This window comes from Danio aesculapii, chromosome 15 (genome assembly GCF_903798145.1).
Source record: "Danio aesculapii chromosome 15, fDanAes4.1, whole genome shotgun sequence".
Lineage (NCBI taxonomy): Eukaryota > Metazoa > Chordata > Actinopteri > Cypriniformes > Danionidae > Danio > Danio aesculapii.
The window spans coordinates 10,631,537-10,692,484 of NC_079449.1; the positions used below are offsets into that span (position 1 = coordinate 10,631,537).

General features: G+C 33.9%; 2 protein-coding genes across 2 annotated transcripts; one reads left to right on the top strand and one right to left on the bottom strand.

Moving 5' to 3' along the window:
* The first annotated feature begins 6,097 nt into the window (after positions 1-6,097).
* Positions 6,098-25,757, top strand: trpc2a (transient receptor potential cation channel subfamily C member 2a). The gene is made up of 13 exons (XM_056474178.1): positions 6,098-6,112; positions 7,305-7,997; positions 10,217-10,420; positions 12,690-12,854; positions 16,647-16,821; positions 16,925-17,125; positions 18,462-18,624; positions 18,731-18,823; positions 21,024-21,216; positions 22,995-23,122; positions 23,203-23,272; positions 23,363-23,495; positions 25,369-25,757. Exons 1-13 carry the CDS (start codon positions 6,098-6,100, stop codon positions 25,707-25,709), a joined length of 2,574 nt encoding a protein of 857 aa, XP_056330153.1. The 3' UTR covers positions 25,710-25,757.
* Positions 25,758-33,727: 7,970 nt separating this feature from the next.
* On the bottom strand, positions 33,728-60,277 carry LOC130241689 (protein sel-1 homolog 3). The gene is made up of 23 exons (XM_056473599.1): positions 60,059-60,277; positions 59,490-59,982; positions 57,000-57,126; positions 56,770-56,891; positions 56,573-56,688; positions 56,067-56,128; positions 55,849-55,981; positions 54,500-54,620; positions 54,265-54,408; positions 52,881-53,080; positions 52,253-52,432; positions 50,164-50,283; positions 49,428-49,568; positions 49,187-49,249; positions 47,155-47,328; positions 41,403-41,530; positions 38,764-38,847; positions 37,397-37,487; positions 37,224-37,308; positions 35,713-35,807; positions 35,331-35,458; positions 35,134-35,236; positions 33,728-34,373 (listed from the first exon to the last, which is right to left on the bottom strand). The coding sequence occupies exons 1-23, from the start codon at positions 60,104-60,106 to the stop codon at positions 34,242-34,244; spliced, it is 3,090 nt and encodes a 1,029-aa protein (XP_056329574.1). The 5' UTR covers positions 60,107-60,277; the 3' UTR covers positions 33,728-34,241.
* Positions 60,278-60,948: the final 671 nt, after the last annotated feature.

The window sequence follows — 60,948 nt, forward strand, 5'->3', positions numbered from 1 at the left end:
TTGGTACTATAAGGTACTTTAAGGAATACACATATTTAAAATGTGAGAATTTTAAACACACAGTATGTAAGGCAAGGCAAGTTTATTTATATAGCACATTTCATACACAGTGGCAATTCAAAGTGCTTTACATAAACAGGAATAAAACAAACAAGTATAAGAGAAATAAAAACAAATAATAAAAATGGTAAAAAAATAAATAAATAAATAATAATAATAAAAATTTTAAACAGATAAAATGTGTTATAAAAGAATGAAAAAGAAGAGAAAAACATAATGGTGCGATCTATTTAATTCAAGGCACTATTCACATTTTACAACATTAAGCTACACATTCATTCATTCATTTTCTTTTCAGCTTAGTCCATTTATTAATCAGGTGTCACCACAGCAGAATGAGCCGCCAACTTATCCAGCATGTTTTTATGCAGCGGATGCCCTTCCAGCGGCAACCAATCACTGGGGAACACCCATCCACACTCATACACTACGGACAATTTAGCCTGCCCAATTCACCTGTACCGCATGTCTGGACTGTGGGGGAAACCGGAGCACCCGGACGAAACCCATGCGAACGCGGGGAGAACATGCAAACCCCACACAGAAACGCCGACTGACCCAGCTGAGTCTCAAACTAGCGACCCTTCTTGCTGTGAGGCGACAGCACTACCTACTGCACCACCGCGTCGCCCTCTTCAAAAGTGTTCCATTACTGTTAAATACTATTTAACTATTAATAATGGCTTTGGTTCTTTTTTCTGCAAAAGCATTTTATTAAAATGTGAATCTTTTGTAGAATTTTTTAATGTCTTTATTGTCATTTTAAATCATTTTAACTATCTTTTTGTGGAATAAATGTAATCATACATTCAAGTACTGAATTCAACCTTTTTCTTAATAAATATATCTTACTGACTCTAAACATTCAATTGGTACCATAAGGTACCTCAAGGAATACATATGGTATAAAATGTGAAAATATTAACTGCACAGTATAGCATTTCTGGCATTATTCAGAATTAATATAGGCATATTTTGATGATACTGTGACGCTAAAGAACTCAATACTTATTATCTTGGTAATATGAAGCATAGTAAGATGATAAGAGAAAGGTGCACAGCAACATAAAAGCAGCTGAGCTTTTATTATGCAGCAGTCCACTGCTTCCGGTTCTTCAGCTCATGATCACATAAAAAACCTGGGTGTTATTGTGGATAGTGACTTCAAACTGGATAAACAGATTAATTTGGTATATTAAAGCTAGCTTTTTCCAGTTGAGGCAGTTATCCAAATTAAAGGCTAGATTATTGTAATGCCCTCTATGTGGGTATTAGCCATACCTCCATTACTCGTCAGCAGAGGGTGCAAAATGCTGCTGCACGTTTGCTGACAGGGACACGCAAACGGGACCACATTACACCCATATTGGCTTCTCTTCATTGGCTTCCTGTACAGTTTAGGATGCATTTTAAGATTTTAGTTTTGCTGTTTAAATGCCCAAATGGACTAGCACCAAGATACTTGTCCTCATTAATCCAATTGTACACTCCATCAAGGGCACTTAGATGTACTGATCAGCTACTTTTGGCTGTTCCACGCGCACGGTTAAAAACCAGGGGGGACCGTGCCTTTGCAGTGGTGGCCCCCAAACTTTGTAATAATTTGCCTCCCCACGTTAGGCAGGCCGCAACCCTTTCTGTTTTTAAATCAAGTCTTAAAACCCATTTTTACTCTTTGGCTTTTAATACCATATGAGAGTCATGTGTCTGTTGAATTTGTCCTTTGTTTTAAATGGTGTATGTGTGTACAGCACTTTGGCAAGCACTTGGTGTTTTTAAAAAGCGCTTTATGAATAAACTATGACTTGACTTGAAGCAAAGCTGTTTTATCATAACAAATACATTATTAGATTATATAATGAAGCTGTTCTAAGCAGTCTAATAAAACACAACAAATGAATATGTCTTTAGTGTTTTATTGTTTTATAAATGAAAAATTAGGTGTGATCTCATTAGCATGGCAACACAGGACACGGGTTAATTAACAGTTTCCGAATTTTGTGTTTTCCATTTAGTTACGGTAGTGAATTGCATTATGGGACCTTGATCTTTGGTCTGTTGACTTTTGATGTTAAAAATTCAAATCTACAGTTTAATGAAGTATCTTTTACTGACATTGTAGTAGTTTGAAATAAAATAATGTGGAAGAATTAATATTCCCTGTATTTTGAAGTACCAACAATATCATAAACATGCATGTTCATTTTCACAATATATTGCATTACAGAATATATCACCATATATTTATTCATTCTTTTTCCTTCGGCTTAGTCTCTTTATTAATCAGGGGTTGCCACAGCAGAATGAACACAAACTTATTCAGCATATGTTTTACACAACGGATGCCCTTCCAGCGGCAAACGAGTACTGGTAAACACCTATACACTCTCACATTCACACACATACACTACGGCTAATTTAGTTTATTCAATTCACATATCGAGCATGAGTTTGGACTGTGGGGGAAACCGGAGCATCCAGAGGAAGCCCATGCCAACACAGGTAGAACATGTAAACTGAAATGCCAGCTGGCCCAGCCGGGACTTGAACGAGTGTCCTTCTTGCTGTGATGCGACAGTAACCACTGAGCCACTACGTCACCTCTACTACAATGTATAGTTCTAACTAAAAATCACATTTAATATTCTATTAAGGAATAAAAGCCACTATATCATGGAGTAAAACCACAGCAAATGTACATTTCGTGTGAACTATCCTAACATAACTCAATTCCCTGCAGAATTTGTATATATAAATGCATAAAACTGTCCTATAAATCTTGTTTACTCCTAACTCTCAAGCTAATATGATCGACAGTTAAGTAATAATTTGCGGATTACGGCAAGTGCATGTTTTTGATATTATCAGCAGATTTAAACATCAAGTGGATTGTCCAGCCTTCAGAGGCTGATGAATGAGCACTCATTAGAATTGCAAAGGCAGAGTGGAGCGTGATTCCAGACGGGCTTTGACAGGGCCACCAGATTCCATCGGGGTAATTAATTTGCCACATTCAAAAGGACGGAGGGTGTACTTCTCGAAATTAGGCCGGTAAAAGAAGTGGCAAAGGGTCATGATCAATTGATTATCACGGCGACTGAGATGGAGGCGACACGGCTGTTTAATGATTAATGCTTTTGTTTGCGTGCGTTCAGAGAAACCCTTCCCATGCTAATCAAGTTCAGATAAGTTTCAGCTTTAACAGAGTTTGACAAGGAAAGCAATAACGACACATGTATTGTGGTAGGAGAGACTCTAATTTGTGGTCTTGTATTATATACACTGGCAGTGAAATGTCTATCTGCTGAACTTGTTCGATAAAATGTGCTAACAGTAATTTTGAGATATATTATAGTCAATTAAAAGAACTGTTTAATATGGTAAAATATTTCAAATTACAATTTATTCCTGTGATGACAAAGCAGAATTTTCAGCATTATTGCTTGCTTATTGTCACATAATTCATCACGTCGTAAAATTCTCAATAACTTCATTATTGCTGGTGCTCACTTAAATGGTTACAACGGTTTAATAATTTTGAGGGTACATGTGATAATTGTTGGTCTTTTGCAGGATTCTGTCACATGCACGTTTAATATTAAAGCGGCACAATGGCTTAGTAGTTAGCACTGTTGCTTCACAGCAAAAAGGTCGCTGGTTTCAGTCCTGGCTGGACCAGTTGCCATTTCTGTGTGGAGTTTGCATGTTCTCCCTGTGTTTGTGTGGGTTTCCTCCAGGTGCTCCAGTTTCCCCCACAGTCCAAAGACATGCACTAGAGGTGAATTGAATGAACTAAATTGGCCATAGTGTATGAGTCCGTGTGTGTGTGTGTGTGAGTGAGTGAGTGAGTGAGTGTATGGATGGATGTACTGGGTTGTGGCTTGAAGGCCATCCACGGTGTAAAACATATGGTGAAATAGTTGGCAGTTCATTCCGCTGTGGCGACCCATGATAAATAAGGGACTAAGCCGAAAAAAATGAATGAATGAATATAAATTCATATATAATACATGACTATATTTTTGACAATACAATATTTTTAGGGATTGTAAAGATTTTTTGTAAAGCCTCTAATGATTACCAAGACTACATTTTATTGATCAAAATAGATTTATGACAATACAACCAAAACATAACTGTGCTACATTACAACAAAAAAAGCTTTTTAAGCTTTTCTATTTTAATACATTTATTAAAATATAATCTATTCTAATAATGGCAGTGCTGAATTATTATTATCAGTTATCCAGTCTTCAGTGTCAGATGGTCCTTTTAAAAATTTAATATGTTGATTTAGTGTTCAATTACTTTTGATGAGCAATTATTAATTTATTCATTCATTCATTTTCGGCTTTGTTCCTTTATTAATCTGGAGTCGCCACAGAGCAATGAACCGCCAACTCATCCAAATCAATTTATCCAACTTGTTTTTAATGCAGCGGATGCCCTTCCAGCTGCAAGCAATTATTAATATTATATTTATTTTGTTTCAGTTTTTGCAAAATACTTTGATAAATAGAAAGTTCAAAACTGCATCTTATTAAAATATGAATCTTTTGAAGCATATTTAATGTCATTTATGTATTTAACTAAGTATTTTTGTGGATTAAATCTAATAATTTATTTAAAAATCAAACAAAAAAAACTGTTTTGAATGGTAGTTAATATTAAGACCAATTTCAAGACAAATGTTTTTTGGAAGAATCAGCATAATATGGGCGTCATAGTGGGTAACACAATCACCTCACAGCCAGAAGGTTGCTGGTTCGAGCCTCAGCTGGGTCAGTTGGCATTTCTGTGTGGAGTTTGCATGGGTTTTCTCCAGGTGCTCCAAATTCCCCCACAGTCCAAAGACATGAAGTACAGTTGAATTGAATAAGCTAAATTGGCCGTAGTGTATGTGTGTGAATGCAAGATTGTACTACATCCACTGTGCTGGATAAGTTGGCCGTTCATTCTGCTCTAGTGACCCCTGATTAATAAAAGGACTAAGCAGATAAGAAAATCAATGAATCAGCAGCATAATGACTTTATGGAATCAATTGACACTAAAAAGTAGAAATTTTTAATTTGACATACAAGCATAAATTACATTTAAAATATATTAAAATATTTTTTATTATTTGCAACATTTTTGTTGCTTTTAATTCATAATTTATTTTATTGTCTTGATGAGCACAGGAGAAGCTTCCAAAAACATTTAAAAACCTTATAGTAATTATTCCTGAATTTTGCGGCACGTTGACTCAGTGGTTAGCACTGTCAACTCACAGCAAGAAGGTTGCTGATTCAAGTCCCTGCTGAACTTTCGGTTGGCATTTGTGTGTGAAGTTTGCATGTTTGTGTGGATTTCCTGTGGGTGGTCCGGTTTCCCCCACAATCTAAAGACATGCACTATAGCCAAATTGGATGAACTAATCTTGACCCAAGTGTACGAGTGCGTGTGAGAATGCGAGTATGGATGTTTCCCAGTACTGGGTTGCAGCTGGAAGGGCATCCGCAGAGTAAAACGTATGACGAAATAGTTGGCGGTTCATTCCACTGTGGCGACTCCTGATAAATAAGGGACCAAGCCGAAGGAAAATGTATTAATGAATTCCAAAATTTTAAATGTCTGTGTAGAGTATATTGGCACTAAACAGAAAATTTGTGATACAAACAGTCTTTTTAATCGTGCCAAGATTCATCAGTTCAACATGTACCAAGCCACAATAGTGGTATTGTAGAAGCCAAACTTAAAGTGTAATTATCTAAATGAAATGCACCAGTACCGTGTGCTAATGAGTGCCCTTCCTCAGGGAGCAGCTCTGTTATTGGTGCTGAGTGGGTGGTACAGGCTAATTCCCAGAACAAGATGATACATCAGGAGGCAAAAACAAGCCTGGTGCAGAGGCACAAAATCACTAAAAGGGTCTAGGAGGTGACAACCACATTGTGCCTTTCTGGATTCATCACCAGTGCTGATATGAAAGAGCTGCTCACTGATTTAGTCTGAGATCTTCATCAAGTGAAGTTCTGAGGAGATCAACTAAAGAAAATGGAAAACCTTACGGTGAGTCAGAGAATTGTAGATTTTAAATGTGATCACTTTTTTGTTTGCTTTAAAACAAAACAAAGGCCAACTTTTAGACAAAGTAAATCAGAGAGCATAAAAGACCTGTACCTGTACTAAAACAATCATAAATCAATGAAACTGAGTAAGTTATTGCTGGGTGTATATGGTAAAATTTAGAAATAATGTGGTAAGTTTATTATAATTTTAGCCAAGTACACTATACAGTATAAATCGAAATTATTATTTCAGCTGCAAAGCAACATCGCAACCTGACATTTTAATCAATATGCATAATGTTTGGTTTTTGTTTTTTTTATAAAAGCGGTAACATCTTTATTGTTCAACTATGGAATATAGTTCATAAATAACATAATAGTGTGCATCAAAGTCAAAGATGAGATGTTTGGTTTAAAGTGTTAGGATTAAATTAAATTTACTAAAGTAATTTGGTAAATGTAGAAAGCATGTTACTGTAAATGCAGGTGAAGTGTTTAATTCAATGTTTCAAAATATGGGCAAAATATTTTACTGTCATTCAGACTAATGTGGATCATTTATTTATATATTTATACTAACATTTTTTCTGATCTGTACTTCTAAAATTATACATCTTATACATTTTTGAAATTATTAAATACTAGTTGTTGTTAATAGATGAAATCAAGAGGCTTAAAAGCCATTAAATGGTTCTTATTCTAAACATGCCTGGAAAAATACTAATTTAAATATTTTCAAGATTTATTTTATGCTCACCAAGACAACATTTCTTTTCTTCTACTTCTTATTTTCAAACAATAAAGTAAGAATTTTAATATAAATATTAAAATAATAATAATAATAATTATTATTATTTTTATTATTATTATTATTATTATTACCACCACGACTGAAAACAGTTTTCTGATTTAATACATTTCAAAATTTCAGTAACAAATCCAAATAATATGCTAAATTGGTGCTCAAGAATAATTTTGCAGTGTGCATATAGACATAGTCACATTATTAATGAAGTTTAAATAAATGCATGACTTTTTTTGCCTTTACTGTCAATTTTGAACTATGTATTTTTGTAAAGTATTAAAGCAAAACAAATAAATAAATAAAATAATAAAAAATGTCTCATTTAACCGTCCAAGTATGATTTGGTGTGTGTTTTTACAATCTCCTGTCTCCTCACCTTCATGAGCAGTCAGACAACTGGCGGGAGATCGTGAACAAAAAGCTCCACTTTCCACCAGAGCTGATCCTTGCCATCCAAGAGGGCAACATGGCCTGGGTGGACAGCCTGCTCTCCCTGGGTGACGGGATCATCCGTCAACTGGACGAGTCTGAGGACCGGCTCTGGAGAGAAGCCTTGAACCTCTCCATCCGTCTGGGCAGCGAGGACATCATGACTTCCCTTCTCCTGGGCGTCAAGTTTGACTTTCGGCAGATTCACGAAGCTCTATTAGTGGCAGTCGACACCAACCAGCCAAGGTTTGTCAAACACCTCCTGGATCGGCTGGATCTGGAGAAAGGCAACAAGATGGACGTTCGCTCCTTCAGCATGGCAATCTTCGACCACTCCATTGATGATTCCCAGTTTGCTCCTGGAGTGACGCCACTGACTTTGGCCTGCCAGAAGGACTTGTATGAGATCGTGATGATGTTGACGCAGAGAGGCCATGACATTCCTTTGCCACATGCGATTTCTTGCACATGCTTGGAGTGCAATAATGGACGTCAATACGACTTGCTCAAGTTCTCCCTGTCCCGTATAAATACATACAGAGGAATTGCCAGCCGTGCGTATTTGTCGATCACGTCTGAAGATGCCATGCTCAGCGCTTTCCACCTCAGCAAAGAGCTGCGCAAACTGTCGAAGAAAGAACCAGAGTTCAAGGTGAGCTCGGACAAATGTGCATTCATTTACTGAAAGCATTACAAACAATAAAAATTATTCATTGTTATTACTTGTATTTCTTTTTCTATTTTTAGTAAATGAAAACTAAAACAATCGTCAAAAACCATTTTTGTTAACTGAAATAAAATTAGAAAGTTCACAATAAATGAAAAACTAAAACTAACTGAAACTAGCATAAGTCATGTGACTTATTGAATATAAAAAGATTCTGTTATGTAACTGGAATAAAAATAGTAAGCAAATATAAGCAATTTTCATTATATATTGATTATTTTCATAATTTTCACAATAATCATAGTAAGCTCTCATACGGCGGTTTAGTGAAGTACCTGAAGATGGCACTTTTCTAGACAAAAGTTTTTCTTTATTTCTTTAAATGTATACATGATTTTTAATATAAAGTAGTTTGTTTGAATTCTTCATAATTTTTACTTTTATTAATTTAAGCTGATTTGTGTGGTTTTGGCTCCTGTCGGTTCAAACTATTATTTCACTTTCATTACTAAAAGGTTTGAACAAGAGTTCAGGTAAGCTGTGCAAACACTAAACTTTGTTCTGCAATGGACTGGTCCTGTTAACACTTTTAAACTAGAATTACTAAAACTAAATAGAAATGTGTTCTTAAATAAAAAATAAAAAATGTACTAAATTAATACAACTATGAATCAAACATACTAAAACTAAAACTTACAGCTAATTTAAAAATAGTACTGAAACCAAAGGCAATTTGAACATGCAAAACTATAAAAACCTTAAAAATGAGTATGTTTTGAGTGACTCGTGTTGAAATCTATAGATTAGTATATTAACATACAGTAAACTAGCATATAAAATCATCTTATTTTAAGTACAAACTGTTACAAGGATTTTCAGAAAATTGTGAAAAATCTATTGAATTCTAGATACCACTCTGCATTAATTAACTGATTTGAAAAAGCAATTCGTATTGTATAGTAGTTATTAGCCATATATCATATCAACAGATTTTTAAAAAAAAAAGTCGTGACAATCATTCTCAGTTTATGCATGAAATCCTATAAGGAGACTTCTAACAAATTTCCCACCGCTAAATTACAGATATATTGAATGTTACTGTACTGCTAACCTGGAGCAACAAAACAGCGAACAAATCTTTGGCCACAAATAAGCTATTGTGTGCTAGTGATGTTTAAATATCTAATGTTCTATTCTCATCACGACAGACAAATCAAATAAAGCACAAAGACAAACATACTCACTCAATTTCCACTACTGATTGGATAGTTTTCGTAGTAAAACCTTATAATTTCAAGTGATTATATTTTTACAAATAGAAGTTCCCATAACCGGAAGTCCAACCCCTATTTTGAAATACAGTAGACGCGTGTGGAAAAAGATAAAAGATGAATAAGAAATACAAATACAATACCTGAAACATAAAATTTTTAAATAATAGTCGTTTTGCACTTCAGAAAATGGCTGGCTTACACACAGACTTGCAAACATCAATGTTTACAGCACAAAAACTCGTAACGAGGTGAAGGGCGTGGCCAAAAAAGGCGCAGCTTCAATTAAAGCACTGTATCGCCAGCAGGGGTCACTAATGTACTTAAGTACATTAATGACAGTTCTTTGTTTTGATGGAATATATAATAGATGGAGGAAATGCAGCAAAACACACAGCAAGACAATTTCAGTGTAATGAGCTCACTGATGTCTCTTTATAGAGTAATTAACAATGCCTTTAAACAAGTGTCAACCAATCAGAATCAAGGAAAAGAACTATCCATTTATAGTATTAATTAAACTTTAATAAATAATAAAAGCTGATTTTTTTTTTTTTGTAGAATTTTTTTTTAATCAAGCATTTGGTTTTACATCCTAACTATAAATAATAAAATTATTTGTAATGCTTTTAATGGTTATAATAAAAATTCAATATTTATGGTCGTGTACATGGGTCTCTACTATAGAGTGTAAGGTCTCTACTAATAATTTTATTGGTAACACGTTAAAGCCAAAAACATATTAATAAAATATGTCCCAAATGCACATTAGAAATTATTACAGGTTTTGGTGGTTTACGGTTGATGGTTTTAATGGTATTTGTAATGGAAACTATTAGAATTTGTGATGGTTTCTATTGTTTGTATTTTTTTTTTGTAAGCACAAATGTACACTAAATGATAGAGTTTTAACCGTTGGTCACTGGTGTTCAGCCTCAGTATCTGGCTCTAGAGGAGCTGTGTCAGGAGTTTGCGGTGGAGCTTCTGGGAATGTGCCGGAATCAGAGTGAAGTTTCCACCATCCTCAACAGTGCTGAAGGGGACAGTGAGGATGAGGAGCTGGACGAACAGACCTTTGAGGAAGGCATTCCCAACCTTGCTCGCCTGCGTCTGGCCGTCAACTACAATCAGAAACAGGTACTGGTTACAGCATCAGCAACACCGAAAAATATATATATATTTACAGCTGAAGTCAGAATTATTAGCCCCCGTTTATTATTTTTCCCCCAATTTCTGTTTAACGGACAAAAAGATTTTCTCAACAGATTTCTAAACATAGTTTTAATAACTCATTTCTAATAACTGATTTATTTTATCTTTGCCATGATGACAGCAAATAATATTTTACTAGATATTTTTCAAGACACTTCTATACAGCTTAAAGTGACATTTAAAGGCTTAACTAGGTTAATTAAGTTAACTAGGCAGGATAGGGTAATTGACAATTTATTGTATAATGATGGTTTGTTCTGTAGACTATTTAAAAAGAAATAGCTTAAAGAGGCTAGTAATTGACCTTAAAATGTTTGTTTTTTTTTATGTTAAACTGCTTTTATTCTAGCCGAAATAAAACAAGACTTTCTCCAGACGAAAAAACATTCAGACATACTGTGAAAATTCTTACACTGTTAAAAATAATATTAATTTAAAAAAAATTCTAAATTAAAAAAAGGGGGGGGCTAATAATTCTGACTTCAACTGTATATATTAATAGGATTTACTAAATTGTTTTAAAAGGCAAGTTGTTGCAAACAAATTTATATAAGCTGAATTTAAACAAACAAATTAAGTTGAACATTACTTCATTTAATTTGTTTGTTTAAATTCAGCCCATATAAATTGTTCACAACACTTACCTAAAGATTTAGTAAATTCAGAGAATCTTTTTTTTTTTTTCAGTGAACCCAATGTGATCATACCACTATATCTGTACCAGGTCTTTTCCTTAAAAAAAATTAACTGCATAGCTGAATCTGAAACTAGTCTAGATCCGTATTAATTTTAGTATAATTTAGAAACTTTTTATGACCACATTGGCCCTCTTTTAAAGGGGCCTCTATTGGCTGCCCGTCCAATTCTGAATTTATTTTAAAAAGTGCTTTTACTGGTATATAAATCCCTTTATAATCTAGCCCCAATCTATCTCTTAGAGCTGTTGCAGTTTTACACTCCCGTGAGATCTCCTAGATCAAGTGATCAAAATCTTTTTTAGTTCCTCAGTCCAGACTGAAATGTAGAGGGGACAGAGCTTTCTCTTGGCGGGTCCTCGGTTATGGAACACCTTGCCACTTGAGATTAGAATGGCTCCATCACTATTTTTAAACCACTCCTTAAAACGTACCTTTTTAGCTTGGCTTATTTTAATAGTCCTTTCTTACTGCTACATTTTTTTCAGTCATTTCTCGTCTTATTTGTGTGTTTTTATCTTCTGTCTTTTTTTACTTTACTTTGTCTAATGTACAGCACTTTGGTCAGTCTTGTGACTCTTTTTAAATGTGCTTTATAAATGAACTAGAAAGTTTTTATTAATATATTTTGCAGCTACTTGCTTATGTGAACATACAGCATATTAGGGCAATTTAATTTAAAATTAAGTTTAATTTTAAAAAGTTATAGTTGGTGCTATTTTAAAATTTTATTTGAGTTTGATTTTAAATTTCATTTTAATTTTATGGTTTCAGTAATTATTTATTAAACAGATTATTTTGCTTGTTAAAATTATTAATTTTGTGTTTGGCAATTTGGGTCAATAATCAATTTTATAAGTTTCAGTTTTAGCTAGTGTTATTTAATATTTGCTTGAAATTTAACTACTCTTATTATTGTAACTTTTTTATATTTAAATAAAGATGTCTCCTCACCTTCATGAGCAAATATATATTTATATTTATTATATTATTTGTAAAAATCCTTCATTTTAGTTTCATATTGTTATAATAAATTAAATTGTAAAATAAATTGTAATGGTTAAATATTAGAAATAACCATATTTTATATTTAGTTTAGTTGGTTAAATGAAAATGAGTAATATTGTCTTGGCAACAATAAAAAAAGAAAGTTTAGATTTATTTAAACTACAATAACCCTGGTTCATGCAAACATCTTTCAAAACTGCACAGAAATGACTAATCATTTTCGGATGGTTGCCAAGGCATCATCATCACATAGATTTTTCCTTTCTTTTAATATTTACTATAGTGAAAACATAACTGCAGTTTCAGTTAACTATAAAAACCAAGGTTCAGACCTCCACTGCCCACGCAGACTGATGGATTTGAGAAGAAACGCAGGGCATGTGAGCACCATCTTTCAAAAACAGTGGTTTGACCCCTGCGTTGTGCCGTATGGGAAGCCTGATTGATTGACAGTTGGCTGGGAGGCCTGACTGTTTGTTTTCATCTTCTAGTTTGTGACTCATCCCATCTGCCAGCAAGTGCTCTCCTCCATTTGGTGCGGGAGTCTGTCCGGCTGGAGAGGGAGTCGAACCACTTGGAAACTGCTGGTGTCTTTGGGGATTTTTCTGACCATGCCAATCCTGTGCCTCATTTACTGGATCGCCCCAAAGTCTAAGGTACACTACTGGTGGCTATCAGGGTTAAGATAGTGTAAACATGACTCAAAAGTGATTTTTAGGAAGTTATCGGCTAATTTAGATTATCATTTTGTTTACAAATGGGTAAAACTGATTATTCAATAATTGTATTTAAGTTTATAGTTTGCGTACATGTAAAAGATTGTTTCATTAAGCTGATTGACAATGGTTTCAGCATTTTTTTTTACATTACCATACTGGTAAAATAGCCGATCTAATGAAGTGTTTTCTGGTGGCTATGAGCATATTTAATTTATCAGTTTGCTTCTAAACTGGTAAAATGGGTCATTTCATCAATGGTTATCAAACAATTCAAGTTACCAGATTTCCCTGATACATTATTTCATCAAGCTATTTTATTGGTGATTATTATCTTCATATTTAGGTTATTGGTGTTCATGTACACTGGTAAAAGTACACTGGTGTTTTTCCAAGGTGATTTCTAGAATTTATCAGCATATTTAGGTTATTGGTTTGTCTAAACTTGTAACTTGTATAGGTTATAGGTAGAATCGGAATCTGTGCGCACAGAATTCTGCAGATTTTCACAGATTTTTAGCCCATCATTAATTCTGTTTATTTACTTGAGTAAATGTGTGTAAATCTATATTTATTCAGTTTTTTAATTAATTATCATAATATTATTGACCAATATGAAAGTGTTCAACTGATTTATGTACAATACAGTTTGTACAGTAATATTTTCTGTCTTTTAGTAGATATATTATATGAGAGACTTGCTTTGTTTACCAAATAAAGTGAATCTAACTGGATTTGCACTTTAAACATTAAATAAAAGTTAAAAAGATAATATTTTTTATTTCACATATTAAGGTTTTAGTTATGATACTCCCAAAATAATTCCTCAGATTTTCACCTAATTCTCCGCAGAAATAGCAAAAAAACGTCCACGGATTTCCTCTGGCCCTAGTTATAGGTTTGTTTGCCTGTTGATATAATTGCCCATTTTTCCAAGTTGTTTTTTACTATTATCAGTGTAAATATCATCAGGTTTGCATGTAAACTTATGTCAAGGTGATTTGAGTTTCTGCGGGTTTCACCAAGTTAAATTGAAGACTTTAACACCATTATGACTGAAATTTTAGACTTGTATATGGCTAAATGCTATGGATTTTATTCTAATATCCCAGTTCGAAAAGATTTTCACTAGCCATAAAAATGATTGCAATCCAATACAATAATAATAATAATTTGGTTTTAATATTTTATTAAAATTTCAAATATATCCATTCACAAACCCTATAACCCTTATCAAGAATAGAACAAAACATAGCCGTCAATTAAATGTAGACTTAAGACCTACAACACAACATTTCAGTAGATTTAAGACATTTTAAGGCCTAAAATTTAGCTTTTGATTTTTAAGACTTTAAGACGCCGCGGATACCCTGTAAAGTTAGTTATCTGTAAAACAGGTTAATTGCCACTAGTTATCAGGGTATGTTGGTTATTAGAGCCAGATAACATAATGAACAAGAATTAACTGCCAAGTCTAACCAGCCTAAACACACAACCACAAACAAGATAATCAACCAAAGTGCATTACCAAAGTGACGGTTTCGATTAGGATTGGCGCGAAAACGTGATGAAAGCCTAAATCGCCTCCATCGTGAAATTTACCATTAAAAAAAAAAGCATGCGTTTCATTCACGGACTCGTCTCAAAGCTTGTCCTCATACAACACAGCCGTCTTGTTATTGACCATTAAATTAACGTTGACAAGCAATGTGCTAAAAACAGACTGTACCGTAACTCATATAAAACGAGCAAAAACTACATAACACTGTAAACCGACTGCTGACGAAGCCCGTTGGTAGCTATTAGCTTTATCCAGCAGTATTTTAACCTATCCATGTAGTATTTACTAGTGTGACACAAGGGCTTTGTTGTCAAATAGTAACATTACCTGAAAATATATCTCAGTAGTAGGAATTCCAAATTGTGATAACGTACCTGAATGTAGGAAGGCGATGAAATGGCGGGCTTTTCCGTTTGAAAAAATTAATCGTCACTCCCTCGAGGCTCTTCGCCAATTCACCAATAGGATGAATTAACCCAAGTAGTACACCAGGGGGGATTTTTGTGATTGAAATGATTGATTAAACCTCTAACAGTTTCAGGCTGTAGACTTGTGCATGCTATGGGAAGGGAAGGTCTGGAGCACCATCAAACAAGGTGTGTGGACAAAATGCAAATATAGTAAAAAAAATAAGAAGGAACTCCAGCAACACTTTTAATAAAAGGAGAGAAGACAATTTAATGAAATAAAACAAATACCAATGCGTTTCAGCTTAAAAGCCTTTCTCAGGGCACAACAACACATATCATAGACAACCATTTCCAGTGGCTTTAAATACACATCTCCCATTAGAACAGATTAGAAACAGCTGATGAACCAGACTCCGGTCCTCGACCCAATGAAGGTGCGGTCACACTTGACTTTTCTTCCCATAGACTTTCATTTATACGCACGCGAATGCGTCAGACCGGAAACGCGGGGTCATGCGTTAAGTTTCGCAGGTTGCTGTGGTGCAAAGTTCAAGCTTGGTGAACTCTAACCTGCTAAATCGCATCCCTTGACTGCATGAGACCAGTCGAGGATCAAAACAGCACCTCTCTGGGCAAAAATGTAAAACATGGAGCAATGGCTTGCTTTTTTAAATGTCTAATAAGCTTGTTTAATCCCGCCCCTTTTCGCAGCGCCGTACGACAGAATTTCGCACACACAAAGCCCGGTGTGACCGTAGCTTTAATCAGCAGGAACTAACTACACAAGTTGTAATCAATCAACTGACATGAATTCATCAAACACTTTCAGAAATAAAGGTGCAAAATCTGTTACTGAGATGGTACCTTTTCAAAAGATACTTTTTTTTGTTCCTAACAGGTCCCTAAAGGTAAATATTATATCTAAAAAGTACAGATGTGTTCCTCACAGTACTTAAAAATACAAAAGTGAATGTTAAAAGTACAAAAGTATACCCTAAAGTTACTAATGCCCACCTGTATAAAAAAAATAAAAATAAAAAACATTCTTAATCTTTAATTAGATGTTCTAAGATGGAGATGTATATTTCAAGTGTTTGGAAATGTTTGTATGTGATGAGGTATTGTGCCCTGAAAGACATTTGAGACAAAAAATATTGGCATTTGTTTTATTTAGTTAAATTGTCTCCTTTTATTACAAGTGTTGCTAGAGTTCTCTATTTTTTACTTTATTTGCAGACTTGCACATGTAGTCTCCGACCCAATACACTCAATAGAGCTAGTGAGTTAGGAGTATGCATTAAAAGCATTGCACGGTCTCAGCTTGCATGTTACTGATCAGTCTAAAAAAGTTAGTTTATTTAATTCACAAAATGGTTTGTCATAAAAGTAAAATATGTGTTAGGAAATGTAAGTTTCATGTTGTTAATGTACAAACTATGTTAATGTTTTGGCCAAATAGTCCTCTCACAGTGTTGTGTATGCTTATAATTACCGTGTAATCTTTACGCTAAAGTCATAAATCAAAATTATAGAAACATTTTAATCAAAAGATTCTTTGCTCTCCATGGGTTTTAAATTGAACCATTTTTTGGTTAAAGTTATTGGCCAAACAGGCATTCTCCATTTTTAGTGTAAGTAAATAGACTTATTATATAAATGTAATAAAAACAAATTAAAGTAAAATGTAATGTGCATTTATATAGCGCATTAATTGTGTAAACATAATATGTATAGTATTATAGTATATTTTTTTCCTGGCAGCTGGGTAAACTGCTAAAGGTTCCTGTGATCAAGTTCCTGTTGCACTCGGCATCATACATGTGGTTCCTCATCGCGCTCTTGACAGAGTCCATCTTAATGGAGATCTACCGAACTGATTTTGCCTCCCGAAATCAGAACATTCTTCATAACTCTCTCCATATGGTGTGGGTCGCAGGTAAGTTGTGCTGCCAAATAAAAACATCAAATCACTTCAAATCTGTAAACAATAATACATGATTAATAAGTAAGATGTCTGTTTTCTTTTTGCGCATTGGTAGGTTTCTTCTGGTTTGAGTGTAAAGAGGTCTGGATTGAGGGATTAAAGAGTTATTTTCTGGATTTATGGAATATTCTGGATATGATGGTGCTGAGTATGTATCTGGCTTCATTCACACTTCGCGTCCTCATCATGCTGAAGGGATATTTCTATTGTCTGGACTCCAGCACACAAGAGCTCTGTCACTACTTCACCAACACAGGTCTCGCATCAGGTTTTATTTAACCAACATGTCTATTTACTAGTCATAAGTCACTACATATATTATCTTTTCACATAATTAAGTTAATAATACTAATACTAATAATAATAATAATTATTATTATTATTATTATTATTATGGCCGACGCAGTGGCGCAGTAGGTAGTGAGCAAAAGGTCAATGGTTCGAGCCTCGGCTGGGTCAGTTGGCGTTTCTGTGTGGAGTTTGCATGTTCTCCCCGTGTTCGTGTGGGTTTGCTCTGGGTGCTCTGGTTTCCCCCACAGGTCCAAAGACGTGTGGTACAGGTGAATTGGGTATGCTAAAATTGACCGTAGTGTACATGTGTGTATGAATGTTTCCCAGTGATGGGTTGCGGCTGGAGGGGCATGCGCTGCGTAAAACATATGCTGGATAAGTTGGTGGTCCATTCCGCTATGGCGACCCCAGATTAAAAAAGGGACTAAGCTGAAAAATAAAATGAATGAATGAATTATGGGGCGACGCAGTGGCGCAGTAGGTAGTGCTGTTATCTCACAGCAAGAAGGTCGCTGGTTCGAGCCTTGGCTGGGTCAGTTGGCATTTCTGTGTGGAGTTTGCATGTTCTCCCTGCGTTTGCGTAGGTTTCCTCCAGGTGCTTCGGTTTCCCCCACAGTCCAAAGACATGCAGTACAGGTGCATTGGGAAGGCTCAATTGTCCGTAGTGCATGAGTGTGAATGAGTGTGTATGGATGTTTACCAGAGATGGGTTGCAGCTGGAAGGGCATCCCCTGCGTAAAACTTGCTGGATAAGTTGGCGGTTCATTCTGCTGTGGCGACCCCGGATTAATAAAGGGACTAAGCTGAAAAGAAAACGACAAACGAATGAATTATTATTATTATTAGATTGTATTTTCAATTAAAAAATGATTGTTGTTGTGTGGAATTATTATTAATATCATCATCATCAATAATAATAATAATAATAATAATAATAATAATAATAATAATAATAATAATAATAATACCACACAACAACAATAATATTTTTTTATAATAATAATAATTATTATTATTATTATTATTATTATTATTAACAATAATATTTAGATTTTAAATTGCTGATTAAATAGGCAATATTTTTCCATTTATGATAAAATGTTTATTATTATTAATAACAGCAATAATTATATTTAATTATACTAATATTATTCTATTTTAAGTAAATAATATCATTAATAATAGCAATGCATTTTATTGCCATAATTACAAACTAAATATTATCATTTTCATTTACCAATAATTATAACAACATTAAAAATATAATTCTAGTAGATTTATAACCATATGTTTCTGCCCAGTGCGAGAGGACTGGAGGCAGGAGGATCCTCAGCTGATTGCAGAGACTCTGTTTGCCGTGACCAGCATGTTGAGCTTCACTCGTCTTGCCTACATTCTGCCGGCCCACGAATCTCTGGGAACCCTGCAGATCTCCATGGGCAGGATGATCGATGACATGATGAGGTCAGATCGCAGGGTTTCATCTTTACGATCCCTTGTCCAATATGCCTATACAAGCAGACCACGAGGGGAAAAATGGCTCTCATCAAATGTTTTTCTTGCTCCACAGGTTCATGTTCATCCTCATGATTATTGGAACAGCATTTCTGTGTGGAATAAACAACATATACGTCCCATATGTTATATCTCCACATCTTGGCAGGTGATTAATGATTTGTTTACATAGAAATTCACCCAGATGATCAATCTTTTAGGCAAGACACAGCAAATTATCTAACAGTTATTACCATTATTCCTCAGTTAATTGATTACATAAAAAAAAAATTATAATTACACGTTTTCTAAAATCTTAAAGAGGACCTATTATGTAAAAATCAACAAACACAGTTGTGTGGCAGCAGGGTGAATATAGCCCGCCTCTAACAGTATAATTATTAATTCTATTTTTATTAAATCACACTTGATAAAAACAGCCTGCAGAAACACTTTAATTGACAATTTCTTTGTACGTGTCACCAGGGGAGGAAAAGTCCCGTCCATTTGTCTCTTCCTCATTAGTATTAGTGATGGATTATTTTACTTACTCGGAACTTTTTGCCAAAATATAAATAAAATGTTACGAGTTATCCTCCATAAACAGCTACCTTATTGTGGTAGAGGGGTATGAGTGCCTGAGTGATCCTAAGAGCTATGTTGTCAGGGGCTAATGCCCCTGGTAGGGTCTCCCAAGGCAAAAAGGTCTTAGGTGACAGGTCAAAGTAAACACGGTTCAAAAACCCTTTATGAGCATAATAACATCGAGGACCATGACACCGCCCGGTATGGTGCAGCCAGGGCCCCACCCAAAAGCCAGGCCTGGGGTTAGGGCTCGTGTGAGAGCGCCTGGTCGCCAGGTTTTTTCACACAGAACTTGGTCGGGCTTAGCCTGAAGGAGCGATGTGGGATCATCCTCCTGCAGGTCCATCACCTGCAAGGGGAGGAGTAAGGGGCTGGTGCATTGTGGTCCGAACAGTCAACCACCCGTTCCACAACAACTCGATCGTCGGGCACAGAAACTGGCTCTTGGGACATGGAATGTCACCTTACTGGGAGGGAAGGAACCTGTACTTGTGGGGAAGGGGGAATGGTACCAACTAGAGATAGTTGGGCTCACCTCCATGCACAGCTGAGGATCTGGAACTCAACTTTGTGAGAAGGGCTGGACTTTCTTCTACTTTGGAGTTGCCCACAGTGAGAGGCGGTGGGCTGGTGTGGGCTTGCTTATAGCTCCACCATGTGTTGGAGTTTTCCCCAGTGAACGAGAGGGTCGCCTCCCTGCGCCTTCGGGTCAGGGATAGGTCTCACTGTCTCTCACTCTCACTTTGAGTGATTTGTTTACGTCGCACAGACATTCCCATACCCTTAACCAACGCATACAGTTTCAGCCGTAATCTTCTACTCCACCTGCACAAATGTGCGCATGGATGCACAAATTACCAAATCACTCCCTAGGAGGACTCATCGTTCTCGAGTCAAACAAAAGAATAATTCAAAATGAACAAATTATTCAAGAATGACCCATCATTAATTAGTATAAACAGCCCTGAGTGAGAAGCAGCCATCCGCCATTTGAGTTTTCAACTGCTGAAGATAATGTCAGTGATTATAAATGTGGACATTACAAATAAAAACTAGTCTCTATGGACTGCCTTTTTCTGATACACTTCTTTAGACATTTTCAGTTTTTCACACAGATAACATGAGTCCTGTTTTGAATCTCTCACTATGCTGACAAATAGGCGTTTGTAGCTCCACCCTCTTTTGAAAAAGAGCACAATCTCATTTGAATTTAAAGTGATTCATTAAAGCCTAAAAAGGGGCAGTTCAAGGAGTTATAAAACATTATTTGTGTGTTATTTTGGGGTGAAACTTCACATACAGACTTTAGCGACCTCAGACTTATTTTACATTTCATAAAAAAATAACATAAGTACCCTTTAAGTACTTAAGTTCTCTTTAAATATGCAAATCATGCGCCATTTATTTAAATATGTGATTATTTGCATACATTTCTAGATATTAAAATTTTAACTTTTTGACAATGATTTTAAGAAAAATTATTTTGGGTGCCTCCTTTATGTCCATAATTTTCAAAATACTATAAACATCTAGACAAAAAAAAATCTTCAGTATATAGATGTGTACAAAACCAAAGTTCTGTGAAAATGCAGGAGAAAAAAATTAAAATTAGGTTATAAGTAGACGCAAATTGATAAAGTCCAGCAAAAGAAACGTATTTTGGTTTTCTTATTTCATTTTTAAAGTCTTAAACATTCTAGTCAAAAAAAAAAAAAAAAAAAAAAAAAGTGTTATTTCCTGTAATCTCTCATCTTTAATGTACATGTCATTTGTTATTATTTTAGACTGAATGAGACGTTTAACTTCCTCTTCTGGACCATGTTCGGGATGGCGAACCAGGGATATGTGGACATGCCTGATTATGCTCTGGCGGAGTTTGTGGGACGGATCTTCTATGGGATTTTCACACTGCTCATCGTCATAGTGCTGCTGAACATGCTTATTGCCATGATCTCCAATTCATTTCAGAGGATCGAGGTGAGCGCCTATAATAAGAATACAGCTTATAATAGATTCGGGGTCCGGTTTACTAACAGCTTACACCAAAATTTATTGGAGGAGAGTTTAAATGAGTAATGCAACCATGCAGCGTATTGTTCCCAAAAAAGGGTCTTAATCCATTTAGCTCCTATGTTGTTTAAATTACTTGCACAATATTGTCATTGGCTTTGCTTGATTGTGGTCAAATTTGCACAGGTTTCTGCACTGCTTTTGATATTACAAAATCTGCTGTGTGGGGGGGGGGGGGGGGGGGGGGGGGGGGGGGGGGGGGGGGGGGGGGGGGGGGGGGGGGGGGGGGGGGGGGTTGGGGGGGATGGGAGGCGCTCATTTTCAGTAGATCACTTTTAAATCTTTTCACTCCCATCAGTATTCTGGCACCTGAAGTTTATGTTTATGTTCAGTTTATGACTTTTATTACAGTGTTGTTAGTTTTAGTATTATTAAAATTGAAACTTGAGAATACAAATAAGTCTTTAATTTAAAAAAAAAATTAATTAAATTAATATTTGTTTAAATAAGAATTTATTTTGAAAATGATCTTTCAGCGGATTTACAATTATAGCCAACCATAAGCAGCTTCCGTTCAAAAGTCCGGGATCTGCCTTTTTGTTTATGGCTCGTTTCCACTGACTGGTACGGTAAGGTTCGGTTTGGTACAGGCCACCTTTATGCTGTTTAGGCTGTTCATCCAGACGACGACAAAGTTTGTTTGAGTCCAGATCGACCATGGCTCGTTATTATATGCATTTATAATTCCGCTGTAATCTCTCAGCTGTGTGTGTATTTCAAACATGGCGGGGTTTTTGTTTTCATTCTGGCTTGTTGCGTAAGCGAATGACGTACCTCTGTAAACCAATAGCGTTCAGCTGCACGTGTGGCTCCGCCTTTTGGTACCCTTTCTTGTGTTTGGTACCCTTTCGAAAGGGTGCCGAAAAAGTGGTACGGTTCGGTTCGCTTTTGACAGTGGAAACGGCCATAAAAGCGTACCAAACCGAACCGTACCACTCAGTGGAAACGGGTCACTTTAAAGGCAATGGAAAGAACTTATTCGTCACTATAAAAGTGAAAGCCTACACACACACAAGAGTCTGAGAAAATTGCTAATTTTAGAAGAAAATATCAAGTGGCATTTAGAGGTTTTTGCATCTAATCTCTTCAAATATATATTTTAAAGGACACCTATTATGCCCCTAGAGTGTGTCTGAGAAGTTTCAGCTCAAAATACCATACAAATAATAATTTTAACTCTTTGAAGCTGCCCCTTTTAGGCTTTAATCCTAATTGTTCCGTTTCAGTGACTTGCTTTAAATTCGAATGAGATTGTGCTTCCAGCCTTCTTTCCCCAAAAAGGGGTGGAGCTATAAACACCTGTGTGTCAGCATAGCGGCAGATTCAAAACTCTTATGCTGGACGGCTGCTTCTCGCTCAGGGCTGTCTATGCTAATGAGGGAAGGATCGCCACTAATGGGTGGAGCTTTCCCCCCTTTGAAGACACCGACAAAGGGAGAAAGCAAAGTTTTTCTGCGGACTGTTTGTATGAAATGTGATTGTAAAAAAAAAATTAATAAATAAAAAAAAAAAAATTTAATATTTTTAAGCTGGTTATATTCATATATTCATAACTTTTGCCACACAACTAGGTTTAAACATCTTATAAAAATTATGTTTGCATAATAGATAAATGAATACAATTTGTTTGAACTTTCTACAAATCAGATATGTCCTGTATGCCCAATAATGTCTGTTTCTGGCAGGATGATGCAGATGTCGAGTGGAAGTTTGCTCGATCTAAACTTTACCTCAGCTACTTCAGAGAGGGTCTCACAATGCCTGTTCCCTTTAATATCATCCCCTCTCCAAAGGCTTTCTTTTACATCTTGAGGTAAGACAAAACCTCATAAGCAACAACTATCAAACCCTGTAGTGAAATTTTATGACCTTCTCATCCACATGTTTGTGTAGAGGCATCTTCCAAAAGATCTGCTGTTGCTGCCAGAAGAAAGCTCCAGAATATCCTCCCATCACATCAGTGGTGAGCATCTGATGGGGCTTCTGTCTGGAAATGCACCATCACTCTTGCTTCATTTTAGCTGATGAGGCATTTTCTTTTTTTCTTTTTTAGTCTAGTAACGCCCTGAATAGTGGTGGAGGTCAAGGTGAGGGCAGAGTGCCATACCGCCTGCAGGTCACCAAAGCTCTAGTGCACCGCTACATCGAAGCCGCACGCAGAGAGTTTGAGGAGAGCACACGGAAAGGTAGGTCATTTTCTCTGCTTCTCTGGGTAACGATCCAAAAAAAAAAAAACATGCAGTGATTAAAAAAACTGCCATAGTCAATGGGATCAAATTTATGGCAAAAGTATTGTGCTCCTGAACAGAAAAATAATAAGCGTAAATCCAAAAATTGAAAACGTGCGCACACAAAAAAGAAAACTAAATGCAAAATAAGGAACAACAAGCTCAAAATAATGTTGAAAATTAGCATCTTGTTTTCTTTTTACATTTTCCTCGCTGTCTTTAGTACTCCAATATCAACACTTTGGTCAACTTCTGTTGTTTTTAAATGTGCTTTAGAAATGAATATTGAATTGAATTGATAATGAGCTGAATAAAAAATGAAAACGTGTAAAATGACATTACACAACTGAAATCTGAATTACGTTTTCACTGGATGTTTATCTTTTTGTGTGCTTGTGGTCTTTTTCCCTATGCATTCGTTTCCACTGTCTGCATTTGTATTTTCAAAAGATGCTATTTAAGTTTTATTAAATTCACAGCTGACCTCAGCATTATCATTGGTTTATTAGTTTCTTCTTTAGCCAATCAGCTGAAGGGTGAGCTGATGTCAAATTTGATACCATAAAGTTTGACAAATACTGCATTATATGGAAGCCTGTTTTTATAAAAGAAAAGAAATTTTGACTTAGGTAAAAAATGTACACAGCAGCCTCTGGTGGATTTACGAGAAACTGTAATTGTTATTATTATTATTATTATTATTATTATTATTATCATTATTATTATAAAACGTGTCCCGGTATTGGATACTGTAAAAAATGCAGGGTACCACACAATTCGTTCATGTTGTCCCAATACAAATTGATCAAGTTAACTTAAAAAATTTAAGTGGATTGAAAATAAAACAATTAAGTTGCCCCGCAAAATTGACAATTTTGTCGTTTTAGTTTATTTTAAATCATTAGTTTGGACAAGCGGCTAAATAAATTCATTTGAGTGTATTTGAGATTGTCAAAAAGTTACACAGCGCATTCTGCAAGAAGACGTAGCCCCCAGGACATATTTCTCGGTTCTCAAAAATGTAGCCCTGGGCACATAATTCCATTGAGCCTGGGTTAGACAGGACAGTGCACTGCATTTTACTAAATAAAAAAAAAGTGAACAAAATCCAGCGAACCTCACATTTTTAAAACAGAAAAACATGCTCTGTGCAATCAAACCTACTGTTCTATGTCCTACTGTTTTATCAGTACGACTATTATGTAAGTAATAACTGATGAAAGCCATTGCCATAGAATTTTAATACTTTTTAAAATTTTAATACTTCATTGTATCACCACTAGTTGTGTATTCTTTTTATATTCTTCTTGTTGTCTTGCTCTTGTTTTTATTGTACGGGGTCCTTGCCAGAAAGGTGCCTTTAAATAAAATGTATTATTATTATTATTATTGTTGTTGTTGTTGTTGTTGTTGTTGTTGTTGTTGTTGTTGTTGTTGTTGTTGTTGTTATTATTATTATTATTATTATTAAACGGATCAGAGTTATTTTGCTTATAGTGTACTATGATTGCCACACATTTGTCAGGTTTTTGTTATCAGACAGCTCATGTGTGTTTCCTACACAGCTCATCCAAAGCCTTCTGATCTGTTTGAATAGATGTTTGACAAATTAGATTTAACAGTTATTTTTACATTCATATCATGCTGAACGATTTATGTACTGATGAATGTTATGAACTTTAACTTGGCCAAGACGTTTATCTGAAAATAACTGCATACCTAAGAATCTTTACCAGCCAATCAGAATGAAGTTTTCAGCAGCCCTGTACACTGTTCTCCTAAACACTTCTGTTGTTTCTGCACTAACTGCTATTACTGATGTGCCGCTCAGATGTCGGGAACAGAATCACCGAGCTGAATAAAGTTGTCGGCCGACTGCACACCGAGATGAAGGACTTCCAGCAGAAGCTGAAGTGGCAGAACAAAGGTGAACCAGACCAGGCCAACATCCTGGGCAAATACATCATGGGGGCAAAGAACAATTTCCGGGACTTTGACAAGAATGATGCTATGGGGTGTGAAAACCGTGGTCTGCACTTCCACACTCACCTCAAAGAAGAGAAGAGTAAGGCAGATGAGGACGTCCAGGAAGAGGAGGAGCCAGAGAGCCCTGTGGAGATCCACCCTGGAGAAAAGAGCACTTTGGAGACTGCTCAAACTGCTGATGAGTGAGGAACAAACACTGCACAGCCATTCCTGAAAAACAAGCTATTCACAATATATTAGATCTATTCGGGTTTTCAACCAGGTATAATTTTAAGATGTCATGTTTTAGAACAGATAACCAACCGTGTTCCTGGAGATCTACCTTCATGCAGAATTCAGACCAAACACACCTGTCTGTAATTATCAAGTCCTAGGTCTTCAGGTCCTAGTTAATGGGCTCTATGCACAGCTAGTGTTTTTCAGCCAATGATAAACTTCCGGTGAAAGCTTAATGTGACCATTTTAAATTTCATATGGTTCCTTTTACAGCATCGATGTTGTAACGTAATTACAATACATTCAGTTAAATAAACTTAAGCATTCATTTAGTTGTTCATGAGTAAACCAAGAGGTCACACTTTATTGTGATGGTCAGTTTGTTGAATTTAAGTTACATTGCATCTACATGCCAACTAATTTTCAGGTTAGGGTTAGTGCAAGTTGACATGTACTTGCAAAGTTTCTTATAGTCTGTTTAGCAGCAGTATCAACAGATATTAGGCAGAAAGTACTCAATACTCAAATGGACCATCAAAATAAAGTATTACCAAATGAGATAAAAGACGTATAACAACAAGCGCTGTCAGAATCAGCAGCAAGCGCAGAAACTCTATTGAAAATACTGGGGTAAAATAAATTGTAATATTATAAAAGACATGGTGGGGAACTGCTGCTTGTCCAATCGGAGACACACTTCATATTGTATATCTATCAGGCAGTGAAGATCGATGATTTTTAAAAAAAACAGACCTTAATCGTGGCACTTTTTTAAAAAATGGAAAGACAGTTCACCGGAAGCGATGAGGCTGGTTGGCTGAAAAGTCTGTGCATATACCCCATTAGTTCAGGTGTGTTTGATCAGGGTTGGAGCTGAGCAATTCAAGCAGTATGGATGTGACATTTGCAGTAAAAACTCAAAACATAAATACACAGAGAAAATATACAGTTGTCAACATTTGAAGTGGATCATCACCTTTCAAAGTTTCAAACATATTGATCATCCATTCTTGTCCTAGGACAATTTTGAATAACATTTTTAATTCACTTTAAATGTTGACTACACTATATTGAAGTATCTGGTCATATTTTCCAAAACAACTATCTACAGCTGACGTCAGAATTATTAGTCCCACCTTTGAATTTTTTTTTTTCTTTTTCAAATATTTCCCAAAATGATATTTAACAGAGCAAGGAAATATTGACAGTATGTCTGATAATAATTTTTCTTCTGGAGAAGGTTATATTTTGGCTAGAATAAAAGCGGTTTTTAATATTTAAAAAAAACATTAATAAATATTATAATTTTTAATTAATATTATATTATAATTAATATTTAATTAATATTATAATTTTAAAATTATAAGCCCCTTTAAGCTAATAATTCTGACATGTATATTTAGAGATGTGAACTACTGTTTAAAGGTTTTAGGGCCATATAAAACATGTTGTGTTGAAACTTTTTCAATAGAAAATTATCACATGACGTACTTGGAGCGTGTGGTTTTTGTGCAATAAAATTCTACAATGAACTAAAATCTCACTTTGTTAAGCTATTTTAGTCATTTGTATTTGAGGCTTTTTTACACTGAACACGCTGTACATAGTTTGACAGTGTACCTCAGAACAGCTAACAACGTTAAAATGTTCAAATTAAATTGTATAAAATGTCAGTAATAAACAAATCGAGTTTCTTTCCTTTTACATTTAAAATATTTTGTCCCAATACCATTCATTCATTTTCCTTCAGCTTAGTTTCTGTTTCAGAGGTTGCCACAGTGGAATGAACCACCAACTATTCCAGCATATGTTTTATGCAGCGGATGCCCTTTCAGCCACATTTCAGTATTGCGAAACACATCATACTCATTCACTACATGCAATTTTAGTTTATTCAATTCACCTATAGCGCATGTCTTTGGACTGTGGGGGACAGAAATGCCAACTGGCCCAGCCGGGACAAGAACCAGCGACCTTCTTGCTGTGAGGTAACCACTGAGCCACCATGCCACCTATCCCAATACCATTTTAACATTTATAATTCAGAAAAATACAGCAATAACTCCAGCAAAGCAACATTTAATGAAGCCAAAATAATAAAGCTAATTTTTTTATTCAATCCTAGAATGAAAAGCATTTTTGAAAGGCTCTTTTAACTTACTTGACTTGCATTTAAAAGCTGCCAGCTCTGTTTTTTCACCTAATTTGTGAAAAGTGCCAAATATCCCAGTCCTCCGATGCCTTTTAAAAAGTCACGAACATCATAATCTGAAGTTCAGTAATTATATATACAAGGCAGTCAATTTTTCAGTGGTTGAGGGCTTTAAAACTTCTTTCTTTTGCTATGACTTTGATTGAATCGTGCACTGAGCCCAACTTATTCCCTGAACAATTTCTAGAAGTATATTTTATAAAATGTCTGTGCCTGGAGTAAATTACAAAACACATGACGCAAATGCATGCAATGCATAAATTATGGACAACAACTTACATTGGACAACAATATTCGGATGTTCAAGGGATAGTTCACACAAAAACGAATATCCCGTCATCATTTACTCGCTCTCAACTGGTTTGAAACCAGTAGACATTGACTTTTCTATTATGGATGTCAATGGCTGCAGGTTTCAAGTATTCTGCAAAATATCTGCTTTTGTGTTCAACAGTAAAAAGAAACTCTTAAGTATTTGGAACCGGTGAGTAAATGATGAGAATTTTCAATCCCTTTAGATGTGTTGTTTTAAATGAGCTAAATCAACAATTCTTGAGGGTTTTTTGTCTTAATGGTTTTATGTTCAATCTAGTGTCTCAATACTGAAATTCAGTACGGAAATAAAAAAAGTAAATTTCCTGCTAACATTCGAGCATGTTCTTAAACGGTGCTCATTTGCAATTCTCTTCACGACTCAACAGAAATGACTGTGATTGGCTGTGAAGGTCATGTGATGGCGCCTCTCATTTGGAGAATAAAATCACATGCATTGCTCAGATTATTTGTTTTCAAAAAATCTTGATGGTTCTGTGGGTCTCGTCTATCAAATCTTTAATTTGCATTTTCTATTGGATTCAAGTCAGGTGATTGGCTGGGCCATTCTACAGCTTGATTTTATTTCTCTGAAAGCATTTGAGATTTCCTTGGCTGTGTTTTGGATCATTGTCTTGCTAAAATGTCCACCCTGATTTCATCTTTATCATCCTGATCATGTAGATGTTGGACTGAAGAAGCTAATATTCATTTACAGTGAGGATGGGTAGAGGGCTGCTGAAGAACTACTGAATTTTCAGCTGCTATCTGGCCTTTCACTGTCTTTTTACAACTCTTTTCTTCATGTGCTCAATACTTTTTCCCTGCGTCATTTCATAACACAATATTTGTTTTGATTTCATATCTGGATTTCTTTGGTTGTTACCAACATCTGGTGAAAGTTTCAAGTCAACAGCACCCTTAGAAATATGTTTTCTGAGAAAGATAATGACGTGTTGAATACTTATTTCCGCCAGTTTGTACTGTTCTAAAATACGCGTAACGTAAACATGAATAAAAATTTCTATAGGAAAAAAACTAAAATCACATTACTGACATCCTCAGTGAACTCAAACTCTGAAATTACTACAAAACATGTAATCCGATATTTTTCATTACCTTAATCCAGCTAAGCTCATACTCCAAGTAAGCAAGTCAAATTAAGGGCAGAGTTCACCCCAAAATAAACTTCCCCACAATTTACTCACAATAAAGTTGATCCAAAACTTATGAAGTTCTTTCCTCTGTTGGACACAAAAGAAGATATTTTGAAGAATGTTGGACGCATTTAGCAGCCACTGAAATCAGTTTAGAAGGAACAAAAATACTAACTAAATAGCCGCTTCTAACATTCTTGAAAATCTCTTCAAATTGTGTTTAAAAAACAACAACAACAAAAAAAAAGGGTTCAGAAAACATGGTGGGAGAATACAGTAAATTATGAATATTCTCATTTTTGCATTAACTGTTTTTTAAAGTTTTTCTATTTAAGTAGCATTATCAAAGTGTAGTACAGACATGTAATGCAACCTTAATCACATGATTACCCTCAATTTTATGACAGACACCAAAAAAGTTAATTAGATTGCTGGTGTCCCTAAGAACCCATTATTCCGGTATTAAACAAAACGTGGAATCAGATATTTTTATTACATTAATTCAGCTAGTTATACTCAAAAGTAAACCAAAAAAAAAAAAGTTACACTCTAAGAAAGGCTGTTTGAGTTACTTGCATCCAAATTTGGTAAAATATGGACTAACTCAAACAATGGGTTAAATTTGGTCCTATTGGGTTGGCTGTAGATGCTAACATTTCAGTAATGGTCAGAAAGGCTTTAGCTTTTACTACTTTAATAGAGAGACGTCTCATACTTTTAAAGTAGAAACATGTCTCTCCTCCCTCTTGCATGGATAAAATAAGTGTTTACTTGAATTAAATTGGAAAATATTAGACTATCACTTACTGGTTCTTTAAAGGCCTTTGACAAGCGGTGCCCCTTTTTAGATTATCTGCTGGCAAACTCTCTTGATTCTTAAGCTGAGCAATAATATAGGAATAATACATATTTATTATTCATTTTTTATTTATTTACTTTTTTATTATTATTTATTTATTTATTTATTTATTTTTCTCAATGGGAAGTTCGAGGCTTTTGAGGGAGAGAAGTGTTTATTTAGGGTAGTGTTAACATCAACATGGAAGGACAATTATAAAATGAATGTTGTGGTTAATATTCCATGTAAAATCCTAATAAAAAAAAATAATAATAATATTAATAATAATAAATTTGGCCCTATTAATTTAATTTTAAAAAATTAACCCAGTGATTGGATTAGTCTGCATTACACGAAGGCATCCCCCCCCCCACCCCAAAAAATGACCATGCTCAGAATCAAGTGGATCTAAACTTTTCTGACTTTCTTCTGTTGGACACAAAAGCAAATGTTTTGAAGAATTCAGCAGCTATTGACATCCATAAAGTAGCAACAAAATTATTAAAAACATTCTTTAAAATATCTTCCATTGTGCTCAACAAAAGAAAGAAACGAGGTTTAAAAAAAAAGTGGATTGAGAATAAATGACAGAATATTCATGTCTGCGTGAACCATCCCTTATTTTACTTGCAACATCGAAAATATAGACATATACACAAACTTACTGACATGATTACCCTCAGTTTAGTGACAGATACAGAAAAGGTAAATACTTGGATAAGTGATGTCCATGTAAACATACCCTACCCGCTGTGCTGCAGTGGCTCCATCAGGGGATTACTCATCTTTTTGGTGTTGTTTTAATTAAGGTTGCGCTGCAGTGTGTGGCACATCACAGCTTGCTGAACACCTGCTGTTCGCATCAGTCAGAGAGCGGGCCCCACCGGGACCCCCAAACCTCCAGGAGAGCGAAAAACGAGCTTGCCTTGAGACACTAAAGTGCTACATCCACAACTCTCTGAGGAAGTCAGGTGTCAGAAACAAGCCAACAAGTTTAATGGGAATTTAACTTAGTTAATAGATTTCTTTTGTAAATGCTGATTATTTAAATGATGTGGAGGCCTTTTAAAGGGGAATTTAAAAGTTGAAGAAAAGTAGATGTTCAAGACTGATTATATTTTTGCCAACACATATTTAAACAATAGTTTTAATAACTCATTTCTAATAACTAATTTCTTTTGTCTTTGCCTTGAAGATAGTACATAATCTTTTACTGGATATTTAAAGATGAAGACAAAATTGTGAGCTTTGGGATTTTTTTTTTTTTGAAATATTGAGGTGCTGTTTAACACAGATAATATTTTTTCAACATTTTTAAATGAGTTTTAAAAAAACTATTTCTTAATTACCAATTTATTTTGTCTTTACATAACTAGAAAAATATGATATTGTCATTGTGTTAAAGTTGAAAATGAGATTATTAGCTTTTGGATTTTTTATTTTTATTTTACAAATATTCCCGAAGCGCTTTTCAACACTGATTATATTTTTGGCAACACATATTTAAACAATAGTTTTAATAACTCATTTCTAATAACTAATTTCTCTTGTCTTTGCCTTGAAAACAGTACATAATATTTTATATTTAAAGATGAAGACAAAATTGTTAGCTTTGGGATTATTATTTTTTTTTTTAGAAATATCGAGGTGCTGTTTAACACAGATAATATTTTTTCAACATTTTTAAATGAGTTTAAAAAAAACAATTTCTAATTACTAATTTATTTTGTCTTTACATAACTAGAAAAAATATGATATTGTCATTGTGTTAAAGTTGAAAATGAGATTATTAGCGTTTGGATTGTTTTTTTTTTTTACAAATGTTCCCGAAGCGCTGTTCAACACTGTGTATATTAAGCGCTGTTCAACACTGAACACATATTTAAACAATAGTTTTAATAACTCATTTCTAATTACTCATTTCTCTTGTCTTTGCCTTGAAGACAGTACATAATATTTTACATTTAAAGATGAAGACAAAATTGTGAGCTTTGGGATTCATTCTTTTTTTTAATATTGAAGTGCTGTTTAACAAATCATTTTTTTAAAACTAGTATTTAAAAATGTTGAAAAAAATATTATCTAAATCACTCATTTATTTTGTCTATGCATAACTAGAAAAATATGATACTGTCATTGTGTTGAAGTTGAAAATGAGATTATTAGCTTTATTAGCATTACCATTATTAGGATTTGTTTTTTTAATAAATATATTCCAAAGTGCTGTGTTTAACACAGATAATATTTTTTCCCAACATGTATTTTTAAACAATAGTTTTAATAACTAATTTCTAATAACCAATTTCTTTTTTCTTTGCCATGAAGACAGTACATAATATTTTACTGGATATTTAAAGATGAAGACAAAATTATTAGCTTTGGGATTTTTTCTTTCTTTTAACAATTATTTCCGAAGTGCTGTGTTTTTGTTTTATAATAATTTTTTGAAGTTTTCACCTTTAAATGGACAGGACAGGACAGGACAGGACAGGAGTATTGACAGGAAAGCATGGGGAGCAGAGAGAGGGGAAGGATTGGCTTAGGACCGCGAGCCGGGAATCGAACTCAGGTCGCCGCAAGCACTGGAGTACATGTGTTGAGGCACCTACGACGACACCACTGGCGCCGACTCCAAAGGGTTGTTCAACACAAATATTTTTTCAACATGTTTTTAAACAATAGCTGTAATAACTCATTTCTGACTAATTTATTTAGGTTTAAGAAATGATATTTGATAAAAATGACAACAGAAAAATGATATTTTTCTATTTTTTTCTTCAAGATACTAGAATTCAGCTTAAAGTGCAATTTAAAGGTTTAATTAGGTTTATTAGGCAAGTCATTGCACATAAACGCCTGTTCTTTACTCAATATTCCGTTTATAATGTTCACTTTTCCTGCAAACCTACAGTATACATATAAAATAAATAGTCTTCATGTCTGCTATGCTTTATTGAAGCTACTGTTCACTCAAATGTACTCTCTATTTATTCTCCCTCAAGTATTTCCAAACCTTTGAGTTTCTTTGCTCAAAATAACATCTTTTGTGTTTGAAAGAATAAATGTTGGAAACCAGTAACCATTGACTTCTATAGTAGGAAAAACAAATACTATGTTAGTCAATGGTTACCGGATTCCAACATTCTTCAAAATACTGCATCTTCTTTTGTGTTCAACAGGAGAAAGAAAGTCAAACAGTTCTGGAATAAGTGAAGAGTGAGTAAATGATGACAGAATTTTTAGTTTTGGGTGAACTATCACTTTAAAATATGCATTTATCCAATTAAAATGATCCAGTTTTGCACTTTAAAGGTTTTATTAAAAGATTAGTTCACTAAAACAACGTACATCTGCTGAAAAATTAACCCATTCAGGTCATTTCATCGAGTCAGAATTTTAGTTTCAATGTTTATTTTGTTCTTCATTACACCATGATAGTTTAATTTAAATATGGAAATCTGTGGTTGCGGATTATTTTAGGGATGACGTGTTGTTTATTTATAATTCAGCTCCTTGGACTCACAGTAAATCACCTTTATTAAAGAATATTGGGACTATTAAATAAATATAAAAGTTCACTTAATAAAATAATGTGTGATAAACAGCGTTGCAGTTTTAAAAATGGAAGATTTTGTTTTTGTTCAAGATATTTGATTGTGTATTCCTTAATGGCATAAACACGAGGATTAAAAAGCAAAGTAAACAAGTATATTGCATTGAGGGCATGGATTAATTTGGGAACGTTTCTTTAAAGGAGTCAAAAGTGAATCGGGTATATTAAACAACATTCAGTTTAATGTAAAATAATGCTATGCTTTAAAATGACATTAAGAAATTGTGCATTTTGTACTGCTCAATGGCACAAAGTCTGGAATAAAATAAGATTTCCTATTTAAAAAGTGTTGTAAACAAGTGCTTTCCATAGTGAGGGAAACCTTAGAGAACATTGTGATTATTAAAAATAAGTTCATTAGTGGTTTTCTTCAATGTTCCTCCGCCTGTTGTTGTCGGTTCTGTCTGGATGCTGATGTTTGCTGAAAAGTTGTCATCCTCCATTTAAAGAGTCCGAATAGAAAAGATAAAGTCCCAACGGCAGCTGAAACTGTGGCAAGGAGCTTCAAAAACAAAGACGTCACTGTAAACATCTACTCTCTGGTCAGAGAAATTATTAAAAATGTTAAAAATTTCAAACTCAAGCAGGCCGTTTGTTTTGCTTTTTGTTGTTGATGTTTTAAATATGCTTTAAATGACTAAACATTATCTATGCTTTTAATGTACACATGCAGGAAGTCAACATATGGATTTTAAAATGCAAACAAATTAAATTCAATGTTTATTAATTTATTTTTTTAATTTTAAAAGAAACAAAAAATAAAATATTAAATAAATAAATACTAATTAATTTTAGAAAAAAAACAAAACCAATTGAAATAAATAAGACTAACATATTTTATTTTATTTTTATTTCAACAAATTAAATTAAATATTTAATTAAATATATTATTAAATACTTTATTTGTATTTATTTAAATATTTTTATTTATATTTCTTTTTTTAAATAATTTCAATTAAAATATGTTCAATAGTAAATAAATATTTAATAAATTCTATACATTTTTATGTTAAACACAAACTAAATAAAAATAAGGAAAATAATTTTTGTATTATTTTTTATTTCCCTATTTTTTATTAAATAATAACTATAGTAAAATAATTACATTTATTAAATTTATTTTAAATACCATTTTTTATTTATTTAATTGAAATAGAATTTTAATTAAAAAAATTATTAAATTAAATAATTAAATTTAATATAAAAAAAATAAAAGTAAGAAATAAAATTCTAATAATAAAATTATATAAATATAGACAAACCTTAATAGTGGTGTCCTGATGTAGTTGTAAAGCTTGTAGGTGTGCGCTGAACAAAGCCAGTGTGCAGGGCAAGTATGCATCAGTGCTGTTGGTTTCTCGACATCTATGGACAAGACAGGTAATAAAGAATATTATTGTTGAATGGTTGTGCCATATGAAGTTAATATAATAATATTAATGTCTGAATGGTGTTTCACCTCTGAAAGAGGGCGCAGAGAAGCTTCTGTCTGTCTGTTAGGTGAAGGTGCAGTAAATGAAGCTCAGAAAGGACACTGAAGGGCAGAGACGCTCCGTTCTGGACGAGCAGACCCAGATTATACCAGCCCTGAGGAGACAGAAAAATCACACATAAGTAAATGGCATAAAAAATAAAAGAGTAATGAAAAGAAATACAGGAAGTTATTTATTTATTTTGTTATTTTTACATTCTAAAAGATCCTTTTTTACAATTAAGAGGCTATGTGTGGATGAAAAATCTTCATGGATGTTACAGGTTTATGCGATCATTATTGCCAATGAGGAGTTTAATTTTCAGGTGAGCTTCAGCAGATTTGCGTGGCGTCTGCTGGTGTGCCCTACCTGTGGTTCATTCCTGAGAGCTGCTCGCTTGTACATCTGTGCTGCTTCAGAATGCTGGTTTTCTCCATAGATCAGATCTCCTGTCCGGATCAAAGCTGAGAGAGAAACAAACATGCAGACAGTGAGGATTGAGCTCTAGGAGGTAGAAAAAAAAAGCACATTCACTGGACATCAGACACACCTCAACAGGAGCACAGAACACGAACAGACGCACATACACATTTTCCTTTTTTATTATTTGCTAAATATTAAATTTGATTATTATACTTTAAGACATTTGGACCCCACAACATAATGTGTACAAGGTAGAGTTTTGTTTTTGTGAATAGTGGGGACATTGCATAGGTAGTAGCATTACATTCATTCACTTTAAACTGCAGTGCTTCACAAGATGTCCAGATCTAAGATAAAGTGTTTATTAAATAAAGATTATTATTGAAATACAACATTTAAAATACTAAATATACAAATACTTCTGCTACTTATTATTATTATTATTATTATTATTATTAATTATAATTATTATTATTAGTAGTAGTAGTAGTAGGTATCAAAATAAAATATTGATAAATAATCAAACAAATAGCAACAACTACTACTACTCATCACTTTTATTAAATTTATAATAATAATAATAATAATAATAATAATAATAATAATAATAATAAACAAAATGTATAAATAGTTTAATACTTAGAATGTATTAGTAATTATAATAATCAAATATAATAAAAATAAATAAAGCCACCAGCAGTAATGATTTAATTCTTAGAATTGAATAAAATTGTAGGAATTAAATATAATTAAAATAATAAACATAATATTGACTACTATTAAAAAGATATTAATAGTTTAATTGTACTTAATATATATATATATATATATATATATATATATATATATATATATATATATATATATATATATATATATATATATATATATATATATATATATATATATATATATATATATATATATATATATATATATATATATATATTGTAATAATCTAATATAAAAAATAATCTACTACTACTACTAATAATAATAATAATGCATTATAATTATCATCATCATCATCATCATTATAAAAAAGTATTGATAGTTTAATGCTTAATTTAATAGTAATAATCAAATATAATAAACTATAACTGCTGCCACTACTACTACTATCACTACTACCACTACTAATAATAATGAATAAATAAGCAAACAAAAACTTAAAACTATCAATATTAAAAGGGATTTTATTGTTCATTATTGTACTAATTTTAGATTCCTCACAAATTACCCCAAGGAACTGGATTTTGAATTTGTATTGACATTCCTATGTATTAATATGGACATATAAGTCAACAAATAAGTATAGAAATAAAACAAATCTAATAATAATAATAATAATAATAATAGTAATCATCATCATCATCATCATCATCATCATAGTACTATAAATACATTTAAATAAGTGCACTTTTCATTGATAAATAAACATTGGTTTATGCAATTACCATAAGGAGCTGGATCTTGAGCTTGTATGGACATATTATAATATCTTAACATGCAGCGAGTGGCAAGTGCAGGATCCAGAGAGTCCTGTAGAAATATAAATCATTCGTCAGAGCAAGGCAGTGGAGTGAAGATGTTTAGCTGAAAGTAAAGCTTGTGTTTCTAACAGACTCACGGAGTTGAGTTCACACAGGTACGCTACATTAAACTGAGCCGCTTCAAAACCACTCTCTGCAGCCATCACATAATAAATCAAAGACATCATCCTGCAACAATAACAGAGAGAGAGAGAGAGAGAGAGAGAGAGAGAGAGAGAGAGAGAGAGAGAGAGAGAGAGAGAGAGAGAGAGAGAGAGAGAGAGAGAGAGAGAGAGAGAGAGAGAGAGAGAGAGAGAGAGAGAGAGAGAGAGAGAGAGAGAGAGAGAGAGAGAGAGAGAGAGAGAGAGAGAGAGAGAGAGACAGAGAGAGAGAGAGAGAGAGAGAACAAGATAAACACAAACATGTTTTCCAGCATCATTACATGTTGTAAAATAAAATGTTAATGACTGTCACTTTATATTCTATAAAACCTGATGTAATTTAATATGTTATGGAGTTATAGATAAATGCCTAAAAAAAAAAAAAAAAATAAAATCTGTCTCAATTGACTAGGTCAGATATGTTTTGTTAAAAGAAGGAAAAAATAATTATAAGTAAATAATAATGTGCTACCAGTAACCCTAAATAAAATTTGGTTTACAAACATTGTAAATATGTATTTTTGCTTCATCTAACTGCACAACAATTATTTACTTTATATTTAATAAACAATTACTTTAATAATATTATTATAAAATATTATTATTATTATTATTATTATTATTATTATTATTCAAACATTTTTATTTGTAACTATAAACAAAATTAATAATACAATTAATTGTATTTAACAACAACAACAACAACAACAACAACAACAACAACAACAACAGAAAATTAAAAAAAAAAAACAAACCTAAATCAAATATTACTATTGTTTAATTTTTAAAGAAACAAATATAATAGCAACGTTATTTTAATTTAAAAATAATTGTAAACAAATGTATTAACTAAATTATTAATTCAAGGTGTAAATTTGTATTGTTAAAAAGAAAAGATTATGATTAATTAATAATAGTCAATACGTAAAACTTATTAATAGTATAAATTAATGTTACAACAACAACAACAACAACAACAAATAAAAAAAAACGATAAGAAATGTTTCATATAAAAATAAACAAATATAAAAGCTATGTTATTATAATTTAAGATGAATTGTTGTGCAAACATATGTAATAATTAAAACGTTCATACATTTTTGCATTTGTCCTGTTCTGAATGTGGTTATACTGAAATTACTACATTTAAATTCACAAAATTATTAAATTTACTATAAATTTATTATCATCATTTATTATATTGCTGTGCTATAAAAATGTATAAAGCAAAATGTGAGCAAATATTCTATACACAGACTAATACAGTAAATTGTATGCGGTGCAGCTTAAACAGAAAGGTTTACCAGTCTCCTCTGAAATAAGCATTCAGTCCTTTCCGCAAAACTCTTCCCAGATGCCCATTCTGTTCAGACGCCCATTTAACCCAGCTACAATTATAAGAAAAAAAAGATCTAAATAAATGCAATAGTAAAATGTTGAATTAAAAACAGTTCAGTTGTAATATGAAAGAGTGAATTTACCAGAAAAAACCTGTACAATGGATTGTAAACATCCTTAGCAGACGCAGAGAAACAATCAGCTGCTTTAACTCAATTTTGAGTCAAATATGGAACAACCAACATTAGGTTTACATTTTTACTTAAATTTGTATCCTAATTTTTCCCCCCACATTATTTGACCACATTTAAAGGCTCTGTGAAATCAAATTTTAAGTTTCGTTAGGTGTTAACATCAATGTGTTAGTCTTATGGTAATCCATAATATAGTGTGACTCCAAAACAGTCACATAATTCACGTTTAGAGGATAATGAATCATTTAAATCTGTAGGTTTGTAAATTCTGGCAAAATGAATCAATGATTTCACCTCATACTTCAGTTTCTCATCAAATCTTCTGACCAATCAAACACTCGTATTTGATACTTTCCATCCTCTTCAAGACATTATTCCTGCATGCTGAAATCGCTCATTTGTTCACATTAAAATGCACATTACCAAGCACCAAACTCCTAAGGCAGTGTTTCTCAACCACATTACTGGAGGATTACCAACACTGAAAGTAATGGGTGAGACATCCAAAATATGCTAATGATCTGAATCAGGTGTGTTTGGTTAAGGAGAAAGGTGCTGTGTCCCAATTCATATACCATACGTCCTAAAAATCATTCAAAAATATAATTAGTATGTCCCAAACCAGGGGCGATTTTAGGATTTTTATTTTAAGGGGGTTCAGCTCCTTATTAGGCTTTTATATATTATTATTATTTATTTATTTATTTCACCTTATATTACATTATTATAAGTTTATTTATTATTATTATTATTAGTAGTAGTACTACTAATTATTAAATAATTATTAAAAATTTGTAATGATTAAATAGTAGTACACCTAAAAATGTTTGTCTAATATGGTAAGGTTGTATGCCAAACTAGCAATATTTCACTGCATTGCATAGACAGGCATAGCCACTTGAGTTCTAAATGAGTCAAATGGGCTCAACACACCCGTTTACTGTAGTAAAAACCACTCTCTATATTTAAGTAATTATTTTGTTTTGGTTTTCGTTTCATTTGCATGTATTAAATAAAACTGACACTTTTCTAATTAAATGGCATAAATATAAATATATATTTTTAAACCTACAGGTTATTTTATCTGAATAATAACAATAAATAAATAAATATTTTTTAATTCAAGACAACACATGATGTTTCTGTCTCCGTTATTGACTCTGACAGTTAAAATGAGTACATTAAATTGTGCTGTCACTGTGTTTAATCCTTTCTATGCAAGACTGCATGGTATAGGTAATGCCACATGCACTGTGATGCGTTTTATATCGGTTGTTCATTCTGAAATAAAAATGGCAGAATGTTCGTTACGGGTTACAAGTTCGCTGGAGGAAACAGCTGTGATTATGAAGTGAGCACAGAGGAAACAGTACATGGGAAATCCGATTTCTCCATGACATCGGGATACAAGTCTGTCTATGGCAAAGAACTGCAAATAAGCAGATATTATAACTATTCATCAATAAACACACACCTTGTTCTCTCGCTCTGCACAGCTGTGGTCTACTAATCAAATGAAAAACAAAAGACAGGGACGAGCCGAATTCAGCCGAATTGATTTTTATATCAATTTTAAAAGGAACAGTTTATGTGCTAAATCGCAAACATTTTAGGGGGGCCAAGCAAAAATATAGGGAGGCTAACGCTACAGTATGCCAAAAGGTTCCCGGATGGTTTACTATAAAAATTCGAAGTGTTGAACCATTTGTACTCTAACCACTGATATTGCCCACAATACATTGCACATTGGATGTGAATTTGATTAGAACTACAAAGTCAGGTAAAAAGTGTAAATAAACTACAAACATGGTGGACCCGCGAGAGCAACAGTCAAGAAGAGAGGCTTCGGTAAAGTTGTTTGAATGACTATTCATTAATGTATAGCGAACTGGAAAATATTTAAGTCATGTTTTCCATATTATATTTAATCTGCAACAACAATGTATACTTATATCAAGATATGTTTGGACGTTCATTTCTGAATGCATAATTATCCAAAGACCTGAGAAGATTTCTCTGCATGAAAAATTGGAAACGTGGATGATATGTCGACATGATTGACAGGGGACATAACTAGACCGCATAACAATCTGTTAATGAGGAAGTAGCAAGTCCCAAAGCTTGCATACTTTTCTGTTACACACTCAAAAGTATGTACTTTTTCCTTTACAAAAAACTGCATAGTTGTAGGGCATAGAACAAGTATGCAAACTGGTACGTAGCAATAAAAAATGAGCAGAGCTGGGGGTCCTCCAGGAATGTGGCTGAGAAACACTGTCCTACAGGATTGTGGGTGAAATCAGGATCTTGCTAGTTCATACTGAGAGAACACAAGCGGACACTGATATGTAGCATGAAGGGTAACAATAACAGTGCTATATTATGATATTACAGTATTTTGAGATACATACAGAACAGCGTCTGCTGGACGTCGAGCAACTTGACCAGGGAGTCCATGAATCCAAATATCAGCCAATTCAATGCCACCAGTTAAGAGTCCTCTCTGAGCTGACTTCAGAAAATACTTATATCCTTTAAACTGATGAAGAGTCCAGGTTAGATAAGCCCACATGAAAGAACAAAATAAAACTTACAATAGAGAAATAATCAGAGCTTTCTAATAAGTTTTGTTTTATAAAAAAAAAAGTAAAAGTAAGAAAAATGTATAGATCTGAGGAATAAAGTATATTGAGGTGACTGTTTTTGCAGAATAAAGCCTGACTGTCCAAAGGACCTTATTCTGCAAAAACAACAACTTTATCCTGCTCATTACATGTCTATGCCACAAAACAGGAAAAGAGGTTTATTACATCTTTAATTAAAAAGCAAAGCTGACAGAAACAAAGACAGCTGCATGGAAGCATACACTAACCGACATATTATTCAGTCACAAGGTGGCACCAAACAGTCAAAAACAGCAACATGTTAGACAAGCAAATAAATATGAATGTGGACGCATTACCTGATGATCAAGATGAGTTGAAATACTCATACGAGTCAGTGTTAATACTTTCAGTAATTGTTATCTAGGATTATTACAAGACTGTCTGGAATACTCTATTCTGATTGTTCAGTCGCAACATTACAAGATATGATATTCCAAGATAACAACTGCTAAATAACACAGGCTTATCCAGGAACTTAATTCATATTGACCATCAGTGAATACTTTCACATCCATATACTTGCATCAACATTCATATTTATCTGCTTGTCTGTCATACCAGTTTAACAGTTTGGTGAAATCTTGTGACTGAATGAAGTGCAGGTTACTGTATACTTGTTGCGTTGGCAGGTGTGTGTGTCTCTGTCTGTCTCTCTCTCTCTCCCTCCCTCTCATTACATCTGCAGGCCCCGCCCTAGTTACGCAGACGACATGCCCTGGGATTGGATGGACTGACCCAGGGCGTCCTTTAAAAAGAGAAAAACGGGCGTGGGGCGAGAGAGCGAGTTTTGTTGGAGTGTTGTTTTGAGTTTGGTGTGATACAAAATTATTCTTGTTGCTAAGTGTTATTGTTAACTGTGTTTCCCGTGTTGGTGTACAAGTTTTGACTCTGTTGTATATTCATCCGTGTTTCCCCCTCCTATTATTTTGTTTATGTTTTTTTTTTATAATTATTTTTTTCGGGGTTTTCACCTTTAATGGAGAGGACAGTAGAGAGTATTGACGGGAAAGCGCGGGGAGCAGAGAGAGGGGAAGAATTGGCAAAGGACCGCGAGGCGGAAATCGAACTCGGGTCGCCATGAGCACTGGAGAGCATGTGTCGACGCACTAACCACTACACCACTGGCGCCGACATGGTTTGTTTTTTTTTTGTAAATATTGTACACGGTAAAAGGTAGGGGTTGGACACCACACTTTTCTTTTCTGTAAATATTTTCTCCTGTTTTTATAACTAGTTAGGGAGGTAGGGGTAGATTTTGTATCTTTATTTGTTATTTTATTAGGTGTAGTTAGTTTCATTTGGGTGTTTAGTTAGAGTGTACTTTGTTTATTATTTTTCTGTGGCTCCACTCCGAGGTAATTGGCTTCACGTTTTGGGTGATAAAAAAAGAAAAAGACAAACAAAGAGACCCGATTCCAAAGGGTCATAAAGGTGAATTTTATTGATGATCTTCTATGTTGCGGCCTTGACCCTAGACCAGGGTCATAACAATGCTTTATCAGCTTTTTTTGCTTATGCCAGCTTTGCATTAGATTAAAGATTTTATAAAATATTACATCTCAGAACAATGTTCTGCATTTAATTTTTTATGTTTGTGGCAAGTAGCCATATAATAAGCAGTAAAAAGTATTTCCAGTATAGTTCAAAATAAATCTGTTCAGTCTTATATAACAGTTTTCCGCTTCGAGCTACCGATAAGCCAGTCGAGTTTTATCATGGGATAACAACCGCCTGGATATACTTTATCCCTGACATCACTCCTGATTGGTTTATTGGCATCCCAACATCAAATTTGGTTGTTTTTTATTCTGCAAAAAACAACTGCCTCCATGTACTTCATCTTGCTTATTACACCACAAATTTAGGATAAATGATAAAACATATTGGACACAGTTGCTCCATTTAGGACTATACTGTCCAAACCTAGAGTTGAACCTTGATTTAATGAAGTCAATCATGCTGTAAGACAGGAGTGGAGACGAGCTGAGAGACGGTGGAAAAACGACAAATTGCAGATATCTTTAGATATTTTAAAACAAAAGTCTAATTGAGTACCAAAACACAGTTAGAAATGAAAAGTTTAAGTATATTTCTGATGTTATTTCTAACAATTCACATAAGCCTTGTGTTCTTTTTCAAACTATAAATGGGGCTTTGAATCCCTTGCAGCTAACCCATCAAGAGTTTTCTCTTGACATGTGTCAACAGTTTTTAAATTATTTTGTTGATAAAATTGTCACAGTGACATCACATATTTTACTTCCCTCAGTCGATCCAACTACCACTGCTGTTTTTAAGCAGTTTGAGCCTGTATCTCTTGTGTCTTTAAGAGAGATTATTGTCAAGATGAAACCATCTACTTGTAGTACTGATGTTGTCCCTGCTCATTTTTAAAGAGTGTTTTTGAATCAATTGGTCCTTCAATTCAGACAATTATAAATAGCAGTCTCACTACTCGTGTTGTACCCATAGACTGTAAAATATAAGGACGTAGTATCCATGACGTCACCCATAGGTTTCTGAACACTGCAAAAGAAGCTACAAGTAGGCGCGGCCAACCGTCACCATTTTGTTTGCGCGTCATCGCACCCACGGTGGGATACCAAACAAGGGCAAAGAGGCGGAGAGTGAGCGAAGCTACAGACACCTGCTGGCACTTTGCTTAGACCTGGCAGACAGACTTTACTTTGGGAGAAACGCTTAATACTCTATTACCCGCGACTCGTTTGTGTTCTGACCACATGTGCTTGGCTGTACACTATATTAATAAAGTGTTTAGACTTTTAAAAACACTGTAGTAATACATTGAGCCACTAAGCATTGTTTTTATGACGTTTTTCTGCAGTAGGAAACGCAAATTACTTCCAAACACTTCAGATATAGTGTGTGTTAGTAAATGCAAGACTATTGATGTACTCCAGCATAACACTGTATGACAACACTGCAGATGACTGTTCTAGATCCTACAGCTAATCAATCTGTCAGATTCTACAGTGCTTTACGGGTCTAAAGAAAAATATTAATGATAAATGATCTTAAATAAAACAAATACATTTATAGAGATGGTATACAAGTATATAACTTTACTCACATGGGAAACGGAGGCCACATGAATGGTTTGTGAGCACAATTAAATGCACACAGCATCCCATATCATCTGAAAATTGTAAGAAATAAGTCCAAAAGGCAGCTGACTGTGTAAAGCCACATAAAATAAAAGAAAAATACGATGAATATGCCGAGATCAGTGGCTAATCTGCCGGATTCAGCTGAGGTGAAGTGATGACGACCAGCGAGACCTAGCCGTCACTCAAGTGGCCACGCCCTTAATTATGCAAACTTAATATAACCTAATATAAAGGAAATAGATGAGTTATAAAAAAATTCACCCCCTCACAGTTGTCATGGAGGATAATAATAGCTATATGAACCAAAATCGTTCTTTGTACCAGGCTGTAAACACCTTTTTTTCTGCTGTAATGTTGGCCATTCTAACAGTGGGCTCAATTGCAATTTGCTCTATTATGGAGCCAGGACTAGCGGAATTTTGATGAATTGCAGTCTCAGTTACTTCCGTATTGGCTTCCCGAGGGAGAGCGGGAGGTTGCCGCTTGGTTGTACCACACAGTTTTAAACATGCAGTAGTTGAACCACTGATCAAAAAGTCAAATTTGGACAGTTCAGTTCTTGCCAATTTTAGACCTATCTCAAAACTCCCATTCCTTTCTAAAGTTTTAGAGAGGGTTGTATTTTTACAACTGCAATCATATTTAGACCTACATGGGTTTCAAGAAGTGTTCCAGTCTGGTTTTAAATCTTGCCATAGCACTGAAACAGCACTTGTAAAAGTTTTTAAATGACTTGTTGCTGGCCACTGACACAGGACATAGCGCTGTTCTTTTGCTCTTAAATTTTACAGCTGCTTTTGATACAGTAGACAGTAGTTGGAATTGTTTCAGTCATATTTATTTGACAGAAGTTTCTCTGTTCGATTAGGGGAGTTTATGTCCTTGTCAGCACCTCTCTCATGTGGAGTACCTCAAGGTTCCATTCTTGGACCTATTCTGTTCTCCTTATATCTGCTTCCGTTAGGGTCTATTTGTAGAAAGTATGGGATTTCATTTAATCTTTCTGCAGATGATGCACAGCTTTATTTGCCCTTAAAACGGAAAGATGCTAGGTCCATAACACCATTGTTGGACTGTCTTAAAAGACATTAAATCTAGGTTGGCACAAAATGTTTTAATGTGCAATGAAGACAGAAGTGGTGGTATTTGGGTCTGGGGGAACTCAGGATTGTTTGGATCTTGTTGTGTTAAATCCTTTCGTGAAACCTAAAGTAAAAAACCTGGGTGTTATTATGGATAGTGACTTCAAACTGGATAAACAGATTAATTCGGTATATTAAAGCTAGCTTTTTCCAGTTGAGGCAATTATCCAAATTAAAATGTTTTTTTTTTTGTCTTTTAACAACTTTGAAATGGTTATACATATTTTTATCTCGACTCTGCTAGATTATTGTAATGCCCTCTATGTGGGTATTAGCCATACCTCCATTACTCGTCAGCAGATGGTGCAGAATGCTGCTACACGTTTGCTGACGGGGAGGGACATGCAAACGGGACCACATTACACCTAAACTGGCTTCTCTTCATTGGCTTCCTGTACCGTTTAAGATGCATTTTAAGATTTTAGTTTTGGTGTTTAAATGCCTAAATGGACTAGCACCAAGATACTTGTCCTCATTAATCCAATTGTACACTCCATCAAGGGCACTTAGATGTACTGATCAGCTACTTTTGGCTGTTCCAAGCGCAAGGTTAAAAACCAGGGGGGACTGTGCCTTTGCAGTGGTGGCGCACAAACTTTGGAATAATTTGCCTCCCCATGTTAGGCAGGCCGCAACCCTTTCTGTTTTTAAATCAAGTCTTAAAACCCATTTTTACTCTTTGGCTTTTAATACCATATGAGAGTCTTATGTCTGTTGTATTTGTCCTTTATTTTAAATGGTGTATGTGTGTACAGCACTTTGGTAAGCACTTGTTGTTTTTATAAAGCGCTTTATAAATAAACTTTGACTGACCACAAAATTAGACACAAAACATGGTCCCAAGCGGTAATAGTTTACTAAATCTATAATTAAAGAAATGAAAATGGCTGAATGGAGCATAAACTAACCTACATTTTATTCAGTCACAGAAATAATAGAATTAAACAGTAACAGTGACGTGACAGAAGCATATGAATATGGATATGAGCATATTGACTTAGTCAATTATGTGGGAATAACATACTTTGGAATGTCATGGCTGACCAATCAGAATCAAGTATTTCAGACTGCAGTGAAATAATGATTTTTTACATATAATTTAAAAAATGATTACCTTTTATAATCTTTTTTTATAAATCTATTTGACATTTGATCTTTTTGACATCTTTTCTATATCTTTACGGATTAATAAGAGGTTTGAAAGCACACAATGATGCAAGTGTTTACCGGATCTGCAGGCTGTCCAGGATAAAGACCCTGTGAGTGGAAAACGCCCAGATTCATGGCAGCGTCTGCATGCCCTTTAGCATCAGCTTCTTCCCACAGATGTACAGCCTTCTCGTAATCCTTCTCATACTGCTCATAGTACCAGCCCAGAGCAGTGAGAGCGGGAACAGACCCCTGGCAGATAGAAAAATCACTTAGACCGGCAGAATGAGTGACAGACTGTCAATACATCAGTCAAGACCATCAACTGCACGAGAATCCATTACATCTGATATCATTCACTGTCTAGACCAGTGTTTCTCAACCACGTTCCTGGAGGACCACCATCACTGCATGTTTTGAATGTCTCCTTTGTCTGTCACACCCATTACAGGTCTTTCAGTCTCTGCTAATGAGCTGATGATCTAAAACAGGCGATTTTGGTTAATAAGACATGGGCGTCCTTGTGTTCTTGTGTATTGTCATCATCAACCGTCAAAGTTTAGTTCCAAAACTCAAGACCGCAATAACGGAGGACATGCAAAAGTTCCCAGATGTGTTCTTGATCTCGAGGACGCATTGATGCAAAGTCATTGCAGCTGAATAAAGGAGGTGGGAAGCGCAGCATTTTATATAATTTATTTTTAAAGTTCAGAGATATAACTTACTTACCTCAGGGGTTTCCTTAAATGAGACGGGTAAAGTAAACATGGTCACACTTTATTTTGATTGTCTGTTTGTGAATTTAAGTTACATTGCAACTAATTCTCATTAGATAATAAGTAGACTGTTAGGTTGGGGTTAGAGTTAGTGTAAGCTGACATGTACTTGCAAAGTTTCTTATAGTCAGTTAAATGTCTGTTAAAGGAGCAGTATCAACAGATATTAAGCAGACAGCCTACTAATACTCAAATGGACCATCAAAATAAAGACTTACCGTAAACATTAACATAATTTTAATTAAGGCATAAACAAATTAAGGGTGTTTATTTGCTGAAATTCATATTAAAATTTGTTTTATTTGTATTGTGCAATGTTTATTTGTAAGGTTTTTATGCAGAATATGTATTGAGAAAAGGAAAAAAAAAAAAAAAAGTAAATCATTGTATGACTGCTGTAATGTTTAAATCGTTTTCCATTAAAAAAGTATGAAGGTCATGTGACCATCAGGAACACCCAGGGAAAAATGCAGCTCATTTCTCCCAGGACGCATTTTCTGTTCTCGTGGTCTCCTGAGTTCGTTCTTCTGAGATAACTCATTCTCTGCATTCTTTATTTTGAGAAACAGCCCTGGAAAATGTGCAGAGCTGGTGGTCCTCCAGGAACGTGGTTGAGAAACACTGGTGTAGACTATGCTTATTTTAGTCCCTAACAGGACTAAAAGTACTACACTAAATAAATAAATAAATATTGTGTTTAATATACTTTATATGTATATAGAACAACTGTTTTATTATTATAGTAGACTTTTAATTTAGTAAATGTTTTTAATTTAGTTTTTTGTGAATGTTTTGTGGATTTATAAGATTTTTTCTGTATTGAAATTCATTTTCGTGAAGTAATTTGACTAATATTATAACAAACTAAAGCAACTACTGTCAATAACAGCAAGATATATGCCGTGGCCACTAGATAAAATACCTAAAACGTAATAAAACAGCTATTTATTCATTTAAAATGAATAAATATTGATTAATAATAATAATAATAATAATAATAATAATAATAATAATAATAATAATAATAGACATAACTTTGTTATGATTGTTTTAAATGTATTTTGTTTTTTTTAAAGTTTATTTACAATGTATAAATGTTTCTTTTAGTTTTTAAAAAAACACTATGTTTTACATTATTGTTCTTACTATAATACCTCATGAATCATTTTCCAACTGTTTATTTTATAAATTTTAATAATATCAATAATGCTTTGTTAAATCTTGATTAGTCTATTTAGATTTGTTAAAAATTATTTTCGTTAAATTCAATAATTAATTTACAGACCCCTAATCACTTTCATGTAGACCCCCAATATTGGATTAAAGGCCTTTACCTGTTCTATGGCTTTCTTCAGAAACGTAACAGCTTTGCGAACATCTTTCTGAACTCCTTGACCCTGTAAAGAAAAAGCAGCAAGTGTGATATTTAGGAAGCTTACTGTCCCGTAACGTCCTCTTCAGCAATTCGCTTAAACGCTTTGAAAGACTGCCCTCTGCTGGTCATATTACATATTGTTTACTTCAGGTTTGCAGACAAGACCAGACATAAACAGGATATAAATTCAGTATACTGACTGTCAGGAGCACAATGGCGTAGTCATACATGGAAACAGGGTCATTGAGTTTGATGGCTCCTCTCTCATAATGCTTCACTGCTGTCTGAATGTCAGGAGACAATCCTTGCTGACCCCAGAACAGCATACGACCCATTGCTTGCTAATGAATAAAAAAAAAAAAAAGAAGTTAATAATAATAATAATAATAATAATAATAATAATAATAATAATAATAAACTTGGCTGATCTCCCCATCAGCATATTAGAGTAATTTCTGACATTGAAGATGATCAATAATTAAAAGGTCATCACATGAAATAATTCCACTTTGAATTAGCCTAAATTGAAAAAACAGCATATGACCCATTGGTTGCTAATGAATAATAATAATAATAATAATAATAATAATATCATCATTTAGAATTGTTCATGATGTCCACATAACTTCAGATAAATTATCTTTATTATTAAAAGATCAAGTAATAAATGATCATCAAAATAAAACTGTGTATGATTCAATGAATTACATTTTTTTTTTTTTATTAACAAATAAATTTAGCATCGGTGAACAGGAGACCTCTTTGAAAAAATAAAACATTGAAATCTCATCGTCTCTGAAATTAGTTCTTGTATTATATTAAATACTTAAAACACACAACATCGATTTCATGTAAAAGAGAAATAAAATAAAATCATCAAAGTGAAAGATAATTCATGTTATTGTTATTATTTTTGCACATTATGAATTGTGGTACCTCTGCTTCAGCCACTCCACTTCGTGCCTGCAGCTTCAGCCAGTGAAACAGATCATCATTTTCACTGGTTTGGGCCTTCAGGGTCTCTTCGTCATTTAGTCGTACAACCTCAACAAATGTCTATAGAGAAGATGAAATCTTATTTAGAAAGATACTGAAATTGCCTTTTACAAATGGTGAATAATTGCTACTGGCCTTTTAACATGGACTCATAGAAAAACCTTGAGCATGTCTTATGAACGATGTCATTGCAAAGCAATAAAAATTCAGCAAATCTATTCAGTCTGATTTCCTCACATATTTTTTTAGTTTTTTTGTGCCTCTCAGCAAAAGTCAGGTTTTGAGGGCTAGTTCACACAAAACTGAAAATTGTCATTGTTTACTCACCCTTGTTCAAAAACCAGTATGAGCTGCTTTATTCAGCTGAACGCAAAAGAAGAATTTAAAGAAAGCTGTAACCTTTAACTTCTATAGTAATTGCTATTCCTACTTTTGAAGAGATAACCACTTTCAAACATTCTTTAAAAGATCTTTTTTGTTCAACAGAAAAAAAGAGACTTAAGATTTGGAAACACTTGAGGATAAGTCATCTGTGTTGTTTGGGGAGGGGGTGGGGGTTGGGCAAATCAACTAAGCATTTAGTTGTTTAATTTACATCCTGAAATTGAGAAAGCAGCACAGAAATACATAAAACTCCTTAAGGTTCCCTAAAAAACCCTGATCTCTAGCAAAACAATTACATCCACTGAGAAACTTTGTGTACTTTAGCAAAATTACTCAAAATTTTCAGTAGTTTTGTGAGGCAAAAAAAAAACATTCCACAGGCTAACTAATGTGTTACCCTCACAAACTTCCCAAAACTTTTGCATTCTCCAGCAAATAAAAAATATTAAGTTCCGATTTAAAATATGTTCACCTGAGGTACTGTAATTTATTTGCTACAAAGCAGATGTACAGTACTCTATTTCCTCCAACCAAATTTATTGTCATTACATCAAGTTTTCTGAGAACTTTTGCAAAATTTGTTATTATTTTGTAGACATAGAACCTCAACAAAAGTCTACAGAGACAATGAAATCTTATTTAGAAAAACACTGAAATTGCCTTGAACAAAAGGTGGAGACTGGAAAGCAATTCTAATTTAAAATGCGTTCACTTAGGGTACTGTACTTTATTTGCTTATGCAGTAAAGCGGATGTAAAGTACTTTATATTTCTTCCACCCCAATTTATTGTCATTACATCTCACAAGTTTCCTGAGAACTTTTGCAAAGTTTTTATTATTTTGTAGGAATGAAATTTAAAGTGAAACTAATGTTCTATACCGTTAAACAAGATTGAGAATAGTATCGCAGGATCAGAGACGCACGATTGAGATGTTCAGCAAGAGAATGTTCAGAAAGAGAAGAGAGAGAGAGAAAAAATAAAATAAAACTATTCCTATGATGTAATATAATATGGCTGATTTATGATGTTCATCCCATATTTTTAATAAATCACGGGTTAATACCTGCCGATCGAGCTCAGGGTATCTTCCTTGCAAATAAGCCAAAAAACCCACAAGTTAGCGTGTAGTAAGAACTGAAAAGTTTACATATAAAGACCAATATGAGAATGCGCAAGTTTCTCAGTTTAGAGACCATGTAAAAATGTGAAGCTTGTAATAAATAAATAAACTAAAAAAATAAAATAAAATAAAGAGGTGACGCAGTGGTGCAGTAGGTAGTGCTGTCGCCTCACAGCAAGAAGGTCACTGGTTCGAGCCTCAGCTGGGTCAGTTGGCATTTCTGTGTGGAGTTTGCATGTTCTCCCTGTGTTCGCGTGGGTTTCCTCCAGGTGCTCCAGTTTCCCCCACAGTCCAAAGACAAGACTGGTGAATTATGTATGCTAAATTGTTCGTAGTGTATGAGTGTCAATGAGAGTGTGAATGTTTCCCAGAGATGGGTTGCAGCCGAAATGGCTTCCAATGAGTAAAAACGTGCTGGATAATTTGGTGGTTCATTCCACTGTGGCGACCCCAGATTAATAAAGGGACTAAGCCGAAAAGAAAATGAATGAATAAATGAATGAATAAATAAAAAAAGTCTAACTTGCTGTGCAGAGGGATTCTTCTGATCCACGCCGGTTTGTCTTGCAATGTTAATGTAATAGGCATAGGAAAGGTCACGATCAGGGGTCACTTCCAGATCACCAACAAGATGCATGTGGCCTAATCGCATGAGTGCCAATCTCCAGTCTTTCTGAGCCGCCAACAGAGCCAACAGCCAAGCCTGCAGAAGCACACATCAGCTCACAGGTCAAATGATCACTCATTCATTATATCACAGTAGCTGGGTTTCCATCACACCATCTTAATGCACATTTTGAAGTATTGCATGAGAAACGAGTGATGAAAACGGCAAATATCGAACAAAAGTCCCTTAAATTTGCTAAAAACCTTTTTATGATCGCTTGAGGGGGTTTTAGAAGTGGGGGATAAAGGAAGATGCAAACACATTTGCTGAACAAACTCTGAATTTAGTGTGTTACCAGTCAGCTGTCTCTATTATGCTTGACTTGTTTACTGTTGCTTGCCATGTTACCAATACTGCAGTGAGCCACTCTAACAACATGCAGCTAATTCGTATTTAGGATTTTTTTTTTCTTTTTTGGATGGAAACCTGGCTACTATTGAATGCATTTTTAAAGCAATCGTCACATTAAACCCAAAACACACACCTTGTAGGTTTGTCTCTTGACTGTGAATCCACTGCTGTAGAGCACTGAGGACAGATGTAATGCTCTAGAATTTCCCAAACAGCCAGACTGAAGCAAGAAAGGCATCACCCTGGTGAAAACCTTCACGCTGGTAGCTCTGCTGATCCAACGGAGGACTAGAGCATACAGTTTCCGACCCACTGTTGTTTCATTCAGCCTGTCTACAAAAACAAACAAAACAACAAGACACATTATATTGTGGGAAGTACATTTAATTGTTGAATTATTTGTTGAATTCATAAGTGTGGTCTGTAGAATGATTTAAAGAGACTGTTCACGATAATAGATAGATAGATAGATAGATAGATAGATAGATAGATAGATAGATAGATAGATAGATAGATAGATAGATAGATAGATAGATAGATAGATAGATAGATAGATAGATAGATAGATAGATAGATAGATATAGATAGATAGATAGATGAAAATAAATAAAAAATATAAAGATACAAATAATAAAATAAATAGAAAATTATAGAAAAATATAAATAGAAAAAAAACGAATAAGTAAATAAAAAGATAAAAATATAAAGCAAGAAAGAAATATAAAGAAAAAAAAGATAGATTTCCAAACAAATCCATTAAAAAAGAAATTGAAAATTAAAAAAAAAAAAAAAAAATTAATTCATTAAACACACACACACACACACACACACACACACACACACACACACACACACACACACACACACACACACACACAAAGAAAAATCTAAATAAAAAAAATCAAAACATCAATAGAACAAAAAAATTAATAAAAACAAATGAACAAATAGAAAAAGAAAGAATAAATAATTAAAATAATAGAAGAAAGAAAAAGAAATATAAATAAATTAAATAAATAATTAAATTTAAGAAAGAAAGAAAATAAATCATTAAATAAAGAGAAATAAAGAATAATTAAATAAATAGAAATAAAGAATTAAATAAATAGAAAGAAATATAAATAAATAATTAAATAAATAATAGAAAAAGAAACAAATAAAAATAAACAATTAAATAAAAAGAAATCATATTTGAATAATTAAATAGAAAAAAATATTAATAAATAAATAAAAATAAATAATAGAAAGAAATATAAAATAAACAAATCAATAATAGAAAGAAAAATAAATGAATAATTAACTAAATAAATAGAAAAAAGAAGAAAGAAAGAAAGAAAATACTTAATCTTAAAAAAATGATGAAAGCGTTCACAAGCGTTATACACTTAAATATCACTTTTGATCAATTTAATGCAAACATGCAAAAAAAAAAAAAAGTATTATTACTATTTATTACTTTTACATGGTAGTGTACTTCACATATTACACACTTAACAGTTTAATCTTTTCAATCTCACCATATTTCTGTACGAGTTGTTTCGTCAGCAGTACAACTGCTCTTCTATAAGGATCAGCTGATGATTGGAAGATCATGAGCTGCTCTGTTGAGTTCACCGTGCTGTGATTCAGTAGCAGCTCAGTGTATGTGTCCAAACAGCTGTCTGCATTTCAACACACAACACGTACTGTAACTATACACAATTAGATTCATATCATCTCTAGTGCCAGCTAGTGGACACTTGTGGTTTTTACCTGAAGGTCTCCTTCCAGTGAGAGAGGAAAAGAGCTCAAGTTCTGATCTGAAGTTCTGACAAGACTGGAACCAGCCGCTTATATTGACTTTTGATAATACATGAGGAAGGTGAATCTCAGCCTGGGAATGTGTATGATATTATTATGCTTAGTACAAAGGAGTAAAATACATTTTTGTATAAGAATTAAAGATGGAAAAGGGTTTTAAAGCATCAAAATGATAAACGTGCAATACTGCATTTTTATTGGTGTAGTTCTGAGGCAAATAAAGTACTATCATACATGTTTATTATTTACACAGATACACACATTTACAAAATACAAATGTCCTTCAGTGTAATATTATTAATATCTTATCAGGCATATTTAAAAGAAAAATATTTTTATGATGTTGACATATTTGAAGCCATAAAATACTGTGGTGTTTTAATAAGCTTTTTCAATATCTTTTACACCACTAGATTTGACCAATTTCTCAAAACATAAATAGATTTTAGAAAAAATAAAATAAAAATAAATAATAATAAACAACGACAACAACAACAACAACAACAAATAAATACTAAAATATAAAATAAATAACTAAAATAAAAAAATAAAAAGAAAACAAAATAAAATACAAAAAAGCAAAATAAAAAATAATAAATAATAAATAAACTAAATTAAAAAAATAAATGTAACATTAAATAAATAAACCAAAAATAAAATAAACAAAATACATAATAAATAAAAATAATAAATAAATAAAAAATAATAAACAAACCACACATAAAATTATAAAACAAAACTGAATACATGCAAAATAAATAAAAATAAAATAACAAAATGAATAAATAAAAATTAATTTAAAAAAAATGCAAAAAAAAAATCTAAATAAAAAGTCATAAATAAACAAAAATTAAAATTACAAAATAAATATAAAATTAAATAAATAAAAAATAAACCAAAAAAATTTTACTTAAATAAATACAAAATAAATAAAAATAATAAACAATAACAAAAAAAAAAAAAAAAAAAAAACAACATGAAATTCTAATAAATAAAAATACATACAAAATAAATAAATAAAAATTAATTAAATAAATAAATAAATAAATACATTTTCACAATATTTCTTATAATATTTTTCTTCTGGAGAAATTCTTACAAAATTTAGCTTGGCTGGAATAAATTAAAAAGGTAAAAATTATTAGATCCCTAACATTTTCCCCCCGATTGGCTACAGAACAAACCATTTTATGCCAAAAATGCAATTTTGTTAGGGTATTTTGTATTAAAGCATCTACTTTATGTACAAATGCAAATATAAATCATAATATAAAAACACAAAAATAGTGTCAAAATCATACCCGGTCAGCCGAGAGCCCCTGTGTGCGATAGTATGTAACCGGTCCATAATATCCTTCAACGCCCTGTATAAATTTACCTCCACCAATCACAAAATATCCATGCGTGTCATCCAACATGATGTTCATGCCAAATCTGTACAAAAACAATAATAATACATTTCTCTCTCTTTTTTTTTTTACAAAACAACTAGGTAAATGAAGCTTTCAATGAGTCTTACGTGTGTTCAGCCGATTGCACAAACTTCTCCTGTCCTTCAATACATGCAATAGATATTTTGGCCTATATGAGAGAGGAAAAGATGAGAAAACGAGTGTCAAATATGAAAGAAGGAATAGTATATGAAATTCTATTTAATTTAATTTTTAGCCTATAATCAGAAATTCAAAGAATTGCTGATTTGACACTCATCATTTATGACAGGAATTGAGTTTGAGACAACGGAGTTAAAGGAAGAAGTGCTTTAAGTTTTGAATAACTGTGTGTATATTATGAATCCAGAATATAAAGTTATGGTGAAGGTGTTTGCAATTTGAGACCAATGTGTGCTTTTGTGATGCGTTTTTAAAAGCAATGCTTCATTTTGCAAGAGATGCAAGGCATTTTGCAGTTTGTGTGGACATTTCTTGGATTTGTGTGTACAGTTCTGAAGAAAAAAAAAAAGGGAGGCAAAGTTTTGAAATGTGTGCCAGTAAAAACTGAAATCTCTAGTCTATTGTGTCTCACCATTCGTCCCAAAATCTCCAGGTTGATTCGACACCACTGATAAAGAGGAACTTTAAACGCTGACAGGAACGCAGATGAACGGCCTGCATCTCCATGAACCTGGACATGAACCTTACCTGAATAAATCAGACCAAATATTAGGTCTTTAAGTGATCAGAATTAAGAGTAATTGAGATCTGAGGAGTTCACAGCTTTACCAGAGTCAGTCAGAAACACTGTAGGAGAGGCGTAGTTGTTCTCAGCGTCAATGTGGTGCAGAAGTCCACAAAACCGGTTACTGCACGGCTTCACCAGCAAAAGCCAGAGTGAAACTGCACACCTGAAGAGCCAGAATCGTTACTTAGTTATACTGCATATTAAATTATTCAAATGAAGCGTTATTGACATAAATATGCATTACAGTATAAATAAATGCACAAGCTCTCACCAGGGATAATGGATGGATTTGAGTCTCTGCCCTTCCAGAACTGGATTGCTGAATGGCTGGAGGGTTTTGATGATGCCATAACGCTCACCAGTAGAGGCATACAATGTGGACAGAAGAGAAGACACCTCTGAAGAGGAAAAAAAATTACTTTTTGATGATTAGACTTAATAAAAAAATGTTTAAAAACTACAATTACTATGGTGTGTGTGTGTGTGTGTGTGTGTGTGTGTACGTGTGTGTGTGATATACACGTTGACTTTAAAATTAGACTCATTCGTTCATTCATTCATTCATTCATTTTTTTTCCTTTGGCTTAGTCCCTTAATTTACCAGGGGTCGCCACAGCATAATGAACCGCCAACTATTTTCAGCATATGTTTTACACAGCGGATGGCATTCCAGCCACAACCCAGTACTGGTAAACACCGATACACACTCTCCTACACTACGGCCAATTTAGCTTATTCAATTCACCTATAGTGCACGTGTTTGGACTGTGGGGGAAACCTGAGGAAACCCACGCCAACACGGGGAGAACATGCAAACTCCACACAGAAACAACAACAACTGACCCAGCCAGGACCAGTGACCTTCTTGCTGGGAGGCGACAATGTTATCCACTGAGCCACCCTTTAAAATTAGATATTTAACAAAAATCACTTCTGTGACAGTATTTTTTGCCCAAGACAGTTATCAGGCCTCTTGAGTAAAGGGGAGCGGGTTGTTTGAGTGATCAGTGGGGTGGTGGTGGGGGATGTCAGGCCAGATTCACGGTGGCAGGCCTGATTAACCATTAGGTCACCGGGAAATGTCCCAGTGCTCCCTATGGCCAGTTCACCCCTGTTTCTTACCATAATTTAGTACACTGAAAAAATTATTCATTGGATTTACTGTTTTTAAGGCAAGTGGTTGTAAACTATTTATTTTTACAATTAATAACAAAAAAAGCTAATTAAATTGAGTAATGTTGAACTTTCTTTGTTTAAACTCAGCTTATATAAATTATTTGCAACTAGTTAACTCAACAAAAATACAGTAAATCCAATGAATATTTTTTTAGTGTAGCTTTACTTAATATAGTAAAATTGTTAAAATTAGTTCACTAAAATTAAACTAGCTTTAAAAATTCAAAACAAAAGTTCTCTATCTAAATTACTACTAATATACATTAAATCATATTAAACGCAAGACAGTTGTGTATTTTACCCATTGAAACATTTCATTTTGTGGAAAATAAAATGTCAAAACATGGGTAAGATAATAATCATACTGTGTCATTCATTAACAGACATTTTAATTTTAAAAAAATATGTGAAACATTTTAAATTAGATAAAGGAATAAGTAATGATTCTAAAGTGTAATGTATATGAAATTATTTAAAAATGTTGTCAGTAGGCTAAAACTGTGAAATCCACCATATTTGATATTTTAATGTCATTAAAGGATTCTTGTTCTAAATAAACCTCAAACCACTGTTGACATTTTAGGGTGTGTCCTAGGCCTGTCACAATAATCAACATATCAACTTGGACACGGCCTCAATCATTTTTGATGATGAGATATCCCATACATAAACAATTCTAGCAACATTTTAGCTGATTGCACAATATCTCTATATCTATTGGAGGTGTCAGTATGGTTAAAAACACTGTAGTATTTACTATTAAATATTTTTATGTGGGTGTCTGAGAAGTGAAAATAGATCAAATACCAGATATCGCAGCCTGTTACTTTTGACCTTTTTTTTTGTTAAAATTTATGATTTATTTGTTTAGGGCAGTGTTTCTTGACCACATTCCTGGAGGACTACCAGCTCTGCATATTTTCCTGGCCTCCTTAACCAAACACACCTGATTCTGATCATTAGCAGAGACTGAAAGACGGTGTGACAGAAAAATGAGACATCCAAACGATGCGGTGTTGATGGTCCTCCAGGAACGTGGTTGAGAAACACTGGTTTAGAATATATACACATTTTCACATTCCATAATTCCAATGCCCTTTATTAAATTGTTAAAATAACTAATTAAAATTAAATATTCCTAAAAATATGATGTGTTCTCTGGTGTACTTGCATTTTGATGATATTATATTGTCATTCTGGCATTATTTAATGAGTGGCATAAAATAGTCTTAAAATGACAATAATATTGTTTATTGCAATACATTTTGGAGCAATGTTTTGTATGACAAAAATAGATATCATGACAGGCCTAGTGTTTCCAATAAATCATGTGATGAATGAAGAGTTCAGATACAAAACCCTGTAAGTGCAGTCTAAAAATTCTTCTAAAATGAGCAGACTCCTCTGTGTAGGTTTAGTAACATCACGTTTATGGTGATGAATAGGTTATTTTTACTGCTTTTAAAACAAAATGATTGAGCATAACAGGAGGCTGAGAGAAATTCTAATTTTAGAATAAAAGATAAGACGGCACTAGGAGGTTTTTGCATCTCAACTCTTCAAATGTTTGATTTTTAATAGCTACCATTTTCTTGGGCGCACTGTGGCGTGTCCTTCCTAACTCTCCAGAGCAGATCTGTGTCCCAATTGGCACAAAGCTGGTGTTGTTTAAAGGGTCTACTCAGTGGTGCCTGAATGTTGAGAGAAATCGACACACTGGCTCCAAAAAACCTGTCCGGGCCGGAGGTTTCATCAGGGCCGATCCAACCGCGCAACAAACAGCTGAGCGCCCAGTCAGAACCGCGGATTACCCGGTCAGGGCGGTACACAATCCAGTCAGGAAAAATCACTTTGACCACTCGGGTTCTGGGTCGCCCCGGATCGCAGTTCCAGTGTTTGTGAAAAACAGCTGAGGTGGATCCAGTATCAAAAGTGACCAGAACCTGAACGTGCACCACTGACGGCTCAAGGCAGCTGAACTGAACGCGTAAAGGACACTTGGAGACCGGCGAATCTGGTGCGTCGAGGAAAGCCAGGTTACCTGAGCTGGAGCGACTCAAACAGCCAGTTAAAAACATCTGTTACAAACAAATACACGTAAGTCATGGATGTAAACAACATTAAGCATGTAACTGTACTGTAGGCTATACTTACACAAACAATGACATGTAAGCACACGTAAAAACTCTTTAGATCCCTCATTTTTAGTCTAGAAAATTAAGATTTGGATTAAACGAAACAACTATAAAATGAAGATTTCTGCTGTGGTCATCGTGATGAACAGACACGCTGTTTTGTTGCGTTATTTGTCTGCTTGCGCCATATCCGCATCAACAACCGTTGCAGCACAGGATTTCATGTGATTAAAAGCCGAAGCAGGTACCTGAGAGGCCCGGAATAACATCCTGTTCGGCTACAGGTGTAAGAGTTTAAGCAAACAACGAACAGTTCCACCCTCCAATGCAAATCTCGGATCCTCATGAATAATTAAGCCTACTCTCAAGTGCAGTTTGTGCACTTAAACTCGAAATAATCTTCATGTTCACTTAATTAACAAGTAACTTTGAGTTGTAGGATAACACACTTCTAACATTCAAGTACATCAAGGCACATTTTTACACCTGTAAACTTTAACAGATTTTTTTTACTCTCCCATTAATTTAAAATAACGTTTCCCAAGTGATCTAAATCAAACAAATGAGATTTTCACAGTATTTCCTATAAAACACAAATAATTCATCATGGAGTCATAATAAGTCTTATTTATTATAGTTTATTTCTTGAATAAAAGCAGTTTTTAATAAATAAAAAAAAATTAAGTCAGTGTTATTAGCCTCCTTTAAGAAATATTTACTGTGTATTTTTGACTGTCTACACAATAAACCAGTTATACAATGACTTGACTAATTATTTCAACTTTCCTGGTTAACATAACCTAGTTAAGTCTTTAAATTACACTTTAATCTGAATCAAAGACTATAGATCACTTACAGGGACTTTGTCTCAATACAACTATCTTGCTAAATAACTAGTAAAATACTATG

What these genes read in the sequence shown, in the direction of transcription:
- trpc2a (XM_056474178.1), top strand. An exon ending in CCATATGGTGTGGGTCGCAG is followed by an intron (nt 16,822 to 16,924) that starts GTAAGTTGTGCT and finishes GCGCATTGGTAG; the next exon opens with GTTTCTTCTGGTTTGAGTGT. An exon ending in ATCCTCCCATCACATCAGTG is followed by an intron (nt 23,273 to 23,362) that starts GTGAGCATCTGA and finishes TTTCTTTTTTAG; the next exon opens with TCTAGTAACGCCCTGAATAG.
- LOC130241689 (XM_056473599.1), bottom strand. Translation starts at nt 60,106, where the DNA reads ATGAGGGATCTAAAGAGTTTTTACGTGTGCTTACATGTCATTGTTTGT. An exon ending in CACTGGAAGGAGACCTTCAG is followed by an intron (nt 54,409 to 54,499) that starts GTAAAAACCACA and finishes GTTGAAATGCAG; the next exon opens with ACAGCTGTTTGGACACATAC. An exon ending in TGAAGAAAGCCATAGAACAG is followed by an intron (nt 47,329 to 49,186) that starts GTAAAGGCCTTT and finishes TCTATCTGCCAG; the next exon opens with GGGTCTGTTCCCGCTCTCAC.